Here is a 72,089-nt window from a genome sequence, read left to right on the forward strand (position 1 = left end):
CTGCTGTTATGTCCCACTCATCCAAAGATTTCTCTGCAGTGAAATTCTTCATTGCCTCATTATTCCACTTGAGACACTTTCTTCCTTCCTTTTTATTTTCAGCATCATCGGTTACCTCCTGGTGATTAATCTGTGTACAAGAAACTGACCTGGTGTCTTGCCCATTTCCCATTGCTGTGGACAGCTGTATCACTTCCAAGGTTCTCTACCAGACTGATTGTCCGGGACCCGGAGCCTTTACACGCCCCGTGGCTTTCCAGTGCAGTGGTTCACAAGTGCCACACTGACAAGGCTGACACCTTGAAGGAGTTTCTAAGGCACAGAGGTTGCTTTCCTGCCTCAGGGGATTACAGAGCCTGAAGCCGTATTAACTGTTGAACAGATTTCTCCCTCAGATACTAAGATTTCTCACAGTTGCTGGATTTGTCTTCTGTCCAAACCTCACAGAATAAGTTTCCCACATGGGGAAACATTTCTCCTTCTTGAAGGTCAGTTTTCCTACAGTTTTCCTTTCTTCTTCTTCTTTCTAAACTCTCAGAAGAACTAGATCTAGGCAATTCCTCTCATCATTTCCTAGGTGTGCCAGCCACATTGCACAAGTTTCGTAAATCTAATAGTTCTTGGAAGGAGTGGATCTGTTACATGTGCAGGGTGCAGATGGTCTGCACACATCCAGTAAAGCTGCTGCTCTCAAGATGCGCAGGACTTAGAACATTTGGTCCAAGATCAGTGGTACAGTAATAAATAAGAAAGACAAATAAACTTACACCTTTGGTATAAAAGAGAAGCAGGCAAACACCACAACAGATACCTCAGAGTGGGAAAATATCATTTCCCTCTGCTTGTCTTTGACTACATCTTTATCATACACTCCATGGAAATCCCAGGCTTGCTGCTTCTAAGACTATCTCACCCTTGCTCAGGATGACAGATCTCAGAATATGACGAGCAAGGCTGAAACTGCATCTAGGGTCAAGCAGGTTGTCAAACATCTGAAAATCCATTATATATAAAAGCAGTCTTCAAATTCCATGTAGTTAGAACTGCTAAAAGACAGAAGGGCATCATCTGGAAAACTTAATGTAGTTTTAAGCAGAGTCAGGGGAAAGGAAAAAAAAAGGAAATTTACTCAAAGTTACCACTTATCTTTCTTTTTATTTCTGAAAGAGTTTGAATGTGTACACCTCAGTGATATGCAGATAAAAATGAAAGATCCATATGAACATCATATATGGGCTTATCTGCAAATTTTTAAAAGGTCTGAGGCTGCTACAAGAGCTGGCACAGTGAGTAGTGCTGCAAATTTTTGTCTTTTTGTCTCCCAACCACATCAATAAAGCTGTGTCTATACAGTTACTGAGAAAGATGCATCTTCAGCCCATGAGTTCCTGCCAAAAAGAGGGTTGTACTCAGGTTTTAAGGCACTTAACAAGCCAAAGCTGAATTTGAAGTTAGACCACAATAATAGCACCTCTACAGAAAGACCCAGTGAATTCATACCATCACAATCACTTCCTCCAGGTTCTCATGACAGCTGGTTATGACTAAAATCTTTCAAATCAATCAGAAATATTGAAATATTGAAATATATTTCATCTTAATGCATTCACAACTCATATGTTTTATTAGTTGCTGCTACTACAGCTTTGTTCCCTCCACTGTGTAAATTCAGTAGGATTTACACATAAGGGCTAGTCTCTCATCTGTTCATGGAATATTCACATCTTTCAGGGGAATAAACTATCTGACTTAGCCAAATTTTCTTTCTCCAAATTCCATGTTCTCATAATCCCTGCCGAGCTACAGATTCCAAGAGAAGTGCTGCTATTATGAACCAATGTGAGGCCATCCTTCGCTCAGACTCAGGGCTCTGGAAGCACTTTTCTTAATCCAAAACAAGAAGTCAGATTAAATTTTTCCTCCCAACCCTGAGCAAATCCATCACTTTAAACCCTCACAGCTTAAAAGTATTAAAGTTTTGAATTTGGCAATGTTCTCCTGAGTGAGTGAGAAAGCTGATTATTTCAAGTTGGAACTGCATAGGTCATTGTGTCCTTAACAAAACCAAAAGAGAGTGGTTTTACTGACATCATTCAAGGTACACTATGGTTATTCTGGCTGAAGATATAGCCATATATTTAGTACCATTTCAAGCCATAAAAACTTGCTCACAATTTGATTTTTTTTCGTAACTTGAAAAGTTTACTGGCTGGTCACACGTGCACAATTGCAAAATGACTAAATGAATCTTCCAAATGTCAGTATTATTTTCACAACATATTTTTCATTAAACTGAGATGACACATGATCATTTTTACTGCCAATGGACCATTTTAGAGACTGAGTGAAAGCAGGATTATTACAGTGATTTTCTCATCTAGTATAAATAGCTTAAATACCAGGATAATTTGCATTCCTTTCTTAATTATCAAAAAAAGCTTCTGAAAAGTCTTCAGCTAAAGGTTAGAGACACCTAAAAGGAAGTTTAGAGCTTTGTCAGTTGCTTTCACTATGAAATATTTCTAAGAGTTTGGCTTCAGAAGAAGTTTTTAAAAAATAGACATCAAGTTACATGGTATAGAAAGCCCTGTATGTACTCTGATGGGGAAAGGGAAGCACAGTCCTACCCATCCTACTATTACCATTCTAATTCCTAGCTTCAGAAGAGAATGATATTTTAGCAATTATAAAAAACAAAAAAACAAAAACCAAACCAATGCTGTATCATCTGATGCTTTCCATAATGCAATATCCTTATCAAGACAGTTTTGAGGTCCAATCTTCTCAAAATGCATAGAAGTTGCAAATTATTTCTAACTATCAAAGCTGGTAATTGTAATATATAGACAACACTGACTAACTAAAAGTCCTGTGACCGACCTCACATACAGAGATAACTGCCTGTGCAGCACAGGCCTTGGCTCATTCAGCAACCCCCTCTGAGTTGAACTTGGATTCATTGAGCTGGTTTTGATCAATACCAAACTTTTTCTCTACCCTTGTTGGTGTTCTTACAGAAAACAAAATACCATGTCTCCATATAGGTTTTATTCAAGAAAGGATTTAAAGGATTGAGAGTCCCAGAGACATTTCTAATTAAATACAATAGATTTAGAGGTCTATGACATTGAAGCTTCGTTTGGCCATCCATCAACATTTCATAACCCCAAGCACATTATCTTGACCAGCAAAGTGAAATGTGAATGAACTAGAACACTGACAAGGTTGAGCCCCAAGAGACAGAGAAAAACAAGAGGTGATGGGAAAAGAGCTTGCTGAAAAGTGATCTAAAGGAAGAAATATAATTACACTTTCTAATGTTGACAAATAAGATAAATGGACATCAGCGTTGCAAGTTTTATTATCTTTGAGGTTTGGAAGACAGTTTCTACCAGGAGGGAAGAACTGTCTCCCTTGGTCTCAAATAATCACATGTTAAAATCCAAAATACATGACATAATATGGGAAGTTAAATGGCCGTCCAGTACTGAAACTATGCCTGAAAAATTACTTATGTCTCTGTTCTACCCTTAAGGTAATTTTCTGAACATCATGATCCTAAGTGGTAGCTCCAGGAAGGGAAGTAAAGTTAGTTCTAATGAGGCTGAAGCCATAGGCCAGAGAGAGAGAATCATATGGCAAACCTGAGGAAAACAGGTGGATTTTTGCTTCCATTGACTAAATTGTGTCTTCTTAAGTCATGTCATATTCATGCTCCAGTCAGTAAATAGCTAAAATCCAGCCCTAAGGCAGGGTGCAAGGTAGCAGGTTTTGTTAATAAATATGCGGATTGTCTGCAGCTGGCAATCTGACCTGTAAAAAGAGACTTCAGTAGCTGGCAGTCAAAAACTCTCCTTCAATCCATAAGTGCTTCAGAAAGTTCCAGCTGAGCCTTGGTTTATTAAAAGTATACCCAGCTCAATACTCTTGCTAGACAATTCATTCCGTTTGCTCACTCCCAATCCTTTACAAATGAACAGGGCATGGTCCTCAGACAGCTAGATGGTTAAAAGCAATAGGCTTTCTTTTTTTTTGATCATGGCAGTCTGCTCTCACTCACTTACCTTCCCGGACCCCTCTGAAGCATATAAGCTTTTCCCTGAGTCATATATGATTTTATCAGTGCCTTAGCCAGCCCAAGACTTCTGGGAAAGCATCAACCCAGTACTCTTGTGTATTAAAGGCAATATCACCAAGCACTGACAATTCCAGTGCTGCTATACAGTAGATCCCATTCTGATGGGAGACAGGATGCAGCCTGCGGTCTTCTCTGCCACTAGGAGAAGCTACTTGGCTCATCTGACCAGTGGAGTAAAGCAATATTGGTTTAGGACATATGGAAAAAACTAAAGGCAGGAAAAGTATGATTTAATAAAAAGTGATTTCTAGAGTACCCGCTACAGATGCACTCAGCTGCATTGCATAAATTGTAAGGAAATATTCCAGATTTTTGTGCTTTATTTGGTTTTAGGTGTTTTCTCAGCCTGCTGGATTTCTCAGTTCAGGTTTGTGCTGCTTTAGAGATTCAAAATTATGCTTCAATTTTTTTTCTTTCTTATATGAAGTGAATTCCTACCAATGGAAAAGAAAATTATTTTTGTAACAGAGTTTTGTTTCTACAGCAAATATTTTGTTCTGTTCATCAGGAGTATGATGGACACTTCATTACTGGCCTCATCAGCTTGAGGTGGGATTTTCACCATCAGATGTTTGCCTCTACTAATGTGTAAGATTTAAGGCTCATGTTCTACAGAAGCAAGTCTGGAATTTATGTCATTTCCAGGAATTTAATCATATTTCAGCTGCATATATGTTGATCTGTTGATCTTGAGGTTTTATTTTAAAAAATCAATGGTTTTTTAATCACTTTCAGGCATATGCTTTTCCTCACAGGAGGCTGATGTGAAGAGTAAGATGATCAGCCAATGTTTTATCAATGTCCTACCATCACACCTGTCCACCGGTGGAGGACAGGAGGTTTCTGTAGCTGTATCACCAGCCATTCCCACAATGGGCATACTGTGTTATCTCAGGTAAACACATAATTTGATAACCCTAGAAATTGCCTTATAGCTCTTATACATTTCCATATTGCCTGGCAGCATGCTTAGTGGCCTGAAGCAGACTGAGCATTTCATGTGCTCTCTCAGGATGCTATTTTATCTCTCTCATTTTTCCCACCTGTAATATGTGTTATATTTCCTACTGAAGGATATGGTTGTGATTAGTTTTAAATTTTTGTGAAGCATTTTGAAGTTGAAAGGTTTGAAATAGTAGGTTTTGGCTCAAGTTTACCTTAAGCAAATCTGAGAGTGTGGAGAAGGTATGTTTTAGCTCCAAGCAGCAAATAAGAATTGCTACAACAATTGTGAAGAGAGGCAGGTTATATAATGAAAAAACAGGTCCCTGAACAGAGATTCAAGTAACAGCTGGAATTATATTTTCATGATATTTGGAACCACTTTAGTGCCTTGAATGCAAATATTCATACTTTAAATAAGAGGGGGTTTCTTTTTCAAAAACACTAATATAAGCATCCAAAGAACAAATTATAATCCATATTCACAAGATAAGCTTTTTGCACTGTTTATTTAAATTTCTATACCTTTGATAAACATCAGTTACAAAATCAGAAGGAACACCACTGCATGTCTTTGACTAATCCTATATCATACATCATAGTCAACATGATCAAATTCCAGGAATTAGTCATGGCACAGTGACTCTGGAGTGGAGATTTTGATCAAGATTCAGATGCCTTAACTTAGTGGTTAACAATATAGATGGCAACAAAAGAATGAGGTGCCAATCTAGTCACTGGCGAGATCCATGACTGCCATTTCTGATGCTCTCGTGTATCCTGCAAGGTGCCAGATATCCTGCCTGAAGTTCCTTCATACGTATTACATCAAAACTCACTTGGAGGTCTCAGGTATGCTGTAACATCTCCCTTGGTAAGCGAGTTAGTCCCCAAATATCTGCTCTAGACTCTGTTGAGTGAACGAACTAGTAGGAGTGTTGAGCTAACACAGAAACATACACTGTCAGCACCTACATGGAGGCCAAGCGGTGTCCCTCTCCGAGCTGTAACCAGTCTCGGGGGTTTAACTACATAATTGTTTACATAAACCAGCTTTCCCAAACTATGATTATTTGGCCTTTGTTAAAGAAATAATGGAATATTCATATTAGCACAGTTCCCAGGAACTACAAACCATCCAATTTATTTTAAAAATTTCATGTTTTAATCAATTCCTCTGAAGAACACTTTTGATATTCCTCGAGTAACTGTGTGAGGCTGAGAGAATACAGGGGACCCTGTAGGCAGTGCTGGGAACTGCTCTTCAGTGCCTTCCTCTGGAAGAAATTGCTCTCCTCCAGAGGAAAAGGGGGTTCTGTTATTCCTGCCAATTTCAATGAGAAAGGGTCCTTTCTGTAATCACAGCAAAGGGAAAAAGGAGCTTCCAGCCACTCTTCCTGCTGTATAGCAAGAAAAGGAACCTCCTTCCTTTGAAACTTCCAACAGGGAGGCAGATCATAGCATAGGTGGAGTTAAAAACCAGAATGAAATCTTTTTGTAATATGACACTGTCTTCTAACTGCTGTCACAGATAGTCTTAGTACAAGACAGAGAGAGTTAATTTTGTATCCTTTTGGAATAGTTTTATAAATTTCTCTAATAATAAAGATTTGTTTTATGCAAGGAGAGGTCAGCTTTAGAGTTCTGAGCAACACGCACCTAACAAGTCCTTTAAGAGGTGTTGCTATGCTTGCACTGTGTCGCTGTCTCTGGGACAGCAGGAAAAATTTCGGAAAGAAAGCACGAGAAACCTGCCCCTTGAGCCCCAGCTATTCACCCAGCCCCACCTAGCAGTGAATCATGACACCCACTTCCTGCTATACTGCATCAAGATACCTTATTTTGGACTAAGAATGTGCTCATTAGAGGTCTAGTGATACATGAAAATAACCATAACAGAGGAGCAGAACCTCCCCACCAGCAGAAAAGAAGTGTGGGATCAGAAGTAGGAAAAATCAAGGGAAAGTACTGATTTCTACCCAAACTTGTGTTCACTGAAGCTCAGTGGTCATATTATTCAGGCCAGCAGAAAAACGTGCAGGAAAACAGTCAGAAAGGAAGACCACAGACACTTGTTCTGAAAGGAAGAGAGGTGACGATTTTTGCCCCTGAGGTAACTTTTCCTAGATATACAAACACCTCAGAGCAAGGCACTGAAATACTCTCCTACCCACAATAAAACCCTGGGGTTTATGTCCAGTGTAATCCACTCTTTCCTCTGAAAATCACAAATGCCATATTTTGCAGATGGGTCTCAGAGAATGTCAAAGGATGTGAAAATACATGTGCAGCCAGAGAGCTCCTGAGTGAGTATCTGTCTGAAGAGACTCTAGAATGAGAACTACCCAAGGAAGTGTTATAAGAAAAAAACCATTTGTTAAATTTGCCTGAGCTGCTATAATATGATTCATTACAGTAACAAAGGAAGATCACCCTTTGTTTCTACCTCATCTTTTTCAGGGGAGGGGCTGTTAGCACAAGCATTAGAACTAGGATAACTCTCAGCCTATCACACATTTTAGTAGGATGACAGAAATCTCCAAGAGCAACAGCATTGCACAGGAGCTGCTGATAGCTCCTCAAATGCATAGCTTATTCTATTTTTGATGATATGCGTATGTCAATCACAGAGCAAAATTGAGCCCTTAGGGCAAAATTCTTCTCTCAGATCCACACATCAATGGGAGTTCCCCTCATGCAGGAAGAACAGACTATGGGAGGTGAGAGCTGCTGTGTAGGTCAGGATAGAAAATTTTGTCTGTGTTTATTTTTGAAATAGTAAATTTAAAATATAAATGTAATTTTCTGTAATAGAAAAACATTTGAACAAAATCTAGATATGCCCTACCAGCATCACAGAAAAACATACCACATCCGTAAACAAACAAATATTTAGCTTAGGGGTTTTGGAGTGAAAGAGAAGGTAAAATTATGTCTTTAGAAAAACTGAATATATCAAATTCTTCTTCTAAATGGTGAATTTCTTCAGAATGAAAACACTCTTTATTATAACAGACTCACTGGGGACAAGGTGCTTGAAGATCTCTGTAATCCTTCATAAGGTGAGAAATCACATTCCTAGTGCCTTCAGGCCTTTACAGGCTGTCTGGGCACGTATGTAAAGAAAAAAACCTCATTCCACCATGTTCACCATGAAGCATGTCCAGCATATAAAATGGAATTCCTTTGTCCAGAGAGGTTGATGAAGAAGAAGGATCAATCATCCAGAGTAACCACTCAGGAGCTCCGGTGCCACCTTCCAAGTTCTCCGCAGGCCAACTGTGTATGTAAATTTTGGGTTAAAAATACTAAAATTGTACAAAGTGTACAAAGAAAGCAGCCTGTCAAGGATTTAGCTTTGGAATTGCTGCCAAAGTGCGCATCTGAGCCAGGTCTATGTTCCCTTTACACATGCCTATCTTTGCATGCCTCTTTAATAATAAAATTAATCCCTTCACAGTGAAGTGGTACAGAACCTATACCTCCTTTTAACTCCTAATTCTCTCTGATTTCTAATTTTAAAACTAACAGCTATTAAAATAATGTTTAAAAGAGTGAATAGGGGCATATATCCTATAGTGGCTCTCTGAAATGGTGTGAATTTCACCTGAAAATTCCAGGCTGCTGGTGTCAGGGTTTAATGCTGGTGGTCTGATCTACTCTTTCTCTCTCACCTCTGCTATTTCATCTCTTTCAACATCTTCCTGCTTGAAAACTTCACTACTCATTAGTCACTATTGAGATCATTAGCATGCAGCCTTGGCTCTCCACAACTACTACAAAGATATAAAGCACTTTCTCATGTTTCTTGCTGCAGTTTCGGAAGCAGCTGATATTGCAAGAGGGTAAAGGGACTTACAGCTTCAGATACAGTACAAGCAAAAGAGCAGCCAGGGACAACACCTAAGGCTTTGGAAAGATGTCACTATTTTGAATTATTAACAAGAAACAATCTAAATTAGAAACTCCATTAATGTGCCTGTAGGAACCACATACCCCTAACACAAATGTTTATGAATTAGGTAAGCTTTTAAGTACTAGTTAAATAAATATTCAGCTATTACCCATTCTGCCTGTGGACATGTAGTTAGAAATCTTTGTTATCCTGGTAGAGACACCATGGATATAAAATGGTAACAAGGACAGCTATAAAAAGTTTGTACTCTATTTCCACTTGAGAAATGTCGAACTTTATTTTTGTTAGTGTATCTCTGGAAAATATTTCTCAGGCAGTTTTTTAACCATAACCTGAGAATAATATTTAATTGCAGGAATAATCACTCTTGAGTATCAAAATTAACTTAATTCTCATTAGTTTGTCTATGGGAGTACTTCTTAACTTGACTTGTAAAATTTGTGTAATGAATTTTTGAAAAGTCATTATTGAAATAACCTCTTCTTTTCTAAAATGGCTGCTTATATTTCCCCACTGAAACACAGCATGCATCTGTTGCCATAGATACCATTATTTTCTGAACTAAACTTTACTTTGTTCCTCATTCCTACATCCACATACAAAAAGCTAAAGTATGACACCTCTTCCAATCATATGTATTGTAGGTACAACAGTCCATTTAAAGAAAAATCTTATTAATGATAAAAACTTACCTCAACATGCAGATATTTAAGTGATGTGAAAGATGATAATTTTGAAAGTTTATTAAACACAACATGGCATGCACATATATAATATTTAAAGGAGTAGCCTTTCTGGGACTCCTGTTAATGTGTAAAATATGAAAAGGAGGACTTTCACTAACAAGACATGGGGGGGACAGGGAAAGATTTATATAAAAAGCAAGGTTCCCACAGTGTGCTTCTTATACCACTTGTGTTCTAGTCCTGTGGTCTCTGAACGCTTCGAAGGAGACCACAGGACTAGAAAGGCACCTTCTATTCCATGGCTGGGTTGAATTTGGGGTAATTTCATTTGATTAATTGGGCAGTCCTTTTTAGCCTTGTTCTCCTGCAGCACAGAGAGTTTGGGTAATTTTCAAAAGTCTGGTATACAATTTCCAAAAATAGCACTCAGTTCAAGGAACTTAGAAAACTGTCCACAGGAATCAATCTTGTCAAGTCTATAATAAGTTAGCCCCATGCAGTAGTCCTGAAGGAAACACACTGTTGCAAAGAAAATATCTCATACTTCTAGCAGTAGGGAGCAAACTTAATTTCTAGCAGTTGCTTCTCTGTCAACAATTGTACATGCAAAGCTGGTGAAAACAGGACAAAATAAAATAACACCACAGAAAATAAAACACAAATGTCCATAAAAGTGAGTAGAAAAAGCATCATGCAAGTTTCATCCTGGTCCACTCCTGACTATGGTCAGGCAGGTATGCAAAGATAACAGATGCTTATAACTGAGACCCAAAACAATGGCCTGGAATGTAGAAGATATAAATCAGCAGATGTCCTGCATCTTTAGCAGAACCACACTGAAGTATTCAAGAAGTACTCAGTCTTTATAATGTTATAAAAGATGTGTGGATATTCTAAACATTTGTCCTGCTTTTTATGAACCCTTCCTCAAAGAACAAGCAACAAAGAGCAAAAGCATGTCATATCAACCCTCAAGCGCCAAAGCACAGAGATGTGCCTTGCAGCATACCTCAAGGGACAAGGTATTAGAACTATCTTGGACCACTTTAGGAAGTAGGTCCCAAAGGGAACACCTTGACAGCAGCTATCTTTATCCACTGGAAGATTTTCAGAGTAATCATTCTTTACTGACCAATTAAAACATCAAGAGAGATGTGGACTTTTATGTAGGTAAGTCTAGAGACACTCAAGGCTTTAAATATTAAAACCAGTTCATTCAATATCAACAGAAAACAAACAAGGAGTCACTGTTGAGAACAGGATGGCTACCAGCAGGAGACTACAGCATCTGACTCAACATAAGATGTAACTCTATTTGCAACACATTATGTTGTTCTATAATAGTTTACAGATCCTAGCTAGCATTACTCTCCCTTCATGTAAGCATAAAGACACCTAGATCAAGGAGGTATACCTTGCTACGCCCTATAAACTTCATAGATTACAGCCCAAGTGAAAGGCTGAGACTAGACTAGCTTGTGACCTAGCTGCTCTGTGCATGGTAACAGTAAGGCTGTTACTTTTCCAAAATTCAGAGTTGCTCTGGCAGTGAGGGAACTCCATCACCATTTTTGAGAAAACTGTGAAAACTTATGTGATCTCGCTTTATCTCATTGTAGTGGTTTGGTCTAAAATACTCATTACCGTTTACCTTCTGTGAGATAAGAATTAAGAGAAAAGCAAAGCAGGCACAAAACTTGAAAGAATATAAAGAAGTTTATTAACAGACCTAAAGGAAGAAAGAGGGGGAAAAAAAATCATACCACACCTTCAGAACACTTCTCCTCCCCCCCCACCTTTCTCCCTTCTCCCACTGACAATGTAAAAAGACAACCCTTGAGATGTTCAGTCTGTTTACCACTTCCATAATAACCTTGTTCAGTCCATTTAGGAAGAGAAGTCTCTCTTGCTCATGCTATGAACACGTTATCACAACGAGACAGCTGCCTGGGTTGGTTTCCTGCTCACATGTGAGTCCCTTCCCACGACTTGCAGCTTTTCCCACAACTGCTTTCGAGGGTCCACTCTTGAAGATTTTGGGGTACAATTTTAAGGTTGAGCTGTTCAGAAACAAAAGTTCTCTTCACCCATCTCTGGGAGCATTTCATCTCTAAGAACAGAGGCCCCCCTCCTTCCCTGGGAGCACAGGGTCCTCCTCATCTTCATCTCTAGGACTATCTCTGGGAGCATCTCTAGGAACAGAGGTCTTCCCCTTTCCGTGTGGAGTAAGAGTCCTCACCGCTTCCATCACTCTCTGTTCAAACTTCTCATGAAATCACAGCTGTTTCAGCATCTGCCTATCTCAGTGCAGGTGCTTTTGCTCACAAGTACAAGTTGAACGCTCCACCCCCCATGCCTTCATGAAATTACAATGGGTACTCTGATATATCATAGCTTTACAACAGAATTTCAGCTTTAAGCATCTCCTCTTTCTTCTCCCTCAGGTTTTCAGCTCTTCACAGCACTAAAAGGGTTAATCTCACCTAGGCCTTGCAGCTGGAATTTTGCTTATTGCTGTTGGTCACATGATCTTCGCTGGGCAGTGGTGGGCAGCTTTCGGCTGAATCTTGGCCACACTGGAGAGGGGGAGATGGGTCACTCCATCTGCAGAGCTGTGGGGGTTCCACAGGTGGAACAGGTCCATGGCTCCAGGATGGCCGTGGCCCGGCCCAGCCTGGCCCGAGCAGGGCCTGGGCCAGACCCACCAGCCCCCACACGGGGCCCGCCGTCACCTGTCCCAGCACCGGAAACGAGAGAGAGCTTTGCCCAGGGTTTATCTATTCTTAAGCGTGGATCACAGAGGCAGTCAGAATTTTAAGTGGCTTAAAAAATTGTCTATATTCAAACTAGCCAGCTGATAGGTTCTGTCAGGTCATAGAGGAGCTGTAAGAACCCCTTTGCAAGAGCATCACTTCCAGGACTATGCTTTGCTAACCCATGACACTTATTTATAGAAAGACTACTACATATTACAGTTACCAAACAAGATTGGATATAGAGCAAGTATCCATATAAAAGGAATAAAGCAACACCAAGTAACTCACTCTGCCACCCAGAGAGATCTTGATAGGCTGAAGAGGTTGGCCAGTGAAAACCTGATGGACTAGAACAAGGGCAAGGTGCTGCACCTGGGTCGGGGCTATCCCAAACACAAATAATGGATGGTTGGAGAAGGGATTGCGAGCAGCCCTGAAGAGAGGGACTTGGGAGATGTTCACTGATGAGAAGCTCAACATGAAAGACAATGCAAGCTTGAAGCCCAGACAGCCAAACAAAGCTTGGGCTGCTTCAAAGGCAGTGTAGCCAGCAAGTCAAGGGAGGGGAGTCTCCCACTCTGTTCTTGTGAGACCTCACCTGGAGTGCTGCATCCAGCTCTGGGGCCCCCAAAGCATAAAAAGCATGTGGACCCGTTGGAGCAAGTCCAGAGAAGAGCCTCAAGAATGATCAGAGAGCTGGAGCATCTCTTCTAAGAAGACAGGCTGAGACACTTGGAGCTGCTCAGTGTGGAGAAGAGAAGGCTCCAGAGAGACCTTACAATACTTTCCAGTACCTTAAAAGTGCCAGAAAGAGAGCTGGGGAGGGACATTTTACAAGGGCATGTAGTAGCAGGACAAGATGTAACAGCTTTGAACTGAATAAGTTTAGATATTACGAATAATTTTTTTCTGTGAGTTTGGTGAAGCACTGGAAGAGATTGCCCAGAGAAGATGTGGATGTCCCATCCCTGGAAGTGTTCAAGGCCAGGTTGAATGAGGCTTGTAGCAACGTTGTCTAGTAGAAGGTGCTGCTGCTTATGTCAGGGGGGTTGGAACTAGATAGCTTGAAGGTCCTTTCCAACTCAAACCATTCTATGGTTCTGTGATTCTGTGAACTAGGAATGCAGATAAATTAAAACTATTAAAACAATCTGAGAGGAGCTACCACTTGTCAGGAAAAGCTATGCCTTTCTGCAAGAGTAAAAGCCATAGGCTCCAAGGTAAAGTGAATGAGGCCCAGAAAAAGACATTTACAGTATCAGGCCTGAGAACCTGCTTTTTCTCAGTTCTTGAATATAACTTTGATAAAGAACTAGTACTAGGACATTTAAAGGAGATAAGTGATTTGACCTCAACAGCATATTCTCCCTTATTTTCCATTATTCTTCTTCATCAAAATTACTCCAAACCTCACATTATCTTCTAGAGTATAATTTATTCTGGAAAAGTATTCATGGTAAAAAAATCTCTTCCCTCTTCTTCTCCATGAATAAAATGGTGAACCTTTCTCAAAGAAAAGATATTAGACACCGTTCAAGGCCCAGACATGATTTGTTTCCAAATGCAACATTTCCAAATGCTCCACACCCAACCCTTTAGCAATAAGGACGAAGGGACAAACAATGGCAAGGCACTGACAGATGAATCATCTGCCTCACTGAGAAGCAGAAGGGCTCCCACGAGCACAACATCCTAGTTCAAGCCCTGCCTCCCACGACTACTCCAAGCTGGACTTCCAAAGGCGTGGACATCTATCTATAGCAGAAAACATGTATCTCTGCCCATCACTGGTCAATGAAAGCTATGAGCCCCTGTAAAAGTGCAAGTCTCAAACGCTAAAGTACCGGAGTCCCAGAAATAAACATTGCCCAAAAATCAGACTCTATCCTAATTCTACCACACTGAGAAATGGTTCGATATTTTAAGAACACTACAGCCTTCCTTTTATAGCAAAGACAGTAACTAAAGGAGGAGCAGTAGCAATCTCTCTATTGGTAATGGCTGGCATCTCCTGTAAACTTTTTGTCATGAACAGTCCTAAGGCTCAGATATACAGAAAAGTCAGTTCATCCACAAATATTCATACACATGTTAATAGTCCTTGGCAAACATGGTCTAAAATAAATTAAATTAGCCCTCAAAGAAAGACCTCATTTGTCAACCAGTGATAAAAACCTTCATTCATTTCACCCTCTAATGCCAGGTTAGAGCTTGCAGGTCTAATGAAACCACTTTAGGTTGGTCCAACTTCTGTATTTCCCAGCTGTTCCCCTTGCTTTGAACTATAGTTTAGCTTCTGCTTTCAGCCTTTCTACATCCTGAATATTTATATATTCAGCACTAGATCACAAGTGGTGATGGAGAACATTTAACGATGTATGGGTCACACTGGGATACATGTGGATGTGCTGAAAACAAAAGGAGACTGGAACTAATTTTCCCAAGTAAAAATACAAATTTTTCTAAGGTGAACGCAGTTTATTTGCCACAATTATTTTCAGTGAGCCTTTCATATCCTTTAATATTGCACAAAGACTCAGGCTGCACTGGAAGCTCACGTGAGCTGGGAACCTGCCTCTTGACTGATCTCTAATCAGAAGAGGCTGTAAAGCTCTTTCCCTCAACCATCCCTCATATCAGTGGGCTTGAATCCCCATAAAATGGAGTATTCTGTACATCTGGTGTCAGTGAGTTTAGCACCCCTTCAGGTGTCCCGTTTGCCCAAGTCCTATGTAAGCCTCAGACACCATAAGCATCTTTCTCTTCCCATAAGCATAAGTTCTTTTGTGAATCAAGTGACCTCTAGACTTCAGAAGAGAGTCCAGTGTCCCAGTATTAAGGGTTCTACAGTGTATGCAGTCCAGCTTTTTATTTTAATTTGAAAAGGGATAACTATAGACCATTTTATATGTAAATGTTGAAGGAAGAAGTTCTTAAAGCTGAAAAAAATAAGTGTTCATTAATTCATTAAACAGCCAAAAGTCAGGAAGTGCCACTACTGGCATTTACTGTGCAATTGGATTCTACTCCCATGTGTATACACATTATGATACATTCTTTAATTATATAAGTCTCTTTTTTTCCACAGGACCCCAGCTTTATTGAGTGCACAGTGTTCAGTGAATACAGCAGTTGCCCAATATTTCTCTTTATCCTCATGCTTTATTTACTGCACATCCTCTGAACATTGCATTGAATATAGAGTTACTTGTTGCCTCATGGGTTTTGTGCTGATGCTCCGAAAACTAGTATATCAGTGTACTGTAAGGATTAATGAATTTATGGTCACAATCCTCCTATGTACACCCTAGCAGAGTGTCATTCCTATGTACACATTAAGAGAGTGCCATTAAACCTATTTTATAGACTGAAGCAGAAAGACACAACGATTTGCCTGATGTAAGGCAGTAAGTCAGTGGTATATTCCATGGATCTACATTGGCACGGTATGCTGGCTCCTTCCCTGAAGTCCCAAACCTACATGCCTTGTGTTAATTAGAGTAGCAACAGTCAACACCGAGCACTTCTGTAAATCATATTCCTGGTCTTGTGCTTTAACATCCAGAAGACAGAAAGCTACACATTCAATGGTATCCTGGAAAAGTCTGACTGCCTTCAGTGTATCAGCTTGGAGGTCTGCAGCAGGCTAGATCCACTTCTCCTGCATGATCACTAGCTGTGCAAGTGATAAAGCTAAACTTACATTTATTGACGTGTTTTCCTTCGTCATCTACATATAGACACCTGTTGGCTTCTCAGGCAAATGAAGAATACTCCTAGAAGATGTCTTCCCTCTCTACACACCCCAGTTCATTCCTTGAGCATAGTTTACCCCATGCAGCAACTGATGCAGGAGTCCTGCGGCAAGAATGTACATGGTAGATGGAACTGTAAGAGATTGCTTCATTAAAGACTCTAAGGCTGTGTATGTGGGAATTAAAATTCTGTTAAGTTTTGAGGGATTTGGTTTTTAATGTTTCTGCGTATAAGTACATCTAAATCCCTCGTCTTAAGAGGTCTTTTTGTAACCAGGAAGAGAGGAAAATTGGAAACTTCATGAAATCCAGGAAGTCTACAATGCAAAGCTGATATGCTTAGGAAATATTCAAATACCATATTGAGCCACACCTAGGGAAAACAATAAGATAATTCTTTTCCCAAAGAAAACTATAAAAAAGCAATTTGCACTTTAGTAGACTATAATATCAGAAATCACAGTAGGGAAACCAGTTAGACCAAAAATTATAGCAGAAAGGTCATTTGCCTGCTCTGCCATCAAAGTGGCATTAGCTACAGTCTTGGGCTATACTTATGCCCAGGTAATCCATGTCTACCCTGTTCTGCAAAGTATTTCTCCAGGATCAAGAGCTTTAACTTTTCAGCTGCTCCATCTGTTCAGATAGTCAGAAAAACCCAGACCATAGAGTCCTGTGCTAATGTAATGTGCTAATGTGCTCCGTGTACACACGGAGTCATTGTGTAAAAGGAAATCTTCCCCTCTGAAGAAAACAAAGCAGTGGAACACTGTCCTTTGTGCAGGGGAGGACACACAAAGGAAGCACGTGGAAGATACTTGTCATGGAATTGGACATGCCTGCTCCAAGAGAGATGTCTACAGAGAAGGTGCCTACACCTGAGCTAGTCTTCTAAGGCACACCTTAATATACTCACCGGAGGTCTATTTGCCTGAAGTGTCTGCTTGCTTCCACTGACAAAGTTCTGATGTGGCTGACTGAATTGGAAACATCTGAAGATAAGCAAAATTAAACAGCTGCCTAATTTCTGTGATTCAGTTGGGCTAAGGAGAGAGCAAGCCTCCCAGCCACAGAGATCAGTCAGGTGCCAGGCACACACACAAGTAGAACACGAGGCATATGGAGAAATTAAATGTGGAACCAGAGACCTGCAGCCCTCAGGCTTTGGTAGAGTTTGAGAAGTAGCCAAGAGTCCTGTGTTAAGGTTTTGGAACTAAGTGCTTAAATTCCTCTGAAGTCTAACTTTAGAGTGAGGCATCAGGTCTCTTTTTTGGATCCAATTTTCTGACCTTGTATTTTTATAGCCTCTTGGTAGCAATTTTAAACCAGCAATTAAATATAAGAGTAGGATCATTACCCTTAATCATATTGGTAATGAAGTCTGAGTATTTGATTCGGGGAAATGAAATTACATACATTTCCTTTTGTTCTGTTATCCAATCTCTAGTAATTTACGTGTGGTCCTTGAATGTAGCTCTGTCTTTCCATGGCTGCTCCTGCAGACTTAAGTATACAGATTTCTCTCTACCTTTAACTGGACTTTTGGATATGCAGGCAATATAGGACTGAACTATACATACTGGTGAAATTTCAAGTGTTCAAGGGTATTCATGCCAGCAGATACTCAGTCCTGTTTCCTGTGTAGCTCCTCATAATTTTCTTTTCAGATGTTTCAGCTCAAAAAATAAGAGTCTGAGAGAGAAGCTACTCAAGAAAGAAAGGAAATTTTACTGACAATTCATGAGGAAGTCGTTACCGTGTTTATTTTTATCCAAATAAATTTAAAGAGATCTAGAGGCAGTATCCAAAAATACTGGTGGTTATAGGGTCAAAGTATAATTTTTTGGAATTAAAAATAAATTTTCCTGCAAAGAAAAAGAATATACCCAAAGACAAGAGAGAGGAAACTTCCCTCAGAACTGTCAATGATTTTAGAAAGCAGTACAACAAGTAGGAAAAAAAAGGCTAATTAATGAAAATGAGGAGGAAAAAACTCTCTTCCTGACAACCAAATTGCCAAAAGAACTTATCTCTTTTCAACTTGTAAACTGAATATGAATAGATAAAAAAAAAATAACAGAGTTAGAGCATATTTGTTCATAAATGGCTATTGGACAGTCTTCTGGAGAAGCTAATCTTTCAGCACACACTGTTACGCTTTGTATTTTTTTCTGATAACTCTTATGGTATGTACTACTGACAACCATTCACTGCCCACATAACTTTGAACTACAAAAAGGAAGGATTAATTTTCTTATAATAGCCTGTATCTTACACAGTTATTGACAGGAAAAACAGGATGTCAGTTTGTGGTGCTGGCTTAGAGAAAAACAGTAATCACGATGTGGGAATATTGCACCAACTCCTTTTCAGTTATGTTCCATGTCAGAACTCCAATAAATGCAAATACTTGCACAAAATACAAGGTTAGAAAAGCTACATACAGGTTCTGACTTCAGCATACACAGCCAGCTGCAGACAAGAAAGAATAAAGAGATGCTGGGAGGACTTGTGGAAAGGGCTGGGATATGAAACTACCCTTTACCATAAGGCTGATAAAGTTTAAATGCCACTTACGTGTCAAACAAACTGACTTTCAAACAAGACAAGGTAACCTGACTCTTGTGACTAGTTTGGAAGTTTAGAACCTGATTCACAGACCTAACAAAGACTTCCAACCAATACAGTTTGCTTTGCTGCTGTTGATGAAATAAAGGGCGCAGGGGAACAAGAGGACTCCCTAAATATACTTTTCAAGATCAGAATGCTGGATTACAACTAGAAAGAATAAAACTACAGGAGAAAATTACGTCTAACATACCCAAGCAGGGACGTGGAAAACACTCCTTAATTGCCTGAAAAATAAAAGCCTGATGTAGTGCCTTTCCTGTTGATTTGAACAGACACCAGATCAGAGCCATCACAATACAGTCCCTAGAATGGTCCATTCTGAAGGCTCCTTTTTTCCTCCTAACACAAGGGGAAAACTATTACCCCTTTAAAAAAATAGGATGCCAAACTAGTAATAAATAGAAACAAAAAACCCCATATTATTATTATTACTTGGGTACAAAAGGAACTTCTAATTAACCATCACTAAGCTACAACTTGTTACAACAACTCTGTTGCATAAAAGCCAATGAGAGACTTGTAAGTGAAATGAAATGACTACAGAGTAAGATGCACAGTTTTGATTCCTCGCAAGGAGAAAGCAAATAAGGTGCTTGAAAAATAATTAAATACAGAAGTAAAAGCTCTGTTTTAACAAGGGGAAATACCTTGTTATTCATATTCCCTTTGGTAGTAGTTGTTCTGCGTATCCGTTAACACATGACTACAAATATTTATAAGTTTATTCATATCTCACTTTTACAAGATGTACATTCATATCATGTGATTCAACATAATACACTCCAAAAATGGAACTCAACGTGTCTGGTGAATTCATGTAGGAGCATGCTGGCATAATCAAGACCTTAGAAAAGGTTGTTTGCTTGTTTCCTTTTCTCTTCCGCAATAGCAAAGGGGTACAAACTTTTAAGATTAGTTGGGTCTGAAGATTTTTTTTGTTTGTTTGTTTCATTTTAGCAATCCCTGAAATGTCTGTAAATCAGACACACTGTGAATACATAACCAAAATAATGCTATGGTACTGCAAATCATACTGGCTGCTCATACTTTTGCAAAAGCAACAGGTTTTTAAAATATAAAAATAAATGCAAAGCATTGTCAAATTTACACTCAACATAATTAAAATAATACACATTTAGATTTTTCAAACAAAAAATAAATAAAACATCCACATACATTAATACAAAGAAACAGAGATATTTGCCTGTCTTTGATGTAATTAATACATACCATAAGCCTAGATTCATGAAAGTATTGTCTTTCAATAAATATCTTCAGGTTCAAAATCTGATATTTTCTACATTCTTCAAGTGATTTTAGTTATATATCAATTTTCAATATAAGGTGTATGAACTGCATTGTGTTTCAGTTATTTATTGGAAACCAGCAAATTTCTAGGCTGATTTACTAAAATTAGGCACCAACTTTTAGCATCAATTCTGTCTAACAGACAAAATTTGAGGGATATCTGGCATCATACCCCTTTTGAAGAATGCCTCAAACACCAAAGCCTATGGCCTTCCACTGACCTGGCCAGAAAAGCCAGCTAACAAAAAATAACAAATATAAAATTAGCCACCTCATTACATTTACAGGGCCCATGTTGTACCTTTTAAAGAAGTGACTTAGAGATGCCATTTTACAAGAAGCATGAGGCGTAAAGCAGAAGGCTCTAATCGTCTCAGAAGGATAGGAGATCACACTCTGCAGCACATCGCACTTCTTTTTATTTTTTGTTTTAGTTTCCAAGCAAGACCAGGCCTTCTCCAGCCCTATCACATCTTGCTGCAACCAGTAGAGATTTTCAAAGGACCAAATGAGAAGCTGTTGCCACGTTATCCACAGCTGTTTGAAAACTTTGTTGCCATGAAAATGCTGTCACATCAGGAAAAGAAAACAACATAATGGGGTGAGTAGGTTGCTTACAGATGAGAAGTGGGGCGCTTCAACCACCTTTTTTAAACAGGAACACAAAAAATTTCCAACCATATTGGTTGTGTGCACTTTATAGAGTTAAGTAAAATTAACAATTACAGGGACACCACTTGGATCATTAGATATTAGATATTATAAAAATAAACACATTTCTAAGAAAGATGTGTAATCTATTTTTACTATACTTTAAAAGTTTTCCTCAAACTGAAGGGGAAAAAAAGCCTGTCATCTCCAAAGCAATAATGTCTCCAAAAACTATCAGTTTAAAAAAAAAAAAAGAGAGATTTTGCCTAGCACATTTAAACAAGCAGAAAACATGCGTATTTTTTGTCACCAAACAAAAAAATCCATAACCTGGGTTTGCCTTAGGGATCTCGATTTCTGTACTACTACATGTCTATTTTATTCGAGTCAACAGTCCCAATGTGTCAATGTTATGTCAATTCAAAATCATGTCTTATTATTATTTTATAGGCAAACATAGGACTAAAAGACATAGCAGGTAAAGCATGCAAAGAATTGACATCTGTACGCTTGGTCTGTGTGAAAAATTTATATTAGGGGAAGTTGGAAATCAGAGTTTCTTAGCAATTTGTGCATGCTGTTGGGAGCTTGGAAATTTGGTTTTAGACTTAGCACTGACACAACTCAGCCCCATTGAGTCATAAACAAAATTCTCACTGACATACAGGGTCAGAGAATTGGACAGTAACTTCATGTTTTGTGGAAATACCTCACAGGCACATTCTGACACTCCAAATTCAATGTGCCCCTTAAAACTTTTGCTGAAGTCAGATACAGAATTTAAATTTCAAGGAGCACGGCCCCAGCTATGTAAAAGGCTGTCTGCCACCACAAAGTCCATGACAGATTATGATCTGGGGGACGTTGCTGGGTTACAAAAACAGAAGTAATAATACTCAGTGCTGACAATGGGTGAGGGGACCTGGCCCTTGATTTATATGCCTTAATTTCTACAAAAATGGGGATAATAATTCTTACCTAGTTCATAATGGGTAAGGATTAAATAATAGACATTTATACAGGGCTTTGCAAATAAACATTATATAAGTGCTAAGTATTATGATATTAACCAAAATGTCACTACTTCTATATGACCCTACTAAACAAAAAGACTTTCAGTATAATTTTTTTCGCATATTTCCAAGTCAATACAAATGAGCCATGGAGTCAACTGACTATTTTAGTACAAATGAATGAAGTACTTTAACTTATTTGACAGTTTCAAAAAATCCCAGAATCTATTCTTTCCATTATAAAGGGGCCCATGTAAGGCATGAAGCCTTTTTTATAGTCTTGCTTATAAACATCATTATTCATTTGGCATTCATTCAAGTTATTTTTCAAATACCAGACGAATCTTCCAAGAAAGATTCTTTAGCAATCCACATATGCTAAATGAAGGCCTCCTCCAAGGAAATTCTGCTCAGTGGCTGCTGTTTTGATGATCCTGGAAATCTCACACTTCTCAAATCAAAGATTACACAAAGATCAGGCTGGATGATGGTGAACAATAAATGAGGCTTGGCATGCCTAAGAATCTCAAACAATTACAATAGTTTTAGACTTTAATAAGCACTTCAGGACCATGACTATGTTGTCTTCAACCTCCAACCTACTTAAGAAAACAAAAAACAAAAACAAAACAAACAAATGAACAAAAAGAGACCACACATTAACAGAGATGGAGTAGACGCTTTGGTCCAAATTCTCAGCTTGTACAGATCACTGGAGCTCCATATGGTGAATGGAGCCACAGTGACTTAGAGAAAAGTACAGTCCAATACATGATAGGCCAGGTAGGATGCCTCATTTCTTCCCAATGATGTAAAGATGATAAGAAGAGGAGGTCACCTGTGTGCATCATCCAAAACAAGGCAAAGCTTTTTTACCCTCATTAATGTAATTGGCCCATTAAAGAAAGCAAAGCAGAACCAGTTTTGGCAACAACCCTTACACAGCGCACATTTTCATGCTAAATGAAATGCAGGAGCAGCATGAAGCACCTTGATAGATTCCCAGCAAGACCCTGCCCCTCTCCCCAGGCTGAGCTGTGGTAACTCCTTCAAAGCAGGCTAAGCTGATAAATCTTGCCACCTTCTTCCCTTCTGTGGTAGAGAGCAAGACTGTCCTTGAGACATCCATTGAAAGCACTCAGAAAAAAAGTAAGAATATTTCATTCTGCAAAGATGTATGCTACACTACCAGCCTTGTTTCATCTTAGCAGGGAATTATATTCATGTTGCCGCTGGTTTTTGAATACGATAAAGAAGTAAAATTTCTGAGAGAAGTCTACAGGCTTTTTTTGCTGTGTTTGTATCTAGAACAACAAAGGTAGAAAGTTATTCCTTCCCATACAAGGTGGATGCATATTGTATGTGTAACACCGAGATTGGTAGCACTTGTCAGCATCTCAGATGACTGAGAAAATTCATATCCCAACCCTACAACTTCAACAAGTTCATTCTATGGAATTATTTGAGAGTAAAAATCACTCCTTTCTGAAAGTCCAGCGCAGGACTGCAAAAAAAAAATCATGTAAGCCTCTCTTAATTTCTCAAAAGAGGATTTGAAGGGCTAAAAATTAGATTACAGGTACAGATAACAAGCAGTCCCTATTCAGTCGATAGCTCTTTGCCTTTGGTCTTCAACATTGTATATCTAATTCTCCTTCAATGGCTGTGGGTGTCCATTACAACAGGTTACTTACTATAGCCTAAACCACCTTTATGGTAATGTTTATTCTTTTTCAGATCTGCATTTTAGAAGTGCTGGAACTACTTCAAATATTTCTCATTTTAGCCATAATTTCATACATCATCATGACTAACATTTTACTTTCTAGACAATGTCTTGTTTCAATAAGAAATTGTTAATTGCCTCAGATTTGGTCTGTATTTCTCAGCAACAAGTAATGCTACCTTTATATTTTGGCCTTGCTTTTAAAAGGTACTAGACTTTCACAGAGAGGCAAAAAAAGGCAGGCAACTTTTATCAGCCCCAGCAAATCCAAGATATTAACTACTTCTCACGTAATAAATAGAAGGGAAATGGCACAATTTTGACATTCCAGAAATTTGCTTGCTAGAAAATATCAAAAATTGAAGGAGAAAAAAAAAAAAAAACAAAACACAAAAAAGAAAAAAAGTCTCTAAAAATTATCCTAAGCATGAATTTTTGTCCTACAGTAATATTTGGATTTGATAAATATCAGCAAAAGCCAAAACTAGTAATGGATTGCTAAACAAGACATAAAAAGCAGGCCTAATAATGGTGCTATTCAGAGGATAACCTTCCATCAACACAGACCTGGTTAGCAAAGGCAACAAATAACTATCTTGTTAGATGAAGACAAGACCACTATTTGTACCTTCCTCTCTCCTTCCCAGTGAAAATTTTTAAAATACCCCGAATCTAATTAGAAGTGAATAACAGAAAATATAGAACTGGGGAGGAGGGTCAGTAAACCCAGACACTTTGGAAATATAATTTGAAGAATTTCTCCACTCTCCATCTTTGCTGGATTTGTAGTAGTTAATTTGCTTAAGCACTAGCTTACTGCTTGGTGTCCAAATCACAGGCAAAAATTAAAATGGCAAAATATTGAACTTGTGCTCTTCTACCGAACACTTCTATGGATTGCTTTAGTTTGTTTGGATTTGTTGTTTTGTTTTTTACTTAAAATCGTGTGAAAGTGTCATACAGACTTTTCAGCCTGCTTCGCAGAAATATGGCACATTAAGTTGACTAGAAATTATAGTATCTACCTTTTCCCATATGTGATACATATAACTTTATCCATTCATAGAAGACTCGGACTGTCATTTTGGCAAAGAGCTGCAATGCACCAGTCTGAGTGTAATGGATTTAAGTTATAGATCTTGCAGAATCGGTTATTAACAGAATAAGTACGGCTATTTTTTTTAATCTATAATATTTACAGTATTGCACTTTACTGCACTTAATTGCATTTCACTAAAATTAATGCTGCATCAGTATTATGCCTTAAAACTGTATGTCCATCTTTGACATATAATTCATTCTTTCAACATCCTGTAAAACAGTGAGATTCTGATTCAAAGATCTAGGCATTTGGGGGAAAAATGAAAAACTGACCTGTTTCTATGGCACAATACATCTCTTTGAGTTCAGGTAATTCTGGAAAAACAGGTGCATTTCTTATTGTTCCCATCTTTCAAGTTATCACTAACAATTAGTAAATTCTAGTCTCTCTCTTTTTCTCCTTTCAAAGGACATAGCCATTTGAGACACACTTTTTTGTTATTGCTGGTTTGGTGTTTTTAGGAAAGAAAAGAAGGAAAATAAAAACCTGCCCTTGCCTCAGATCTGAAATTCCACATTTAAACTCAAACCAGTTCTGCAGCAGCAGCAGCTCCTCAGTGATGGAAGAGATTCATGGCAGTGAAATAATACTGTTGGCAACAAAGAAATGTCATCTTTAATGGAGACCAGCCCCAAGGATTTATTATTTATTATTATTACTATTTGTTTTGTTTAGTTTTGTTCTAATATATTTCTGATCTTCAAAACGTGTTTAGTTTGACACATGCACAAGGTAGCAAAACTGACAGCAGCAGATGACGTTATGCCGGAGCGATCACTTTTGCCAGGGTCAAAAATCCAAAGTGTCCCCAATGTTCACAGATTACCATAATTTAGAGATCGTTTCCTTTCTTTTTTTTTTTTTTTTCTCTTTTTGTGATTTTTTTTTAAACTCTCTTTTCTCTCTCCTCCCACCTACTTTGTCCTCCGAGGAGTCTCTGACTCGCGGGTGGGTGTCTGCTGCTCGCGTGTGTTGAGTCCGCGGGCCCGCGGCGGGCGGAGCGTCCCCACCGCGCCACGCGGCACCTCCCGGCCGCCGAGTCCCTGGGGCCGAGCGGGCGAGCGGAGTGGCGGGAGGGCGCAGCCGCCGAGCGCTCGCAGACCTCGGGGAACGGGAAAGAAATAAAAACAAAACAAAACAAAAATATAGAATAAAATAAAAAAGAGATAAGGCGGCAGGGCGGCCGGAGCGCTCGCTGCTCGCCCTGCAGCCAGGAAGGAGGAGGATGAGGAGGAGCGGGGGGGCAGAGCGGCGGTCCGTGCGGGTCACACACCCGCCCGCCGCGGGCACCCGGGGCGGGGTGTGAAGTGGGGCTCGGGGGAAGCGTGTCAGAGCCCCAGGGCCTCGGCGTGCTTGCGGGCCTTCAGCCGCAGGTCGGCGATGCTGGAGTTCTTGCTGTTGCTCTTGGCGGCAGCGGCCACCACGGCGGCGGCGGAGGCGGACTCCGCCAGGGAGGCGATGGGCAGCCCGAAGGGCGGCGGCGGGAACATCAGGTAGGGCGCGTGGGCCGCCAGGTGCGGGTGCAGGTGCGGGTGCGCGTGGGCCACGCCCTCCAGCTGCAGCTGCGCCTGGACCTGGGCGGCGGTGGCAGAGACACGGCGTCAGTCCCGAGCCCGCGGCGTGGGGCGCACAGCCCCCAACCCACCCCGCACCTCCACCCTGCCCGGGAGCCCGGCGGATGAAAAGACCAACTTGTGAGCGGAGTTCCCCCCGCAGTCAGGGCGGCAAACCTCCGCCCCTTGCTCAGCCAAGGGCACAGAGACATGTTTAACCCTCCTCTTCGTGGTAATAAATAAATAAATAAATAAATAAATAAATGCGGCCCAACGCACGGGCGCCAACAAGTGCTAAATAGCTAATTTTTTTTTTTTTTTTTCCAGGGATGTTTATTTATACCTTGCTAAAAACTCTTTGGCCATGGGTCCCTTCTATACCCGGCTAGTGTTTGCTTTGGAGCTTTCTAGACCTACACAAACACGTTGGGTTGACTGAGAGATTTCAGCTCCGGGTAGGTTCGGGGAGGAGTGGGGGAGAGTTTATTTATGTATTTAATTATTTTGGTCCAAATATGTCTTTTAAAAATCAATACAATTAATCTGTCAGCTCCACGTGTCTCCGAGACGGAGAAGGTGGTGGAGGGTCCCTTTGGGCTGGAAAAAATCAATTCCCGGATTAATTGACCAAAAAAAAAAAACGAGGGAGGGAGAGTTACAACCGGCTAGAAGCGGGAACGGAATTTCATCTCCCTGGTCCCGGTTTTTCCCAGCGGCCTTCCCCGGCTGGCTGTGCCTCGCTGGAGCATGGACCCAGGCCTCACAGTGGCGTCGGTGCCTGCGCTCCGCCACTGCCCCTGTCCTGGCTGACCACCACGATGGCAGAGCATTTGGGAGCAGCCTCCCACCTCCGGGGGTGGCCGCGTCCATCGGAAAAGGACCGGTCTCGACAGCCCGCCTCGGAAAGAGGAGGGGAACGACAGCGTAAGGGTCCGCATAGCTTTTCCCCCTTATGGTTTCGCCCATCGGGTGGAAAAGCCTTCTCCCACAGCCCTCTCCGGCGCCAGGAGGAGACCGAAGCCCCCTGGGCTGCTCGGGACGGAGCCGCTCGGTCCTCGCAGAAGGCGGACGGGCTTTCCCGGGCGCTCCCGGGCCCACCCCGCCCGGGGAAGGCCATGCGCCCCCGGGAGGCCAGTCCGGTCTGCGGGCGGCCTGGGGCCGTGTGCCAGCCCATCGCACGGCGGCGGAGGGGCCCTTAGCCCCGCCGGCCCCTCCTGGGGCCGCGGGACCCCCCGCTCCGTCCTCTCCCCGGCCCCGAGGAGCGCTGAGCTCCCGAAAGCAGGGCAGGGGCTCCTTCACGAAGTTTTACAGTCTGTTTTTAATACCTGCCAACTTCTATATAAATGGCACTTGTAAACGTGTCCGGCTTCCTCCCGGGCAAACGGATGGGGGTCGGAGCTTGCTGAGGGAAAGTAAAATAAAACCGGAGCTGACTACCTGTTGGAAAGGCATCCTCAGGGCTCCCATATTCACATAGGGGGCTACTCTGCAGGCGTCTAAATGGCTGGCGGTTCCCAGGATCACACCTGCGGGGAGAGACAGGGCCGGGTGAGTGGCGGAGGCACCCCGGGGCTCCGAGGCCACCACCGCCCGGCCGGTCCGCACCCCTAACCCACCTTTGTGCATCTGGTTTTCCTGCTTTCGGCACTTTGCTCTCCTGTTCTGGAACCAGACCTGTAAAAAGAAAAAGCAAACAAAAACAAAACAACAACAGAAAAATGGAGGTGGCCTAGGTAGCTGCTAAGGGGAGCATTTTTGCAGGAGCTAGGGATGGAAGGGTGAGGCAAGTGACTGAACAACTCTGCTGAAGTCCCTCCTCGGGAGCAGCCGAGGGGAGCCTCTCAACCCAAGGGGGAGTGAGCCCCTCTCTGTGCTGCTGTGGGGGCTGTTCGGGGGAGAGGTCCTGCTCCTTGTTGTGGTCCCCCAGTAGAACATAGGAGGTGGGAAGTGCCCTCGCAGCCGAAGAGACCGGGAGCCTGCCGCTTAGCACCGAGTCTCGGGGGCCCCCTCATCCCCTTGGCAGGCAGTGGCGGTCTTTGTGCCACTCGTCTGGAGTGACAATAAGACCACCCGCAGGACGGGTGGGACCCTCGTACCCTTCCTAGTAATCTTAAACAGCCCGGGAAGAGCCAGCGTGGGCCAGGTCAGACTCCGGGGTCTGGCCCCCAAGAGACTGGACTTCCTGCCCTCTCCCGAGCCGGGCTTGGAATCGATGATCTCCGACAAGATGCGAGACACTGAACTTTCGCGAAAGGGTCTGAATCATTCACCGTTCCTTACATGTTAAAGAAAATAAAATTCTCTTCCTCAGACTTCTGGACAGACAAGAGCAGCATCTTTTGCAGGCTGGGATGTAAAGAAGTGCTTATGCACCCGAGAAATGCCTGTAATTCGATAATACTGCCCCAGTTCCAGCCGTTCTCACTCAAACAATCGCAGAACTTTGCAGTTGCCACTGCGCTTCCCGTGCCTCTTTTCCAGGGGCATTTTAGACCTTCCTTTACATTTCCCCTTCTGCCGTGCTTGATTAGCATCTCTCCGCAAAACATCGTCAGAAGTGCGGGCCAAAATATTTTGCGGACCCTTATCTTTACACCAAAACCTACCGAATATGGACAAACATTGACTTTCACCGCTGATAAAATCTTGTAGCTAAGTAAACACCTACAACCTTTGATGTTCTTGCACTTGCCAAGAGATCATACGGTTAATTAATACTAACTGCACTTCCTACATCAAATTTTCCCTTCAAGCTTTCTTCAATTGCCTTAATGATGGTCATTTACAACGGAGTAATTAGTGCAAAGAAAGGCTTCCGAAGGCATTAATTACCTCGGGTACCTCAGTGATTTTCTTAAGTAGGTATTGGCCTTCTCTGATTTAGCGCACCATTTTTCCTGCCTAGGGTGTCTGTGGGGGAAGCGCGCAGCGGGCAACGGCGGAGCGCCGCGGGTGCGGACAGATCGATCGATCGATCGACCGACCGACGGACGGACGGACGGACAGACAGACAGACCCACCCACCCACCCACCCACCAGTCCCGGTTCCTGTCCCTTACGGCTGTCGCCAGCGCAGCCCTCCCCGCGCTAAGCGGGCATCACTGCCGTCCCGCTGCCCTGCACAGCGCGGCACAAGCTTATTTTTCCCTACCAACAATACGCAAATATTAACAACATGCATCGCTTCTCCTTTTAACCGGGCCGTTAGGGATTTATATGCATGTATATACGTATTTAAATATGAGCATGCAAAATATTATCGAGCCGTAGCGACAATAATACGTTTTTCTACTGTGGTAAATCCTTGCAGGAAATCTCCTTGTGTGTGTTCCCCACGCCCCCCCGCCTCGCCAAAGCAGTGTAAATTGTCAGAAGAAATTTAAGCAGCGTTTAAACAACTTCTCTTGCAAATCAGAACATCTTTCAAACCGAAATTATATTTAAATCTCGAAAACGAAGTGCCCTTTCCCTTTAGCTACGAAAAAATAAGGTTATGAGGAATAAAAGTGATGAATTAGCCACTGCGTTAAGCGATAATAAATCAGGCTTGGTGTGATTCGCGATCAATTCCAATTAGTCATGAATATGCTAAGTAAAGCACAGTACACTGTTTTAGACAGTTATTTCTTCATTAAGGATCACTCAGTGATTTCTTTCACAAATGCTCTAATCTGATTTCCTTTTGATTTCCATTAGAGACAGTGAATAATGACATTTAATTTAGCCCTGCACCATAAACCCAAAGATATTTGTTGTAATTGAATTACTGCCTGCTCCTCACTATGGTCTCATAACTTTCAATTATAACCCTGACAGCTGGGTGATATGAGTTTCCAGTACAACACTAAAAATAAAAGGTTAATAAGGACTAGCTACCATAGGAGCTTCAATTTATTTACAGCAAATTTCCACGCTAAATTGAAACTATATCCTTTAACAGCAAGGGACAAGAGGTTCAGATAGGAATTAGAGAACAATTCTAAAAGTATTAGAAAAAAAAATACCTTTCCCTTTTCTGTCTTTTTCTCTTTTGTTCTGCTTCCACTTATTGATGGATATTAATTCTCTGCTTATTTCCTAATTAATTACCCATTTTCCTCTTTTTCCTCTTTATACTTATTTTATGTATGGGGGTTTTTAATCCATGCAAACCTCTTATATAAAATTATTAAATACTCTTTTTTTTTTTAATCTCCGTCATAATCTCCTCCTGATTCTTTTTGTTTGTTTTTGTTTGTTTGTTTGTGTGTGTGCTGTTTTAAGATCTGTAAGCACTTGAAGCACCAATTTTCCTGTAACTATGAACATCCTGTTAAGGTGCTCCTCAGTAATAAAGTACTTGAAAGAAAGAGTGCAGAATTCAATTACAAGTAATTTATTTTTATAGAAACAGTACATCAAGGCCTTGGAAAGATATTACAGAGCCCAAGTAAGAAGATCTGGGAAGATGACATAAGAGTTGATGTCCCCTTCAGCAAAAGTTTAATCTTTTCATTAATTTATATGGTGTGGTTAGATCAATCTTCCAGGAGAAAGTAGGCCAGCAGCACTCTGAACCCCTGCAATACTCCCTGCAAGCTGCCATTCCTAAGGCATATGCCCGGCACCATCCCTTGCCCAGCTCAGTTTGTACTGAGTGTGGCAGGAGCTGAGGGGAGAATAAAACCTTAAAAGAAGGAGAAAAAAAAAAAAAAAAAAAAAAAGGAACGAAAACAACCCAGATACTCCATTTATTTCAGGATTTGCCTCCAGGAGATAGTTGTTTAAAGCGAGGTAGTGGCTTGCTCAGGCAAATGCTGGCTGAGCAGTGTGCTGTCTGCTTGCTTTCCACGGTTAAAGAGGGGGTCAAACAGACCCCTCTCCCCACTCCATCTCGGGGGCGTATATCTTAACTTCTCGCTGTGCCCCGGGAGTGAGGGCAAGGCATGGAGGCCTCCATCCATGCCCACAGAGCCGTAGCCATGCCTATGCGTAGCCACCCGCACACTCCTATAGGCAGATATACATATACATGGACATCTCTTATCTCCATGGTGTGAAGGCGTTTTGTTCTGTGGAGGGGTTGCTTTGGTGACTTTTTCTTCTTGAGTTTTAGTTTGGTTTGTGTCTGTTAGGCCAAGCACAGAATTTTAATCCAAGAAGGGATTTCCTTCAGGTTTCTCCTGCTCTGGGCCTGCTCAGAGAGCCACAGGTTGATCTTATTAATTTTTTCTAGGTCAATTTTTGATAATTATTTCTATGTTGGGGTTTTTTGTTTGGTTGGGGGATTTAGTTTCTTTTAATATTACGTCTGTTTTGTGGAAGCATTCCCTAGTTGGCTTGGGGGAAAGGAGTACTTTTCCTCTGCATCAAACTGAAAATCGAATTTTAAAATAATCGATGTGGAGCCACCCAAACAGACAGCTCTGGTGGCCCCAGGACTACAGCAACCGGGATCTATTTTCAAGATTTCGAAGTCTAATTGGCATTTAGCTGCTTCTGAAGCGGGATGAGAGGGACGGGGGGAACCTCCACCAGATGGGGTGGCATGCATTCATACGCTTGCTGTGCGAATCAGAGCCGGCACCTTTCCCCCGGCCCTGGCTAATCCCGTCCCTCAGCACCCAAACTGTCTAGCCTTATTCAGGCAATTGTTTTCTGGCCTTTTTCTTTTTTTTCCCCATAATGGCCCCATAAAATAAAAAGCGGGAAGAAAGTAAGGATTAAGGGAGAGTAAATGGCACGTTTGCAACGTGAAAAAAGAAATTTTAAATTAAAAAAAAAAAATCGTTCAGTTATTAGAGACTTGTCAACATTATCACCACCCAACCACCCTACCCCACACACGTACCAAAAAAAAAAAAAAAAAATTTAAACCGCCTTCCTAGGAAACGCAAGACACGGGCAGATATTCCCAGAGCAGAATAACTGTTTGGCAGGACAGGTACAGCAGACTTGCAAACAGCTTCCCCATCACACGTGTCACCTCTGCCTTCACCTCCCCGTTTTGCATGAAACGGGGCACTGTGCTAGGATCCGCTGGCAGTTAGGAAGTGAGGTGAGGACGTTTCCAGGAACAGAGCCCTTCTCTTACCTGAACCCTAGCTTCAGACAGTCCCAGCCTCTGGCTTAGTTCCTCCCTCATGAAGGCATCTGGATAGTGAGTCTCATCAAAAAGTCTTTCCAGCTCGTTCAGCTGCTCTAGTGTGAAATTGGTTCTGCTTCTCCTTTGTTTAAGCTTGGTCTGTCCGTCTTCATCTTCTGATTTCACATCTTCTCTCTTCTCTTTGCATTCGTAGATCCCTGCCGGGAGGGGGAAGAAGAAAATGACACTGAGCCTCCCCTCGCACCTCTTCGAAATTCTCTCACACGGGGGTCTCCCTCCTCCCGTCTTCGTCCCCAAACTCAGCACAACTTGCGGGTGCAGCTGGCGGGCGGGCAGGAGGTCCCCGGGCAGGCCCCGCAGGGGCGAGGGGGGCTGAGCTCCGCTACAGGCTCAACGCCGGGCAGGGGGCAGCTCGCCCAAGGGCCGGAGGGTGGAAGGGAGCCGCGCTGCCTTGCCTGTCTGATGCCCTATCAGAAAACCTATACAGATAAATATAATTTTATTTTCTTTCCAGGGTTAGGAGGAAGCCCTGCCGGCCCATTGGCACGAGCAGTTCGGGGAAGGGGTTGGTAGGAAAACCGCTGGCCCCCCGATACCTCCAGCAGAGAGAAGAGGTGGGGGAAGGGGGTTTCTCCGGCGACGTTTTCTCCCAGAGAGGGTTATGCAAGAAGCTCCCTACTGCTGTCATGGTGAATCCACTGTGAAAATATTTGCCTCGTAAAAGAAACTTTCCCTGGGCATGAGACCGAGACCGCCCGTCTCTCTCCTCCTTGTCAACCCTCTTTCCCCCAAAATATCTGCCAGCGGGTCGAAACCACGGGGGCAGCGGTCCCGCGTGGCCCTGTGCGGGACAGAGGACTCCAGGGCCATGGGTCACTCCCAGCCCCTCCGAAAGAGCAGGAACCCTCCCAACCTTCAGGGACTCCAACAGGGCTTGTGGAGAGCTTGCGACCAGAGGCAGCCGCTGAGCATGTTTGTCCCGGGCAGAGGGGAGGTGGGCTGTGGGCGCAGCGGGTAAAACAGCTCCCCCTTTTCTGTCTTGGGTAGGAAGATTTCTTTTGCTTTGGCAAATTATTTCCTTCTTTTTTATTATTATAATTTTTCTCCTTTTCCTTAATGCCGGGAGGCCTAAGGCACTGTCCCTTTTTAAAATCCAGCTAACGAAAAGAGGAAGAGATGCTGCAGCGGGGGACACCGCTTTAGGATGAACCGGTTCCCCGGGATCCCCTGCCTGCCTGGGGTGCCCCGCCGGGTGCGTATCCAGCGCGGGCACTGGCGGAGTCCCGGGACGAGCCTGTTCTGACTGCCTCCTTTGTCGTGCCTCACCTTCTGGGTGGTGTGGATCTGGGGAGAGTCGCGTCTGCGGATGATCCCGAATTAAGTCCCTTTTCCCTCACCAAATACACAGATATTATATACATATATACGTGTGTATACACACACCCAGTAATGTGTGCATGCACATATGTTAACCTATATACTTAGGGGCATCCCAAAATGCAAATTATAAACTGCAAATCGTAAGTTAATTAAACATAATAAAGCGTCCTGAACTGCATCTGGGCTTAAGTAAGGCCGGACCGAAGTCGAAGCACTCGTTTTCACTTCCAAAATGAAAACTGTCCCTGGCCGTGATTGTTCCTCCTGGCTCCGGGCTGATACTGGCTACATAAAACTTTGGGAAGGGTCTGGCCTCCGGATGGGGATATTCGGTGGTTGGTTTTAATGGCGTTTTGTTCTCATTTCTCCTGTAAAGGGAATCCCTATGAAAAGACGAGGGTGCTAACCCAGCAAATGCCTAGGGAAAATCAGGCGCGTTCAAAAGCTGTCTCTTTTCCGAGGCTACAGCATGTCCGTGATAGGTATAAAATATTAACTAGCATATCGGTGGGACTGAAATCACACGCCGGAATCAGTTGAAATTAGACTGAAACCTGGCATGAATTTAAACTGTCACAAGCATCTCAGCTCTTTCCAACTCCTCCCTTCCATCCCCACCCCCAGCCTCTCTCCATAGATTAGATTAGATTAGCTAAACATACAAGCCAGAATTTCGATTCACGGGGAAAGGGAGAGTAGTAGAGGGGTTTTTTTCGTTCGTTCGCATTTTATTTTTGATTGCTGAAGCATGCCCTGCTTTCATTTTTAAAAATCATTTCCTGCGCGAATGATTCCCTTAAACTGAACGTTCTTATTTTTCAGTCTCTCGACCAGAGAAGGAAAATAAGCAGAGCTGAGTGGTACTGTCTTGTGCAGAAATACGGGTACCCGAATACGTGGTTATACCCCGTTCTTCTGTTTGGGGAGCAGGTAGAAAAGAGAAGGATATAAAATAAAAGTTTGGGCTGTAAATTAAATCTCCCAGTGTTATATTAAACAAGATCAAACAGTAGGAAACAGCTGAAAGGCTGGTTGTTGCTCCCCAACCTATTAACTGGTTTTTATTACCCCAAGCTAGCCAGTAGCTCCCCAGGCAGGTCCACCTGTCTAACTTGCCTAGAGACACTTTCTCAACTTTCTAATCCCCCCGTCATATTTAGTCTCTCCTTCCCCAGTGAGCCTGTGCGGGATTTTTAGTTGTCTTGCTTCAAAAAATACACATATTTTAAATTTGTTGTTGTTGTTGTTGTCGTTGCTTAGAGAAGGAATGGCGTTTTGCCCGTCGGTCGGTGGGGTGCCGTGCTGCCCTGGCCCAGGTGAGAGAACTGGCAGGGGACCGAGGGAGCAGTCGGCCGGTGCCTCTCGCCGCAGCGACGTTCTGTCTCACCGGGTCCGGGCAGCTGCCCCACAGCCAGGCTCCTCTCCTCCTTCTCGTCCCTGCCGGTCGGAGCCTCTGAGCAGGACAGGCTGACCGACCCAAGACAAAACGTCCAGGGAGAGCCCTCTCCACACGCCGCTTTCTCCCAGAACAAGCAGCAGCATCCTGACGGCCCGGAAGCAGGAAGAACAGGTCTCCTAAGGCATTAAAACTACCCGGACAAGGTTTCCTCGTACAAAAATACACAGATAGACAAAAACGTCTGACGTGCTGCGCTGCCCCCTTCCCCCAGGCGAGAGAACGCCTAACGCACCGGATCGATTTCGGATGTGAACGGGGGCCGGCGGGGGGGCAGGACCGAAGTTGTGACTTATTTTTCACGGCTACACTCACGATATGCATGCAGGAGTACGTGTTCCTAAGCCTGTGTTCCCGCCGCTGCGGGAGGGAGGTGACCGCAGGAGGGAAGCAGGATGCGGGAGGCGATCCCGCTCGCCCCGCCGGGGCCGGAACCGGGGCCGCGGTGACCAAGTCGCCCCCGCCGCGGAAAGCCAGGGGCGGCCGGGGAGGGGACCGGGGCTGCCGGCGAGAAGCGCGGGGCCGAGGGCGCCCAGCCCTGCTCTTACCTTCCGCTGTCCTGCCCGTGTTGAACTCCTTCAGTTTGTCCTTGTCGCTCTCTACGTGGTCTTTGAAAAGATGCACCGGGCAATGGTTGCTGCTCTCGGTCATGTCCTGCAGGTTAGAATCAGAGTTTCCAAGCTCCCTAGAGCGAGCCAACCCACTCTCCAAAACTTCCCTGTACGTGATCGTCTCCTTCTTGTTGCCGCTGCCACTGCCGCTGCTGCTCTCTTTGCTTTTCTGGTCAAAAGATTTGGATACAAAAGCCGTAAGTTCTTCCATGGCTGCCCGGTGATCTTATCCACAGAGATCCACTTGTTTTCAATCGGAGATGTGGCCGTCCTCCGCACGCTGTTTTTGCACGTAGAAGATGGGCTGTATAGGGTTAGATCACTCCTGCTGTTATTTATGCCTTTCAATTTGAGATCACACTATTTATACATGGCTACCTCAGCCCAACCCCCAGCTCTCCCTGTCTCCAGCAATTACTGACTGCTCCATAGTCGCAGGCGGACTCCGAGCAGCTATCTCCCCCACCTCAGTCCAGCAATTGGCTTTCTTTTCATTTCATCACTCTTTGGCATCTTTGCACCTTGATTTAGGGAGGCAAAGAGGCAACAGCGAAAAAGCGGGGGGGAGGGAGAGAGAGAGAGGAAGAGAGAGAGAGAGAGCGAGGAATAAAAGGAAGGGAGGGGGGAAGAGGAAAACATGAAAATAGGTATCTACATTCTGTAAATGGGTTGCAGAAATGAGAGTCGAGGAAGACTTAATTGATTTTAAGGACATCCTGTGCGTGGCAACACTGTGAGTAAAAACGGACCCACAGCTAACCAAATAACTGTGCTCCTGCAATTTAATGTATCGCTGTCAAGAGGAAAGGAAAATGAGTGTTCAATAAAAAAGGTAATGAATAAAAAGCCGGAGATGTGCATTTGTTGTAATCATTGGAAATTCTACCTGATTTGCTATTTAGCTAATTTCTCTTAATTAAACGGTCAAAATAATCGGCGAAACAAAAATGCTCTTTTAAAAGTACTGCCTGTTCTGGCTGGCGGTGGGTGGGTGGGTGGGTGCGCGGAGGGGGACGTGTGCTGCAGCTAAAGAAGTTGCGAGGTGCCTCGGAGATCCGTGTCGGTGTGTTCGGAGGATTTGGAGTGGGTTGTTTGGCTGGGGGGAATCCATAGGTAGGGGGTCTCTCCAGACGCGTGTGAACATTGCAGGATCTGTTTTCTTGTTTATTGTTATTATGTTGTCTGAAGGTACTGTAGGGGAAAATTAAAATATGAAATGTTTCTCTGGATGTCGAGCTATCCTGCTGCATGCAGCAGAGGGGTAATTTGTTAACACGGGACTGTGTGCACGACAAATAGAGCATTAAACCTTTTTTTTTTTTTTTTTTTTTTTTCCCCGAACGAAACATATCCTGCTGGATTTAACATAGAACTGGCAATAATTTCCCCACCTTGTTCTTGGTAGGCTGCAGTTATTTTTGTTGTACTCCTGGAATAATTATTATTCTGTGCTCTTGAATAGCTGCCTGAAATTCGTCTCCAGATAACAGCGCCGGCATTCCCAGCGCCTCTCCGCATCGTTTGATCCCCATGCGGAGTCGACTTCCCAGCTATTTATTTCTGTTTCTTCTCCTCGGGCTTTAACGCGAAGGGTTATTCGGTATTTGAAGGAATTTTGTCTTCTGGTCATTTGGCTTTTTACGTCCTTCCCTTTCCCTCGCCTCGAGTTTGAGATAATCAGAGCCCACCATCACGCCACCCTCTGCTCTGAATCTCAACCAAAGCAGGCTCCTTGTTGGAGCAAGGGGCCATTGTTTCTTTTCCGGGGGAGTGTGGGACTGTTCTGAAAATTAGCAGAACATTAAAACACTAAAAATACGTTTAATTAATTCAAAGGTGCCCCCAGCACCAGAGTTAACACCTCCACAGGAGGAGGGGAAAAAATAATAATCGAGGAAGCAATTAATAAAGGGCTTAAAAAAAAAAATCAATCTCCCCCTGTGCGAATTTAAAATGATTATCTAGGGGACAAGGATTGATCATTTGATCTCGGCACTGCGGATATCCCTGACATTTATTATATTGTCGTGTCTCGGTGGCATCCTTCCTCCAGAGTTCGTTTAACAAGTGAGGGAGCGGAGGAAGCCTTACAACTTAACAAACAGGTCTTGTCATCGCAAACGCCAATCAAATCGGAGGCTCTAATGTATATCACACAGCACCACATAAATAATAAAGGCAAACGATAGACGGGGAAGTAACGTAAGGCTGAGGAAAGATTCCGGCGCGACACGCTGCTTGTGCCTCTCTCATGCAGTCTGCGCGTGTAAGGGCTCGTAGTGGATTGCTGTGCAGGCTGGTGCGTGGTGCGGGGGTGTCACGGACACGCGGGGACACCGGCACGCGATCCCGCGTGGGAGAGGCTCCGTACCGGGGCTGGGCCCCAGCCGCGGAAACTTTCCCCATCCCTCGGTTCGAACGGCACCGATCCCCACCGTGCCCAGTCTTCCTCTGCCTCCCTCGCAGCAAGCATCAATCAAGGATAAATATTTACTGACTCCGCGTTCCCAGCGCCGGAGAGGCACGGTGCGCGTCGGCTTTCCCGAGCTGCCGGAGTTCGCACCAAGTCCGCCGGATCCCCTTTTTCCTCCCTCTCGCTCCGTCCCGCTCTCCTCCCGGCAGCTCCCCCCTGCGCCCAGCCCCACTCCTACAGCGAGCGCGGGGCCACGCTCCTCCCGGAGACCCCCGGGTTCCTCCTGCCGCCGCCGGCTCCTGCGCCCGAGGACAGGAGCAAATCCAAGCCTCCTCAGTTAGAGGGGGGGAAAATGCCCCATCCCTAGCCTGTTCCCCATCCCTCCCTCCCAGCTTCCCAGCAGCGCGGGGGCGCCCGGTGGGAAGGTTGGTTGCCCCCGCTTCCTGCAACGCGCGGGGCGCAGTTCGGCGCGGGGCAGCCACCGGGCGCGCAAGTCGCGTGGCGACCCGCGGGCCACCGCCACCGGCCGTCCTCGAAGGAGCAGGGATGCCGCCGGGGGGGAGCCTTGAAGCCGGGGGGAACTTGCCTCAGATTCGCTCCGAAAGAGAAAAGCGAAACAAAGCACCGGAAAGGGAAAGGGAGAAATCCGGGAAAATAATAAAAGCATGCGAGCAAACAAACAAACAAACAAACAAGGACCAGTGCAAAGCTCAACTCTCCCGGGGATCCGGCCTCCACCCCACGCCGCGGACCCTCGCGGGGGCAGGCGGCGGAGGGCGCAGAAGCGCGGGCAGCCCCGGAGGCGCGCACGGCCCCACTACGCGCTCCGCGCAACGCGGATCTCTGCGAGGGATGACGGGCCCGTCCCGTCCTGTCCCAGCGGCGCGGCAGGGAGCGGCGGGAGGCGGGGAGCGCCCCCGGGGCCCCCCTCTTCGCGCAGCCCGCGGCTTTGCGGGGACCTAGGGCAAGGTGGTGCAGGTGGGAACAAAACTGGGGGGCAATTTTGACCCCACTACAAACTGTGACAGCGGGTTCAGAGAGAAATTACCTTTATTGCTGCTCCTGATAATGGGCTGGGGAGGAGGGATGGAGGGAGGGAGGGCTAAAGGGAAGGAGAGAGAGAGAGAAAGAGGGGGAAGGAACTGCCGTCCAAATCCCATTCCAATGCAGGAACGGAACTCCTGGAACCCTGTCGCAAAACTAAAAAGTCACCAGCGCTCCTCGGAGCTTCCTTCTGCCCGGCTCACCGCGGCACCTTGGGTACGCCTTTGCCGTGCCACAAGCAACCCCGCTCTCCCAGACACCCCTTGCAGGACCGGCCATTAGCGGCACGTTGAGGGCTGTCCCGACAGCCCGGCCTGCCGGCTCACCTGCGGGGCATCATGCCCCCAAATCCTCCTCCTCTTCCCTCCCTACTGCCCTGGGGCAACGGACAGGAGCCCTCTGCCCGTCTGGGGGTCCCAAGTGGACAAAAGGGGGGGCTCGTTTATTCAACCCCTCTTCCTTTCCCCACCTCCAGCCCTATGGGGCTGATTCCCCCCCACAGACCCCAGCCCGCCCTCCCAGAAAAAGAGGGGGTATCTGCGAGCAGGGCAGCCTGGCAGGGGATAGTCCGGACCTCGGACTGCAAAGGAGCGTTTATTTAGCGTGGCATCAACCCATGCGTCATTTTTTAATTCCTCTTTCAAAGGAACCTCTTGGCCATTGTGGTTTTTCTCAGAGTTAAACGAGAGGAACAATCATGAATGAGTTTAAACGTTGCATTAGCTTTAAGCACATCCAAGGCAAAGTATTGAATTTCATATTTATAGGAGGAATTTACATTTGTACATTGACTCATGGTATGACGTAGGGCGAAACTGATTTCCTCCCACCCACCCCCCACCCCCCCCTTCGTCATAATTTGGTCGAAATGGGGCAAATAAGCAAACAGAAAAATCATCGGTTTAATCCACGTTTTAATGAGCGCTGACCCGAAGAGCAAGATTTTGTTGAGTAGATAACTGAGTCCTCTCTCTCTCTCCATCTCCCTCCCTCCTTCCCTCTCTCTCTCTCGTGATTAATTCAGGGACTGTAATCATGGACATTGTACATCAAACCTTTCTGCTCACGCTAGACTCCTGCAGATCTTTATTGGTTTATATGAAAGCGAGTAAACATATTTCAGAGGATGCCCTTTCAATCTGGCTCCATTTCCACAGCACATAATTCCAAGGACAATTTGTTTTAATAATAAGAATGGATGCAGTGTTAATGGTTTTCAATTTGTGTTTAAAAAAAAAATTAAATATTTATAAGTATCGATCGAGGGTTTCAGGATTTTACAGAAGTCTTAACACATTTCATAGATGGGATTTTTTTTTTTTTTTAATTTAGAAACCTGTGTCGTATTCTCTTTTATGCTGTTTATTGATTTAAGCAGCATCCGTGTCTCAAGCGAGGGACTAATAGATTTTCATTAAAATAGGCTCTCTTAATCCTGATTGTGAATGGATATGATTGATCCATCCAGCACACTACACATCTATAATATTAATAAAGGACATTATCATGGCAGGATTTGCTTTTCCGTCATCAGGGCACTTTTGTTTTTTCCCCTTCCTTGCAACCTTAAAGATTTATTTGTGAGCTGTAAAATAGCCCACAGGAGGGAGACGCTTTGGGAAGAATACATTTTTATATTAGACTCTTTTTTTGGTAGTTTTAGTGGAAAGATTTTTTTTTTTTTAATCTACAAACTGCTGTGGCAACATATGGTGAAAATTAAACTGTTTCCCCCGCAAATCTAATCTTAAAACATTTACGTTGAGTTTTATTTTTAGAAAAACATTTTTAAAGGAGCGGAAAACAATCTTGTATGAAAAGTAAAATAAAGAACATTTGAAAGGCTATAGTTTAAACTAACAATAGCCTACTTCACTGGCTGATGCTGCTGGACTGGTATCGTACCTGATGAATATGTTACGAAGTGGTCGGGACAGCAGCGGCTACAGTAATTAATGGAGTGTGACAGAAATGCTAAGGGCTTAATTGTCTTTATTCCGACTTGTAGTAACGTAACCAAAGGGATACATTAATTCAGCACAAAAACATATAAATGCTCCCCTCTCTCCTGCACCAAGGTACAAGCAAACACACGCGCTCACACACGCTCACATCTCTTTTCTATCACAGCATTATTTTTTAAAATATATATAAAGCTGTATCTTTCCAGCAACATTAATTACTCATATATTCATTACAGGGAGCCTAGACGTGTTCAAATCCTCATCTACTTTTACTTCTGCAAAATTAAACATTCACGAGGTGAATTACAATAAGCAATTGCCTTTGTGTGTAATTAATTACGATGCAGTGGGCCAGCATAATGGGCGAGTAGCCCCCTTGCTTTCAGTTGCCCTGGATAACTCGAGCAGAATAGGAAGAGTCTGTGAGAGGAAGAAAAAAAGAAAAAAGAGTGAAAAAAGTTGAGAGCTGTAAAGTTTGTACTGAATTTAGCAACACGAAATACACACAGAGAGAATTGTTTGCCTTCTCTAGCAATGTGCGAGGGACGCTGCAATTTTGAACTCTGTAATAATGATTAATAAGTCAAAAGGGCATATTTTTCTTTTATGGTATGCAGCGCTCAAGGGAATATTCCGTGTATGTCTTTAAAACGAAGTAGGAATATTTACACACATGCACAGAGTTAGCAACAGCACCAAAGAAAGAAAAAAACCACGAATATTTCAGTGAACTATTACATTTTTTCAATTATTTCCCAATGAGTATTTCAATGAACTGTTACATTTTCCCAATTCACAAGGAAGATTTATGGGATTATTAAGATTTCTAGTGGAAATATTATACAGTGGAAGTTTATCGTCTCTCAGGGATTGTACACCATTTGATATCAATTTCCAGATGTTATGATCTTTTTTCAGAAAATAATTGAGTATATTAACTTCTTCCCTACAGAAGACTATTTAGGGCTTTATTTATTTATTTATTTATTTACTTATTCTGTTAAGGGCACAACTATTTTCCTCCCACCCCTTCCTTACAGAACTAAATTGTTGAAACGTAAGAGTAAACTTCAATCAGATAGCAGCTTGATACTCAAGGGAAGGAATAATTTATTTGCCACTTTATTGCAAGCAGAAGCCCGTGAATTTAGCTATGTTTTAAAATAAAAACAAGGTACATCCGAGAGCGCCCGCCTGCCTATTTCGCTGCCCCCCGCCTTGGGCAGGGCGGGAGGCCCTGCGCTCTCTCTCGGTGGGCGCCGGAGCCCCCACGGAGTCGCGGGGCTGTGCCGGGGGGAGGCGCGGACCCCCGGCCGAGCGCCCTGAGCTCGGCCGGGACCGCAGAGCTAAGGCACGTCAGGAAGGACACGCGTGTTTCTGAGCGCCACGCGTGCTCGCCTGGTGCGGCGAGTGCCCGAGTCCCGCGGGGCTGGGAGCGCGCACACGCGCGGGCTCCTGGCGCACGCAGCAGCGCGCAGGCGGATCCGACCGCAGCGGCCGCTGTGCACGGACACGCACAGACACCCACACGTCCTGCGGCCCGCACTCCGCGGCCCGGCGGGGCTCGGCCACAGCGGCTGCACGTCCCCCCACTCCCTCGCCCCCCGCTCCGGCCGAGGCCCCTGTGTCAGACGAGGCGGGATTCTGCCCTGCCGGGGCTGCACCCACGCCCGGCCCGGCTCGGCCCGTCGGGGGAGTGGAGCAGGAGGCCGAGGCTTTGTAGCTGTGCCCGGGAGAGGCGCAGGGCGGACGCGCCCCTCGTGCCCGGTCCCCACTTTTACAGGCTGCGGGTGGGCAGGATGTCCTTTCCCCTGAGCTCTCCTTCGACCCCCGGGACGGAATCGGTGGGTCTTGCAGCGGCATATCCCTCGAGGACGGGTCGATCTGGGTCACCCCGGTCCTGCTGAGCTGCTTCCGGCCCCGGCTGTGGCCCCCGGCAGCCGCGGCCCTCGACGGACAGAGAACCCCCCTGCCCGGCCGCCGTGTGAAGAAATGGGGCCGGCCGGAGCGAGGTTTTACCCCATAAGAGGAATTAAGGGCTGCGTCGGGCTTCCATGCCCCTACAAGGCGAGGTGGGGAGCAAGGGGGCTAACATTTCACAGGTTACCTCACCTCGCGTTTATCGGGGTAGTTAAAGGGAATAAAAGAGGTGGGGGAGAAGGAGAGAGAAAGAAAATCAACTTTAAGAGACTCTGGGTTTAAATAGCAGCCTTTGATATTTTGACAGTAAAATGGAAAACACTTAACAGGAGTCAAGTTTTGATGTCTGAGGCTGGCAGCGCCCCCTAAAATTATATTGTCTTGCCTGCTGCTTCAAATTGGACCCAGGACCTTATAACGTCTCTCCAGGTCTTTATCTGCAGCCTTTCTGATTGCAAAACCATAACTGTATCATTTTACACCAGTCAACTAAGCAAGTGCCAGTGGAATAAAATCCACAAAGTGCACACACATACCAGCTCTACAGCTAAAGTAGTCTGTTCTTTGCAAGTTGTAAAGGCCTGCAAATTAAATACCAATTACTGGAAGCAATAAAATGTTTTTTATTGCACAAAATCTACTTAAAACAGAAAAGAATAGTCGTTTTATTTTGAGGAGGGGGACGGGGGGCAGCTCACGAAGACATATATTGGCAGAGAAAGATTATATACAGCGCCTGCACAAGGCCACAATGGAGACATTCTATGGCCGGCAGCAGGCAGGGCTTCCCCCTGTGTTGTACAGAGGGGGGTTCTGCAGAGGTGCTTATGATAGGGATTATTGTAGGTGAGACTTGGGGAGGTGGGAAGCCAGGGAACAGTAGCTCTAGGTAGAAGCAAGTGATGCAAACAAGTTATATGACAGCAATCCGATGTGCTTTTAAGGTCCTTTCCAAATGAGGTACTAAGGGGTTGGTGATGAAAACTACCTGATGTCTCCTCCTTCCCCTGCCCACTTTTCCTTCCCCTCTTTGGGGAAGAATGGGTTACTGGCTTTCTGTCTTATGAGCATCACATGAAAAGGCTCCCAGTTTCCTACTGTACTCTCTGGGCCCCTCAGTGGAGGAGCCCTCTGGGAGGCAGCAAGGCAGGGTGCAGCTCCCCAGAGTTACTAGCTCCACGACAAGGTTGCCATTCCCCCACAAACATCCTCAAATTTCTACAGACCAAAACAACATCAGCAAACCTGCATGTGGGAGGAATTTTTACCCAGATGACACGTTCAGCTTTGCCAGAGTTCAGGTGTCCTTCACGACAACACAGTCCTGTGACTAGCACAAAGAAAGAAGAGTGGAAGTAGCCAAAAAGCCATACTCTGGCAGAGGAAAAGCAGTGTGATAAGCGATATGACAAACTTTATATGCTCAGCCCTTGAACTGCATATCGAAACCTCTCTCCAATAAATGCGTCCCACTCCTCATTTCCTTACTGTTTCATTACTCCTAGAACAGCCCATCCCTGTGGTTTGCCCTTATACAATGCCTGTGCTTCACCTTTGGCTTCACTTAATGCCAGGAACTGCCTGTGCATGGGACAGGACACAGCCCTTGAGAGCACCTACCATGCATGGTGGGTCATGACACTTATGCTGATGGGGGCTTGCATCGTACCACTTTAAATAGGCTTTGAACAACTGGGGTTTCTTTTTTTCCAGTGACAAAAGCAATTTGAGGATTGCAAGCTTGTTTCTTAACATGACCTCATTCTAAGTGAACTAGAATCTCCTGCTCACCAGAGTGTATTTACACAGAGCCAGGCTATGGCAACAAAGACCTTCCAAGCTAATTATCCACAAGCGTGCAGGCTTTCTGTGGATGAATTGGGTTTAGAAATGCTTGAAGACTAGATTCGACTAGACTTAGAAACACAGGGAAAACTGAAACTCTGCCATGTGGTTTACTGCCACTTCAAAGGTTCCCCATGCTTGCCATGTGAAATCTACAAGTTTTGAAATGAAGGATTTAAGCACTGCACTGCTGCTTGTGCTGTAAGGAGAGCAAAGGTGCAGGCATGCACTTGGGCTGCAGGTTCCACTTGGCTTTTGTCTGGCCTGGAGGAGGCATCACCACAAGAACTTGGGTGATGGAAAGGGCCCTGGAATGGTGCTCACTTCCAAGGAGCCCCCAGAGACAATGGTCCTGAGGTAACTGGGAAGTGGTGGGGTCACCCTCCAGCACCAGTGGAAAAAGTGATGCTGCTGGGGCTGCTGGCACCAGAAGCAGCAAAAGTGAAATATTTTCCTTTCTCTGTTCAAAATGGAGGGGCCATGGGTCTTATTTTCCCAGATTATAGCCTTTTTTTCTCAGTTGAACTTTCCCTCCACCCCGAAGCAAGAAGTGCCCTGCCAATGGTTGCCCAGGGTTCACTCACAAGGGCTCAGCTGCTCAACAGCGAGGATGTGGCTTTCAGAACTAGTTGGGTCTCTTGATACCAGCCCCAAGGAAATGGAGGCTCAGGGATGACATCTGCAGATCCCTCTTCTGCCCTGGGTCCTCATTTAACGCTGAGTGAGGAAAAGCTGTGGGTAGCAAAAGGTTTAATGTCATAGTAATGCTGCTCTGTTTGGGGCAGGGGATGAGTCACTGTTACAGACAAGAATATTTATTCTTTTTTTTCCTTAAAGAGGGGAATTCTGTCCTCAACATTGCTAAATGAGTAGGACTTAGGCTACTGCACACCGAAATCGCAGCATGCGCTCCCGTTTACACCCCTTGCTACATGTCCACACACACAAATATTCACCCATTGACAAGGCTGTGGAGGTTTCTGGTTTTGTTTAAAAATTGGCTGCCTGCAGCCTCCCCTTAGTTCCTCTGGGTATGCATGAGCAGCTGTGGAGAGCTGCAAGGCTAGCCAACAGACCTTGTAGCCCCCACAGATGTCAATTAGTTTCTCTCGGGCTTCCTTTGGATACACTCAGGTCTTGAGACCTCCATGTGCTGACTTATTTGTAAAGCATGAGTTATTCACTAACTCCGTGTTACTAATTAGAAGATTATCAGCTCTTGGTGGTTCGCTTGCCTGCTGCAGGGAGGTTCCAAGGAAACCCTCGTACAGACCACACTGAAGGAAAGCATCGATTGATTGCTCTGGTGCAACACTCCTGCTTTACACATTAAGGAGCAACTGGAGGGATATGAAAGGTTTTGGAGACCCTGAGTGCCTTTCCAGGCTTGGGTAACCCAGAAAGCAGCTTGCTGCATCTGCACCACCCTGGGTTGGTGAGAGCTGGCTGTCTGCTGGTGGAGCCAAGCCCAGGGTTGGGGGCTAAAGATTTCGGGAAAACGTGCAACAAGCCCATGTTGGGCTGTAGGAGGGGGGGAAAACGAGCATAAACCCTTCTGGCACCTGGAAAAGACAAGGAGCTGGGTGCTAAAAGGGCAAGGAGGAAGGGAACAGTTAAGTACATTGCCTCTAGACACTGCAGCTTTTTAAAGTAGTTAAACTGACTGCACTCCTCTGGGAATCCATTTTAGAAGAGGCAAAATTGAGTGCATCTTTAATTTGCCTAATTTTCTTCATCTTATATATTTTTGGATCCTCCCTGTGCTAATGAATCCTTGCTGTGTTCACGGGGAGTGAAACTTGTTAATATTAGCAGAGGTCATCATGGCCTTTCTCCGAGCCATCACTGTCCTTCCCGTGACTCGACCAAGCATTCACGAGGGTCATGCCGGGGAAGGAGGAGGGTCAGCTCAACCCGCCTGAAGTTTAACCATTTGCCTTTGATAGAAGGCACCACTTTGATCTAAGGTGTGGCATGAAGTGCAATAGTTAATATAGTTAATATTTATAAGCTTATGTACAAAAAAAAAGAAATAAGGAGGCAGTAACATGAAAGTCTTGGTGCAGATAAAAACGGCCAGTGTAAAGCAGGAGACAAATCTGGGAACAAAAGAGGTTTTGGTGATGCTGATGATGATGTCCTGGAATATCTGGGGTTTTTGATCTGTGACTGTGCCAGGGATTTCTCGTGTGCAGTTAAGTCACTTCATCTTTTTCTGCCTCGGTTTCCCACCAGCAAGGTGGGAATTAAACAGAACATTTTGTCTTCTCTTCATTTGTATGCATTATCTACACAATCTAAAAAGTTTAGTGCATTGCTTCTATTTTTGTTGTGTCTACTGCTTGGCAGTTTCGTGTTCCTTGGGATCCTTAGGCATTTTCCATAACACAGATAATAAGTTTAACAGGTTCTCTCTCTCTCTTTTTTTCTTATGCCTTTGGCCACAGAGCTCATCATATCTTGTTCTCATAAGCCAAATGCAGGAAAGTATCTTCAGAGCATCTCTGTGGGATCTCTGCTCCTCACTGAACAAGGTCTTGCCAGATTACAAGGAAATGAATGATGCTTAATAATTGCAGCTGTCCAATAGACTGATCCATCACATCTGTTCTGCTTGCCAGATGAGTCCAGACCACCAGTGGCCCAAAAATAGCTGCTCTTCTTAAGACTGCTCTGTAAAGCAAGAGGATTCCTGCAATTTTTAAAGGGATAAATCACAAAATGAGGACCCATGCAGGATGTAAACTCCATGCTGGCACGACAAAGATGCACAAATCCTTCAGTGGGGTGGCTGGGAAGAGCAAAGCCCTTTAAAAAGTGGCTTAGTCATTTATGTGTCTCCATTCCCTCTCTAATTTGAGACAACGTGTTCAGATTTCAAACTGTGGTGTGTGTAGTCAATTTTTGTTGTCTTCAACACTAAGAAGTTAAATATTGTGCTCTTCAAAAAGCCATGTCTCATATCTCATAAATCACCAAAAGGTGAGTCATCAGTCACCTCAAATTGAGAGTGCATTTGAGAGGGTAAGTTTAAGTAATTAGTTGTTTGGGATTTTTTTCCACCATTACAGGATATGATCAGATTAAATCTGGCAGACCTAGCTGGAACAGTTTAAAAAGTTACCATCACCAGCTGCTTATTGCTGTTCCTCTGCCAGAGGTTACCTCCATCCCCCACACGCAGAAAGAGCAGTGTGAGCATAGACCTTGGCCACTGATATGCAGGAGTGAGCACCTTAACACAGTCTGGCTTTCCCTTCTTGTGCCTCCGTAGCAGGGTATGCAGGGAGTAGGTGTTGAGAAGTACTATATTCATAATCTTGACCATCGAATGCATATGTAAAGGTTTGGGACTAATTCCTACTTTTTATGAATATGTGAATAAAATTCATCCTGTGTTATGAATAATTTTCCCTATTTAGATTTTGATGTAATAGTTCATGTGATTGTTTTTCCAGAAGCCCCCTGATGCAATTAATTTTAAACACAACTTACTAGTAATAACAGCAAACATGGTTGTGGTTTTTTGTCCCTTACTTTCTAAAATATTTTAAAGTATTTTTTTAATCTTTGTTCTTTTGTTTCCCCATGGCAAATATTCAGGCTCTGTGGACACAGATTTCATGCTGCTTGAGGGAGGAGATATAAAAATTATACTTTCCTTTAGAGAATTATAATGTGAATGAGAGAGAAAAAAACTCCCTTTGTGATCTATTTATGCATTACCAGGCAAACTTTTCTTATGCTTCAAGATCCTTCATGTTCAGATGCATCATTCTTTTATAATAGATAGACTGGATGAAATGTCAAATACAATTGTGAACAATTCCCATTACTTCTAAAGTGATTATAAAAAAAATAGGCCCAATGGGAGAAAAAATGTATTAGTATGTTTGCTAATCCTAGGTTATAGTTAGAGAAAGTTTTTGGCAGGGGTGGTTGAAGAGGTATTTCCTAAAACTGCTTTGTTGTTGAGGTTTTTTTGTTAGACCATTGATCAGTAACACGGCTCAAGAGTAGCAAGTTTTTTTCTCCAAAGATGTATGATGCAAACTGGTGACTTCATGTGATTTGCCTGCTTACCAAGATGAAGAAATCAGATTTAAGTCTGCTACTGAAAGCCATTTTCAACATAAAGAATGACAAAAGCAATGGCTTTTCAAAATTATTATGAAAAATTCTGAAATTTGTTTTCCAAGAAAAACTATTTAGAGGACAACAGCAATGCTTCCTCAGTTTATTTTATTTATTTTATTTATTTATTTTATTTACTTTTACAAATAATATATGATATAGCCTCCTTAATCTACACCTGCTCTTTTATTAATCAAAGTCTGCAGTACAGGGGAAAAAACATCAACATTCATAGGAATTACATGACGTATACAGTTGTAAATGCAAGTGGATTAGTTTCGGAGCTGATCCCATTTAAAGTAGGGCTGGGTGGCTGAGATCCTTTTCTACCTGAATTATCCTATCATCCTAGAAATCACAGCTCAGAATCATGCTTCTGATGCCCATGCAGGCCATAAATTCCCAATGTAAAATTTTAAAGGCTAACATCAGCAGTGCCCTCACATTAGAGCAGCAGAGTACACTCCAGTCTGGAGTGACACTCCTGGTGTCACTGGGAAATGAATTTAGATGCATGACCACATTTGAAATACTTAATAATTGCCTGCCTTCTTCACTAGATGTTTTCAAAGGCCTGACCTTGGGAGTTAGTTTCCTGCGTTCTCATACCAATCCCCCTGTTTGCATTTAGGAGCCCAGTCTCAGATCCTAGATGGACCTGCACACTGCTGAGTGTACCACCACACTTAAATTTGCCATTTTTGAGGCTGGTATCACTGCCTCACTCCCACACCCAGGGGCAGGAGAAGGTGCCTCAAAGGGTCGATTCAAAGCATCTGAGGGTCTTTTCTCAATCTCTGCCAAGCAGACAATATCTTCATGCAGAAAGACTACAGCTATCAGCCTGCAAATGTTGGTACTTAAATTAGGTATCTACTATAGCCCATACAAACAGCTCTACCACCTCCAGCCATAATCCCTCTTCCCTCCTCCTCTCTGCTCCCAAAGAAGAGAATGCTGTATCGAGCCCACACCATGGACTGCCAGACTTTTAGTGCAGACCAGTGCTAATCCCATACATCTGATAACTCTGGGGCACCACTGGAGTCTTTGCACCAGGAGCTGAGTTGGTGCACAACAGTGTGACTATACATAGGCCAAAGTAAAGCCCCCAAGAATGCAGACGTCGTGGGTGTTGCGTTCCCAACACTATTTTACTCCAGTGATCAGCTCCTGCTGGGATGGGCTACTTGCCAGTGTGGACATCACCAGGATACAGATCCCTGTCGTGCTAATACAGCTACGTCTGTCATTTCCCTGGTGGCAGACAAAGATGAAGTGCTTCCCCAGAGTTTCTGCATGAAGTACCGAAGACTGGATTTGTTATCCCTGATAAAACTGAAGGAATATGATTGTTTATTCAGGCATTGTGCTCCCTACAACTGTACTTGCTATGCCTTTCAGTGAATCCAACAAGCAATGTTATCCTGTGCTAAAGGCAATTGAAGACAGCCAATAGGGGTACCTAGTATAAAACTGACCTAGTTCTGCGCTATATGAAGTAGACAGATGATGTCAGACAGGAGCAAAATTTTCTTACCCCAAAGCAAGGTACAGTGTTACTTTGAACTCCTTAAAAACTTGTGGAGAGATACCATATGTAGATACAGCTAAAAAATAAGAATTTAGATAACAATAAATTAGTTACATATACTCTTTGCCAGTACAGCAGCCACACAAAAGTGGCAATTGCACTAATAATTGCTTTCTTGGATAGTATCAAGGTGGTGGGACTATGGACAAGAGTAAATAAAAGATATCACAAGCAGAGGTCGTCTAGGCCAAACACACTCAGAGCTCTTCCATTGATGCCAAATACTTGTTATATTTAGATTTCCTGTTTGTGCAGAGAGAAGAAGACACCATCAAGGACAGGCGGTGTGTCTCAAAACATGTGAAAATAAGCCAGCCTTGTTACTGATAGGGTTGCAAACCTTCATTCAAAGGCCTTCAGTGCAGGTGCAAAGGAGCAAGCAGATGGACTGGAGTAGATTCACTGATTGTCAGATTGTGCACCAGCACAATCAACACAGAGTTGTGAGAGTGGTGCAAAGGTCCAGAAATCCATTGAAAAGTTGAAAGAAGGAATGGATATCCTATTGAAATTACTCCTGGGGACCACCATGGTCTCCTACAGGTCTCTGTCATCCTGAATTTGTAGAAATCTATAATAGAAATACTAAAGTCAGTCTGCATGGAGATGGTTTAATGTGGGGACACCAGATAAAAGAAAAGATAGAAGGGACATGTGACTTTGGCACCTAGATTAGCAGGTCATTAAAGTTGTGCCGGATTTACATGCAGCTTCTCAGTTCTGGAAAACAAGAGAGAGCAGCTAAAAAGGAGAACAGGATAGGACTGGAACCTCAAAGCAGTCAGAAGAAGAGATAAATGAGAGACAATAAATCTCAATCTCAATCTCAGAAGAGAGGAAAGAGAGTAATCATTGAAAACCCCTAAACGTGGGTACATGAAAAACCGGAACATTACCACAACTCTAAAACACCAAGAGATGTAAAGAGGAAGGTACCCAGGCTGTGCCTCTTGTCTTGTGTGTTATGGAATCAGTAGTCTGGAAACACTGGCTAGGCTGTGTGGACAGGCTCAGGGCATGGAAGTGTGTGGGTGTGAGAGCACGAGGCAGACAGACCAGTTCTACTGCAAAATAAAATTACCTTTTCTTCCTATAAGGTCTCACCGTGAGCTCTGCTGCATTGTTGCTGCAAGGCTGCAATAGTGTACCACCTTAATTAACAGAAAAGGGAACAAATAGACACAAATTTGACACAGAGATTTTAAAGAGAATTTTTTTCAGGCTCCTGCATCCCACAAAAAGTAACAACTAAAGGATGGAAGCAAACAGCTGTGGTGAAAGCCAAAGACAAATCAGGCATTTCTTCACTCCTAGCAGCAATATACTGCAAAATTAAAAGGCTGATTAATGAAGATGACATTACAATAGGCAGCCCTTACAACTTCTACATAATTCAAAGAGTAAGTTGGGGTACAGGTGTTGATAGCTTAAACACACACTGACATGGAGAGTGCTAAAGCGATAGTGGAAAGAGGCATTTACAAATGATGGAAACAAACCATTTCAACAGAGCAGCTCTTCACTGGAGGAGAAAATGCAGACCCACAGGCAGCCAGTGATACACTGGTGTTAAAGGTGACGGGAACCAGAAGAGACTTAGTTCAATAGCTAAGGAGGCTTTAGACCATCAGCATGGGTTCAGGCAGCCAGAGCCTCCAGGGCCGGGGGCGAGCACTCAATGCTCAGGGCCCTTCAGACGCCGGCATTCAGATTTGGAAGCTTCTCCTGCACAACTGGCCTCTGTCAGGGACAAAGAAGACTATGGACCAGTGGTGTTTCTGGCTCACTGCTCTACTCAGCTCCAGAATGCCTTCTTTTTAATGCAGTTTTCCTTGTGTATTCATTTTGTTCACATTTAACCTTAGTAGAGATTAGTTTTGACTATTGGGAGAAGAGGAGTAAGCTCAAGCAGATGCATGGGGATAAACTGAATCTTCAATATGCTCGGTTATGTATGGGTATGTTAAAAAAGGGAAAAAGAAAGAAATTGAAAAAAATGCAATATAGTGAATGTTTTAGTTTTAGGCCATATGTCCTTAACAGCTATCTTTTGCACGAGTTGTTGGAAGCAGTCTGGACATAAGAGTATTAAACTACTGAACCTGATAGTGAAACAAATGAGATCTAGAAATAGAATAAGTACATTTATTTTTAATATTTGTCTGTAATCTTTTTGTACTTGTAACTCATCAGTAAGTAATTCTCGATTTTTTTTAAAAAAAGGTATTTAAATTTTCGGCAAGGATCACCTGTAATATGGTTCTGAAATGTTTCATTGGTGTTAGGAATTCTTAGATGGCTGATATAACTATGTGGTTGAAAAATGTCTGGTAATGATTCAAAAGCATAAGCAAGGCAAAAGGGTTTGGTTTTGGTGTTTTGTATGTGTGTGTGCGTGTGTCTGTGTGTCTGTCTGTTTATTTATTTAGGTCTCTTCTTAAAAAACTCACCTTTTCAGTACCCTCTTTTTCCACAGGTTTCCCCTTCTTTGAGCCAATATCATCTATAGCCCCTTATTCACTTTGCAGCATTTCCCCGAGTGAATGTGTTTTTACAAAGCTTCCAGGGTTCCACACCTTTCCAACTGTTCATCTGGGGGAAATAAAAGCCCTAGCTGTTTGAACAATAGCAAAAGCCACAGAGTTAAATTTATGTGAGAGAGGTGTGACAAATAAGCAAAACTCCTCCTTTGAGTTCCCAGGAAAAGGTGTAATGAAATTCCACAGGAATAAATGGAATTACTCCACATACAGACTTCTTCAGGAGGCCACAACCTGATCCCCAAATGGTTGGACTAACCCCTGGTTACTCTGAGAACATGCCACCCTAGTATAAAGCCATAATAATGGTGAGTTCAGGAAATCTGTAGCCCTTTTTATAGCATGGATTTTTCCTCCCAACACGTGGCTACTTGATAACACCCAGTGGCAGCAGCAGGGCCTGAGCGTGTGGACCGCACACACAGCTTCCACTGAACATTAAGCCAGGACGTTTTCCTCAATCCCCAGTTGTTCCCTGAACACGGCAGAGCTGTGTTTCAGCTCACAGTCCTTGTTTACTACTGTCTGCCACCTGTCACCTGAATTCAGTGTGCCCGCCAAGGCAGGTTGACCCAAGCACACTGCCACAGGATATTCGCTTCTCAGCTATGTACTATATGTAAAGTATAAACTATAAAAGTCTCCCATGGAAAAAAATCCAAGGAACCCTGTGCCACATAATGGAATCAGAAAGAGGAAATTATTACATAAGATGTTAGACCATTTATTTTGCCTGAACTGGGTGAAACATAAAGAGCAAATGGAGAATGTAGCTGATGAAAAGCGAAGTTGATTTAAAATTAAATGTATGAATTAATCACATTTTAAAACATAACATTGAAGGTATTGGATAATTAGAAGTGCATTCACATCACTTTTTACTTAATCTAAAGGTTAGGTGGCCAGTTAAGGCTAGTGGTGTGGGGTTCCTCTCCTATACTGCATAAATAGGTTATTGCCTCAAGGTGGAAATTTGTTCTGTTTCATTTGTATCTCCTGTCTCAGCCCATGCCGCATGCCCCAGAGGGATAGCTCCCATTCACTTTCTGAAGGGCCTTCTTTGTCAAGTCCAGAATAATCCCAAACAGATCTCTGAGAGTCATGCTTAACTCTAGAACAAGATGAGTCTTACCCTCCTTTGCACTACTGTGGGCTCAAAAGTTATTGCCTGTTATCTTCATAATTATTTAGAAGTAGCTATAAGACAGTTTTATTCTGGTAATGATGTGCATAACTGTGGCCCATGCTTACTGACAATAACATCCCACAGCTTTAAGACAAACCCTTTCGGTTCTTATAATAAATGTAAAAATACCCATTGCCTTCTACTGAACTGAGTAAGATCACTCATGCACATATCATATACTTCTATATATTCTATAGATATACATATCTATACTTCTAACTGCTTCTGCATTATTCATACACAAATTACTGTCTGTACATGGACATATTAAGAAAATGATTGCATTTGCATACCTTTGCATTTAAGTATTTCTGAATGTGAATAATATAAAGATAGCTTGCATAGTATGGACTAGTAGCTTATAATTTGAGGATATCAAAAAAGCAGGGTAATTTTTCTTGTATTTTTAAATAACAGCTGCTTCACTGTCTGTGTGGCTTTATCTACCAACTAGATTGTACTGTCAGATATCACTGAAAAGGTATCAGCTTTACTTATGCCGTCTTCTGCTACAGCGATGGTTTATGATAAGGAAAATGTTAAGGTGTGTGGCTCATTTAATCAGCAATTTTGCAAGTGTTTTACTTATGTCAACAAAGAAAAAAATTGTTTTTAGCGTCTGGTATCTAGAATGCAGTGTGCAGCATAAATTATTCAAATCAAAGCAACATAAATCTTTGTACAGCAAAGGCAAAGCCTCAGAATTCATCGCTGTGTGTTACAGCTTTGGATAGGACAATGACCTCTAATCAAAACTCCGCAGTACAGTCCCTACACTTAAGATGCCAACTTGCCACTAAGGACCTGATTATCTATAAATTTATGGGAAGCTGCAATAACTGGTGTTTGCCTCCTGATAATGTTTTCTGACACACATCAGGAGATTCAGCTGATCTGTGTTAGAGATTATTGTACAGAATCTGCAGTTTATACGGGCAATGAGTAGACAGAAGGTCCATTTGAGACCTTTAGCTACAGACAAGCGCATAAGGAAAACTGTTTCCATAGAAACATGCCCCACAGCTGTAGTTAGTATAGGAAAAATAGTTTTATGATTATTTCAATGAAGTTCTACCTTTTGTTTTCAGTGCAAGATGTATACAATGGGTTGTTTCATAGTGTGATCTCACTGTAGCTAAGGTCTTACATGAGCAATTCACCCCGAAGAGAAGGACACTACCTTTCCCTTATGTGTTCCTAAGAGTTTTATTAGATTGTGTGGATGGTGTCCACAGAAGAATGATTTTTATATAAAACAATATTGGTTTTCAGAATTTATTCTCTGTACAATAAATGCTTACTTTTACATGAACTCAAAAAAAATTGTAAATAAAATTTTCAGATTAAAAAAAGAACCAGATAAGCATCCAACAAATCCGGGGGAGGAATGTCCAGTGATTCCAGGGGGGAATGAGTCAGGCTGAAAGAGAACTATAGGAAAACAGAGGATGGGCATGAGTAATTTGCTAACAGGTTTGGCAATATCTTCTTTCCATTTGGGTCATTTTTGATTTAGATGGAAAATTTCCAAACAGTTCCCTGGAAATGACAGGGTTGGTGCATCTCCAAACTAGTTAATCCAAGACACTTTTAAGAGAGCTCTTGTTTCTGCTTCTTTGCTTGTCTGCAAAAGCACAAGGCAGAATCCATCTTGTGGTGGCAAGCAGACAGACCTGCACATCTAGTTGAGATTTTTCTCCCTTTCATTTCAAAAGTGTCAACAAGGCTGCAAATTTCCCCTTCCTGCCTCGAATAAGCATGGACTTCATCAGCTGCTTCTGCAAACATATACAAAGTGCAGAATAATATGATGCTTGGATATTTTCTTAATGAGTTTGAAATTAGCAGAATTGCACCAAGTCACACAACGGGCTGGGATGTGCATGACTAGGAGCTGGATTTTGTGCATAAGTGAACGAGCCCAGTAAACAAGAATTCAGCACTGAATGTTCTGAAATCTGTTGCCATGTCAGCTGTGGCACAGGTTTGGTGTGCTTATTGTAATGAGTGGTTATTTTGTTTATTCTGTCAGTTCCAAACAGGATTGAAATCACATCCTCGTAGACAAATCTTGTTTGTGAACTTCATACCCAAGCAAAACCAGGACAAGATGAACAGATCTGTCTTGATGTCTCTGAAAGACATATTTGCCAGAAACCACGTTTTGTACAGTGAAGGAAGACAGAGCCAGATGAAAGATATTTAGATGATAGGACATAATAACTTACAGAGCAGGGGGAGAGGTTCTTAAGTTAGATATTATCCCACATACTGCATAAAGGAGCTGTGTTTCAGGGGCACCATCTGCCCACCAGTGGTCTCTGTATGAAGCTAAGTATTAAAGTTACAGGCTTAAGTTAGTGCTTAAAAATAGATGTTGCCCATACACCTAAATGACTCAGTCCTGTTTTAGAAGTGATGTCCAACAATCCACCAACTCAATAAAATGTATGCTTGTAAATCCCAGGCAACTGATGTGAAAGCTGCTTTGGTGGAACCCGAACCATTTCTGCCATTTTAGGCAAGTAACTTCAAAATCTATGTCGATTAATGGTAAGAAGAGGCAAGAGGTGGCTTTATATTTGCTAATTGTACAAGATCCCACAGTAGCACTACAGAAAAAGGAAAAAAAAGACAAAATTGTGTAACATTTTGTGCACTATTTTAGCAATAACATATTAAGATCATACCAGTAGGAACTGGTTTGGCTACAGAGGATTTGAAAAAGTACTTTAATAAAAAATAACGCAATAATACACAATTCACATATACCAGACAAAAAAAAAAAATCTACTCCCACATGCCTCCAAAGCACTTCCAAAGAAAAAATTCTTTCCAAAACAGGAATCACTAGCTTAGTAATTTTCTTTTTAAGTTTGCAATATGAACCATCTTGGCTTCCCAACAACTGCAGTGAGGCTTCAAGAAGATTTTCCTCATCGTATTTAATTTGTTAATAGGATTTGCATGCACCCTTCCAAAGAAGTATCAAGAAGTATCATTGTTCATGATGGCCGGACAAGGAGAAGAATATTTGTGTCATACAAAATCTATCCATGTTCTCCCCACTGAGAAATAATTACTTGTTCAAAACTTAGAGAGGTGGAAGAGTCAGCTCAGATTCCACCTAAGTCTGTAGGATTAATCTCCATGTCAATTCTAATGGTACAAAAGACCTGAATGTAATTTCCTCTTTTGCCTTGCGGTATACCAGATTGCAGAAGATTGCATGTATTATTTTAAGGTTCTCCAGAGAAAAATTCCCTGGGCTTCCCTAAAGGACTTCAACCACAGTACAGCTTTTAAGAGGAAAAGCATTGGTAGGAACAGAAACCAGGAACTTAAGGAGTATAGGAAGCAAGTTTCAGAGCAGGCAGAGGTGATAAAAGAGGGAGTAAATTCATGACGGTATCTGAAAATCACAGAGGAAATCTTGGACTGATTAAAGGAAAAAGCAAAATTACCACTGACTCTTCCAGGAGAAAAAAATGTGCTGCAAGGGAGAACTGTCAATAACATCAGGAGTCTGAGTTACATCAGCAAGCTGAATTGCCACATTTTCATATGAACTTGAGTGCCACAAGCTGATACTCGTGGATGCACAGAAGAAGGGAGCTGCAGTGAAAAGGGTCAATGTAAACAACTATTGCTGGTGGCAGCATCACCAAATACAAAAATTTTGATGAAAGGTGAAAACAGAAATAGTTTTAACTTGGAGATTCTGAGTGCAGGGAAGATATAATCTTGTCCTCACTGTAAGCTGACAGGACTGCAGGAACTGCAAGGTAACATTTCGAAGACACCCAGCCTGCTCAGGAGCCTCAGCCATTGGTCTGGGCATGGCTGAACCTTTTGTTCATGGCAGAGGAGCCAGACCCACAGCTCCAGCCTCTCCAGCCTAAATGACTGCTCTGTCACAACAGAGGTGTCTTTGGCTGCTTGTTTTGGAAGAGGTTCATGGGGGGAGGTTTTCCCTTCTTTGTTTTCAGGAAAAGCATAAAGTGTTTCCACCCCCCCCCCCCCCCCAATATTTTACAAAAGAAAATGAAAAGAAGAAGGGGGCTCTGTAAATTGAATCAAAAAGCAATGAGTGTTTCTTAAGCTTCTGAAATCAGTTCAAGCATTTGGGCAAAGCTAACACAGCTAGAGGCTTCTTAGAGAGCCACAGCAAAAGGGGACTTTACCCCCATCGAGCACATGTGACAGTCCCGCACCATGGGGAGAGGTGGGAAACAGCCAACAAGTTCCATGGTCCTTTCACCAAGCCTTCCCCTTGCTTTCTATTTTGACTGTGTTGCAGGGGTCCATTTTAACATGCTGGTTTTATTGTTTTATTTTGGTTTGTTATTTGGACTGCTCTCCAGTGCCTGACTGCTGAAGAGAGAAAGACTTAAGAAAGGCAAATCCATTTTGCATCAATAACAAAACATCACATTTCTAAAGGAAGGAAAGCAACTGCTTTTTAAAAACAAGGCTGTACTTTTTTGTCTGTTGGTTCCTACAGAACGGTTATCAAGCCAAAGGAGTCCTGGTGATCGTGTTTTGCCAGCACAGACAGAACAAAGGATTATTAAAAATAATATAAACTGATGACATATGTTACCAGTATTAAAATTGATGCACATTCCTGTGTAGCTTAGGGGGAGCCAGGAGCTGGATTTTATCTTTAACAAAGTCAGAAAATAAAAGCAAACCATTTCAGTCTTATAACAGGGAGGTATTTCTTTCTGTCTGCTTGGAGAGGAGAGGCTGGGGGAAGCAAGGTTTGGTTTGGATAAAACTCAGACAATCCCTCTCCCCCTGCCAAGCAGATCCAGTTTGACACAGGTACTTCTGCGAATATTTTTCCCACTGAAAGGTTATGAACTAAAGCCAGGAGCAACCAGATGTCTGTCAAAAATACTGGGATCAGACCTACCATTTTCAGACACAAAACCACATTTCACAAAATATTTTAATATCAAGTGTTAAAATCTTTCAGTGGTGGTGGCATTTAGATGTTACAGCCAGAAAAAAGGATCCCTTTGTCCCAGTCATAAGAAAAAAAATAGCACAAAAAGCCACCTCTGCTTCAGACAGCTTTCTCACCTAGCCTTTGACTTCTGTACCATCACAAGCAGTTCAAAACTGTTCACTGAGGTCTTCCCTCACATTGCCCCTTAACCCATGCTCACCTGGTCTTTTGCTTGGTCTGGGAATCTTCAAATGAGCCCAGGTTTGCAGTTTCACTCTACTGCTGACCTTATGGTTCCCACAAAGCAAAGGAACTTGTTTGTAATGCTCACACATTATGCCGGGATGGTGCCCTGTCAACACATGCAGTGTTATGGACTGGAAAATCCAAATACAGTTTGCAAAGCCATTGGAGGTTTTCCACAGAGTACTTGCTAGGGCCTCTCCTAATTGAATTTGCCAAAATTCACATGAACTCAGATTTAATCCAATCAGTTCTACATCACATGTCTTTCAACATTGACAAAATATTTTTTTCTAATTGCGAGTCTCTTATGGAACCAAATGAATCAGAAAGGGATTTAAATGAAAACCAGTCCAGATTGTTCTACACTTTAACCTTACATCTGTGCTTAATTAGGATGCTCAATTTCCCTAAACTCGAATCATAAAATGGAAGTAATCTGTGGCCTGTTTGTCAGTCATTACAGGGCAGCAGACCTGCAAATCAGGGCAGGCTCAAATGCACAGGATCCTGTTCAATGCAGCCGTTGAAGGAAACATGGGAGATGTTATTGTGCAGCAGGCTGGAAGGAAGTTGGGAGAAAAGTTTGCTGAGAAAGACACGTGTGCATTACCTGTGTGCTGAGAATGTGGCTGAACCTTGAAAGAAGGGAGCAAACAAATGTGCAAAACATGTGTGACTATTTAAGCTCCTCCATTCTGGCCACATGAGGCTCTTATGGAAGGCCTGATAACAGCTGGTGCTGGACAGTATCTTCAGCTCAAAAAAGGCAGCAGCCTCCTCTTCACAGCTAAACTATTCTTTTAATGGTGCCAGCACCTTTAGCTGGTATAAGCTTTGAGGATGTAATTTTGAGACATTACAAAGTCCTCAGTAGCTGCACCACTACCCCAGTCCTGCTCTCTGGTCCTGGTCCTGCACATCATGCAGGCCTCCCATCTTTCCCTTCTGGTGCAGTTGTGTGAGGAGCTGTCCCATAGAACTGAGCAAGTAAAATTCCCCGTAACCTTTTCCAAGGACTTTTCTAAGGAGCAGGATCATTTCCCTGGCTCAGTCTTGCAGTCCAGTTCCACACACTGAAACACCAGCTGAGACTGCAGCAAAGGGCTGGCGTCTCCTGGAAAGGCTTTGTCACCAGTGATCTTACTGCATAGAGCAATGTCCTTGAACACCTTGGCTCCTTGAAGGTAGCAAAAGTAGCTGCAATTAACCCTCATCCTTAAAAGTGTGAGAAAGCCTTGTCATCTAGAATTGTTTAAGATGCGCTACCCAGGACTATGGCAAATCACTGGAGGAACAATAAACCCTACCCCACACAGCAAGGTCTGTCATCATTCATTTCAAACATCCACTTCAGAGTGTTGCTGTTATGTTGTTTTTTGACATCTTGAGATCTGCATGAGAAATCCCTGTGGATGTGCTGTAAATCCATATCTACAGCAGTAAGTTTTCATTGCATCAGTGTTATTAAATATATATATGCACTTATATATATATTATTTGGCGATGCTGAATGAACAATTGGCCTTTAACTCCTCCTAGACTATTAGGTCGTACTATAGGTCAGTGAAAAAGTAATTTTCCCTAGATTTGTAATAAGGTCTGGGATTTGACCTATGACCCCAATGTCACAAGGTATTCATTATCTCCACACAGATGATATACAGGCAAAGAAACATATATTTTTTATAGAACTGGAAGAATTATATTTGATGGATACATTTTATTAGATGGATTTTATTACCTGGATAAACTCAATTAGCAGACCTCATTAATTTTGAAAATGTAACTTATTTACATTGAGTTATTCTTCTTGTGGCCATTAGCATTCAAAATGTATAAACTGGAGCTCAGGGCACAGTTGAGTTTTTTTGGTTCAGTGGCCAAATGGAAAAAAACATGAGGGAAGAAAAAATCTCCTAACACGAACAGAAAGATTATTTGTAGAGATGCAGAATGCTTAACTTAACATGGTATTAGACTTTTTTCCCTGGTTCTTAAGTTATTATTTTCTCTTTCATTTTTAAAAAATACTAACATTCAAAATGTCATTTCCTAATGAGAAGCTGAAATGTTTTGCTTCCAAAGCAAGAGAAACTAGCACTTTTGGGGTTTGGAGGTTGTTTGCTTTATCTTTATTTAGTAAATAGTTTCAATCTCCTGCCTGTGGACTCAGGAAACTTCTGCCCACACTGAGTACCCTATTTGCAGAAAAATAGTAGTGACAGGTAGTAAGCAGAATGTAAAAGGCTAAAGACATAATTGAAAGACATCTACATAAAATATACCCATACCAAAACAGACAGGTTGCAGGAGTTTGTGAGAGGTAAAGCCCGAGTCTGTGTACCACTTGTCCATATACTATTGTCCCTCAGCTGATTCCCAAGTGCAATTCTGCCACAGCCATAGAAATCCACCCTCTGCCTCTCTCTTTACCACAAAAGGGGAGTGAGAGGCCATCAGCAGATTATGAGGTTCATTTTCTAATCTAAGGCTTCTTAATAGGGTGGTCAGATTGAGCTATGATTGGAGAGAGATAAAACTCCACCTGAGACCCAGCCACCACACATGGAAGTGCAACAGTTGGAGGGGGCTGGAGAGGGTGACCCCCCTGTTGGGGTCTCTGCTGCTGCCCCCGCTGCAGGGGGAGTCCAGGCAATGTCCCCAGGCCAGGTGTCTTACATGCATGTGGTTAGAGTTAGTTGAGGAGAATCCCATCCACTTGCATCCTGGAAAGTCTCCAGTGATGGCATTAGCACAGAGCTCAATACCCAGGATGAAGCTCCCCTGAGCTTGCCTCTCCCAGTTCCTGCACCCCAGAGCTGCAGTGAGCAGCAAGGTGGGAGACCCTCAGCAGAGGGAAAGCTCCCAGGGGTGTACAAAGTCCAATTATGGCCATATTAGGAAGAAAGGGACACAAGACAATGGTATTCCTGCTGTCTTCCGCTGCAGAGCACCTCCTCTGAGAGTGTTTCTAGACAACTGTAGTTAAGAACAGCCATTAGGGGCCACTGGCTTGGCTGAGGACTGGCAGTGGGGCAGCACAAAGTGTGGCAACACATCGTGAATCACCAACCCTCTGATGCAGAGGATCCAGCCCCTAGAGCAAGGTCCACTACTCTATTGTCAGCATCATGAAGCAGCTTTTATTTTGAGACTGAGCTACTTGTGTGTCCATCCATTGAATTACTGTTAAAAGACTAAACCTGCTTGGGGATAAAAATCCATTACAAGTGAAAAGCAATTTACAGTAGAGAATTGACCTATAAAACCAACGCATTTCTATTGCACTAATCCAAAACATATTTCAGGTCCGCAGTCTGAAAAAAGTCTCGTTAAAATGACCAGGCCATTAAAATTATGGGTTTAGTGCAGCAAGCCTGTATATTTTAAGAGAATTTTCCTGTTTTGGGCTGTAGTCCTAGGAAATTTTCTAATACAGTGACCTCACTCCTCAAAAAACAGTGGGACGTTTAAAAGTAAGGAACATCCCCAGGACTTCAGAGCAAGCAGCTTACAAGTCTCCCTGCCTTTCAGATTTCTCCCCCTCCTGCTCCTTTCTGCATCGTCTCTCATACTGTCCTTTACACCTGGAACATTTTGGCCTCTTTATATCTGCCAAATATTTTCCCTTCTCCATTTCAAATTCCTCCCTAACTCACTAACTCACTTCCTTCTGACTTCTTGGATCTGGGGCCCCATTTTCCCCCACTGAAACTCACTCACTCAGGGGGAGAAAGCCAGACAGCCAGTACGTGTGCTCTGCAGTTGCCTCTCAAAGCCCAGGATATGTGCACATATGCACATATCAGTGACGCGGAAGAGGACTCCCAGCAGTCAGGACAGAGGTGTTTCATGTTATCCCAGATTATTAAACTCTTATTTTTCAGGAGGGTGTCCACAGTACTTGAACTAGGGTCCTCCAGTACTTGTGTAGAAGTCAGAGGCTCGAAGAAGGGAAGAGCAGCATCCAAATTTTTGGGAAAGTCAGCTTCAGTACCCGAGGGCTCCAGGTCCTGTTCCAGAGCCCACTGAATGCTGTGAGAGGAATTCAGTGGGCTTTTGGGCACTATGGCAGCAGGGTTGCATCTCAGCACAGAATCACAGAATCACCGAGAAAAAATAAACTTCTGTCATGCAAAAGAGTTCTTCCCTGATAAACTACTTAGTGGAAAACATCTCCACAAGATGGAGAGGTTCTCAGTGACCACTGGGAAACCCCTGTGTGTTTGTGCCTTTTTATTCAACCAGTACAGAAATGCAACTTCAACTTAAATCCACTCCTATGATTAAGTATGTTGAGAGAATGAGAACCAGAGTAAAATTAAACCTAGCAGATCTTTAATTTTTTCCTCTTCCTATCCTCTTGCTTCCAGATGTTGCAGTCATCAGTACTTCAGACACTATAAAAGGTGGTAAACATGAAAGATTTTATAATAAAACAAATGATGAGTGTGACAGAATACTTCATTGCAATCTATTTTATTAGGATACAGGTTATAGCGCAAGGGTAAGATTCAGCAAGGAGGCAAAGTCACCTATCTCAGCCTTGCCTGTGTCCACTGTCACTAATTCACTCTTCCCACTCTGTGATGGGCAAACATTTTCCTTGTTCAACATTTTGCTCCCAGTGTGGTTGGAGAGACCCTCCCTATTTTCCCTGATGTCACTTGGAAGCATTATCTCTAGGCAAGTTTGGGTTTTCCTGACGCCATCTCTACCTATTTCTATATTCTTCTTTTATTGCACATCTCTGCTTCCACCACCTGTATGATGCCTTTTTGCATTGGAGATTCACTACCCTGCTTACTCAAAGGAGTCTTCTGATGTCTGCCTGTCTTAGTGAATACCAGAATGAACTGTTCTTTTTCTTGGAGAATGCTTGAAAGCATGTCTCTTTGAAAGCATGCCAGCTTTCTTGAACTTCTCTGCCTTTCAGAGCTGTGTCCACTGGGATCCCACTTACCTGTTTTCTAAATAAGCTGAAATCTGCTCTCCTAAAGTCCAGTGTCTGCTCTCTGTTACTCTCCTTTCTCACTCCCTGCAGGACCTCCCACCCCACCAGCTGTTGGTTCAGACATCCCCAGCCCATTCTCCTTTGTCACTGAATAGCAGACATAGTTACCCCTGGTTGGCCCCCCCTTGTGCTTATTTCAAGAAGTTATCCCTGATGCCCTCCAGAAACCTCCTGTGCTGTTGGTGTTCCACACTTCTCTTCCAGTAGATGTCAGGAAGGTTAAACTCCTCTGTGAGAAGCAGGGTCTGTTCTTCAGGCCTCTCCCCCAACCCACGGGCTCTTAACTATCCATCATCCATCCCACTGAAGTGATCCTTATACCCAGGCTGATCCTTCACAGTGAGAGCAAGCCCCTTACATCCTCATCTTCCCTGCCAGTCAGTCCTGCAGAGCCAGTACCAGCCCATGGCAGCCACCCCCGGCGTGCAGGCTGACCCACCACTTCTCAGTTATTCCAACAGCATTGCAGTTAAGTGGGGGGGAAAACTCTTCTACTTTTCAATCTCGTTGCAGCACCTTGGGTTCTTTCTTAGGTCTGTATGTGCAGACAGGGGCTCAGGAAGGAGAAATACCTGCGTGCTTTGGGTATGACAGGAGGACCCAGCACCAACAACAGCTCTTATGGCAAACGACTGGCCTCTGCCCTGAAGAAAGCACAGACACCACAAAGAGCTGGCAGCAGCAGGGTTAGTTTGTGGACAGGAGCACTCTGCAGGGGTCTGTACCTGTTCCCCTTGCATCTCTCCCACAGTTCCTTCATGGCTTTGCTCCTGTCAAGGGGGATAAGGATGGCACCAGGATGTGTAAAGCTAGAGAGGTCCAGGAATGTTCAGAGGCAGTCAGACACGTCATTTGTTGCATGATGAGAGTCTGGGGCTGAGTAATTCCAAGCTGACCAGTCTGCTGGAGTCAGCAGAGACCTTAGGGAAGCACAGGCTGTGCTTTCAAACCACTGTTTCCTCCACACTCCAAAGCATGTCATACGCCTTTCTATCGAAGAGCTCTGAACGTCTCACCCTCTCAAATGGCTAACAAATGTGTTTGATTATGTGGCAAAGCAGATTTTCAGATGTTGACAAAGCCTTGTTAATCAGAAGAGCAGAGCTCTATCTACAGAGATACACCATGTACAAGGAGAAATTTCAGCACCTCATTAGAAAAATAAATTAGTGTCTTCTCTGAGCTTGTGGCATGGGCAAAACATATCCTCATATGGATAAGCATAAGCACTTGGTGAGATGAGCGTCATTGCTTTACCATGATTTCACCGCACGAGAGTAAAATGGCCATTCCAAACTGACACAAATCAAAACTTTATGCTACCCTAGGGCATGTTCTGCTTCCCCTTCTTCTTGTGATGGTCTCCATCAACCATCAGATCATATAATTTAACATAACACAAAATATGGACCTCTTGACACAGATCACCTCCTGTACCCGAGGAGGGACAGTTCTAATTTATACCAGATTGCTTCAGACTACAAGAAACACCATGTCAGCGGAGGGCTAGCCAAGCACAGGTGTGCCTCACACTGTCCAAAAATGCCTTTTCCTATTCTCCTTCTTTCCACCCAAACAGCAGAAGATGTGGGAGGGAACTGGCAGCACCTCTCTGCACCAGCTGAGAATGATGCCAAGCCCCAGTTAACACACTCAAGGGTCACATCCAAGATGTTCTCTACAGAGGTGAAAGGAAAAAGAATCTGCTATTTTACTTTAAGAAAGAGCCACACATCAGCAGAGAAAATAAAAAAGAGAGAAAACTTCAGAATTAAATGCATGAGAATGTTTAATATATTGCCAGAATGTCAACAAAAATTAAGCAAATTCCAAGGAATCTAGAGAAAATGATCCCTTTGAGTCAAACATTAATAAAAGTCTGCAGTGATATAGAGATGATCTCATGCTCATGGTTATTTCCCGTTTGCAGATTTTTTCTTGGTGTAGTTTTGTGGGGGTTTTTTAACTCCCAGATGTTGTAAAGTTAATTACACAATCGCTTGTGTATTACAAGAAAAAAAAGCATAAATAATACTGGATACATGAGTCACTGCAGTGCAGCACAGAATGAAGGAAAATGATAATCAGAAACAAGCAATTTATACATAGTTCCAGAGCTGAAATTCTTCAGTATTCTTCAGGCAGATCCTGCTTTTTTCAAGGGAGAAATTTTCAGCTCAGGTTGAAAATTGCTGGGGGCCTCCTCTGTGCACAGTCTGGAGGAGCAGCAGAACCCCAGCTGGAAAGTAATGCTTGGCAGCGAAGGGCTGTATAAATGCAAACACATCTAGAGGAGAGTCTTTTGCAGATCAGTACTTCATAAACCCTCTTCTCATTGTGCACGGCAAGATGTCAGAAGTTGTGTCTTTTAAGGGCCAATTGTTTTGGGAAAAACATGCACTTGAGTACCATTGGCATCCATGCAATGCATAACTGTGCCACCAGCCTGGTTCTGGGAATGTATTGAGTGACTCAGCACAGCTGCAAATTTCCCGGATTTGTGTTTATAAATATGTGTGTGCAGGTTAACAGTAATATTTGGAAAGCATAGATGTTCCTCCCCTTTTTAAAAAATTGATGCATTACAAGTTACTTAAAAATACATACAGCTGGCTTCGAAACAGTATTCAAGCTCCTCAGCTTTCTTCCTCCTTCAAAAATATTCATACTCACTGGAAAGAGTATACCTGTGAGCAAAGACCAAAGAGACCAGCCACCAATTTATTCACTTTAAAGAGAACACTCTGCTTGTTGAAAGACAACCAGCCATCCAAGTTTGGGCTATGCTGTACATTGGGTTTTGGGCTGGAACATATGATTGAGCCTCTTCCATAAGGATCCCAACCAGGCAAGTCACTAAATACATGTCACAACAGACAGAGAATGATTCTCATGCTGGAATGTGGTGTCACCTGCCATCGATGGAAAGGTGCTTGTGTGTAAATAGCAAAAGAGAGGACAGATTTAATGTAAGTCAAATTCTGGAAATAGATGATAGGGATCTGATGGTAGCATCTGGCCTTTGAAATTAGGAGACAGTTTGTCTAATAAGTACTGGTGATAGCAAAGAGATTTCTAGGAAATAATAATTCATAGATGCAGTGGAGGCATAGAGTTGTCATTTCAGTTCTTAACAACCATTTTCTGCTTTTTCCTGTCTTTCTTCTGAAGGCTAATGGGTCATATTTTGGCACAGAGGATGACAGTTCACTACCTCTGACTATTTGTAGTTAACTCTTTGACTCTGCCACAGGGGCTTGGGGGATTACTTTGTAAAACAGATTTTTAAAAATATTTCCTACTACATTTGTCAGGTGATGAGACATTTTATTAACTTTCTTGCTATGAATTTTTATCAGGCCAATGAGGAATATGCATTCCTAAGGGGTTTAAACTAATAAAATTGTAAAATGAAAAGCAGTAACAAGTGCTTCATCTCTTGATCGCTATGTTTTTAAAACTGAATCTCATCTTGTAACTAATCCCAACTATTTCTGCTTTTGAAAATACTTAGGTTTTCCTCTGTTGCATTGTGTATTTTAAAGCCCTGACACCTGGAATCCTGTGAATATGTAAGAAACAAAGTTTCATCTCAAAACCAAAATTAAATTCTCCCAGTGTTGTATAAAGAAATATATCAAGCCGTGATTGGTGTAGGTTGCTAAACTGACTGGTTTTAGAGCCAAGAGGAATTGTCGTGATTGTCTCACTACTTTCCGTATAATTGAGCCTCTAGAACTTCCCTCTGTTAATTTGTGCTTCAAGATTAAAAGATGTACTTGCAGCAGAGTGGCTCTTTAAAAAAAAAAAGTTATGTTTTGATTTAAAAATCTCCATTAATGAAGAATCCAGGACAATTCTTTGTAAATCATTCCAAATGATTAATTATCTCTGCTGCTAAGAACATGCACCTTCTTTTTTTGGCCTGAATTTGCCTCACTTCAATTTCCAGCCACTGGTCTTATTAGTCACTGTACCTTTGTCTGCCAGACTGAAAAGCCCTGTATTACCTACATCTTTTCCTTGTGGAGGTACTTACAGGCTATGATCAAGTCACTGCTAACCTTCTCTCTTGGAAGCTGCTTTCTCTATTAGCTATCCTTTAATTATTCTCAGAGCTCCTCTCTGAACCCACACCAATTTTTTTTAGAACCTTTTTGAATTTTGAGCACTGGATCTGGGCATAGGACCCCAAAAAGCACAGGCCCAGTACCAAGGATGGCGACAATAGCCCACTCCCTATTTCTTTTTTTTTTTATACTAGCAGGAACTGATTTAGCCCTTCTGGCCTTAGTGCCATGCTGGGAGGTCATGCTCAGGTGACTTTCATCCTGGCCACAGTACCATTTCCAAAATTTTCTACTTCAAGCAGAGCTCTCCTGGAAGCGCAAACTGCATGCTCTGCTCCCAGAGTGGTCATTTCACATTCAGTTATCCCAAAACACTTCTGCTTTGACCAGGTTCAGCATTTTCTCTCTCTATCAGCAGCTGTCTCCAAATCATTGTCTCAGCTGTTAGGAACTCCATCCCTACTCCTCAAATTAATGCTAAAAATGGGAAACAGCAAGAAAGTAAAAAATACCCAGGGAATGTACCTTCTTGATGTAAACTCCCTGTTTACAATCAGATTTGGATGCACCATTGAATTCACTTTCAGTCTGTTTATTGTGTGACATTGAATTTACAACATTCTGATTTGTTATTCAAGATATGTAGTCCTATATGCAATAGTGCTGGAATTTTATTACACTGCAAATGCTATTACTTCTATAAACCAAAGTTGTAATCACATTAAAATTTATTCTGAGCTAGTCTGACAAGATTCTTCTATAAATAATTATTAATGACATTTTCTTCCTTTAAATTATTATTAATCTGGTCCTTATATGCTCTTCCATTACTTTGTCAAGAATACTATCCAGCAGTTTTGATGACTTGAGTTATCTCTTCTGCTTTTTCTAAATATGAGTGCATCTGCTTTTTTCCTGAAATCTTCCTATTTCCCAGAATTTACTGAAACTCACCATTAATGATCCATCATGCTTCTTAGCTCACAGCCTGAAACTCTTGGACATGATAATATGAAAAGTACTATTTTGGTAACTGTAAATCAACACCATCTTTAGACACTGTGAAAGAGGGACTCATTTTATTATTATCGAATGACTTAAATACACTATCTGTTTTCTTGTCTCTTCCTCCAGTCAGGATATAGAAAGGCTTATTGAATATTTCAGTCTCTTGTTGACAGTTCTGCCATGTCTAACTCATTAGTTAAACAACACTTTTATTGAGATCCCTATTGCTTTTTTTTTTAGATACTCAAAAACTCCTTCCACTGCCTTACATTCTGCTGGCTATAGCTTTCCCTTTGTATCCTTTTTCTTTCCTCATCAATGTTCCTAATTTCATAATTTATCCTTACTGCTATTCACTTTTATTTTTTCCAAATACTGGTTTCTAATTGCTATGACTGCTTTCTCTTCCCTTATGCACCTGGCTGGTTTTATACCTTCTTTCTTGACTTTATGTTTTTAGCACTTGGAGAATTCATAAAAAATTATAAAATATTTCAGTCTTTCATATTTTACCTTTTCAGATCATCTAAGCTGATTCATATCTTAACTATAATATTTTTGTGGAACGGGACCCTTAGAAACTTTAAGTAAATGCATTGCTAATGTGAACTTTATGTTGTTTGCATAAACAGACATAGTCAATCCAAGCCGGAACAGCTGCTGACTTCTACTTCTCAGTTCAGTTTCTGCCTGCTAAGATGAGGCCAAATCCCATTGTCCTCAACAAATGATTGACAACAAATTGTCCTGTGTTGGTTGTCACCCTTTCTGAGCTAGAGTATTGTCATCTATAATTTTGCAGAATTTCAAGGGTATTTTATTACTTGGCAGCATGAGACTTCCAACACGTGTCATTCAGACTGAAATCCTCCACAACAGCACAGCTTTTCTTTTCCTACACCTGATAGAAGGGTGTTTAGGCAGCCAGTCATCCTGCTCTGTAGTGTGATTTGGCAGTCAGCAATAGGCACCAGCAGCTCCCCGTCTTCTGCTTTATGTTTTGGAACAGCAGCCCATAAGCATTTAAGAGTACTTGGCAGTGATTCAGAGGCAGCTGTTGCTATTTTCAATGTAGACTGCCTTTCTCTGTTCTTTTATGCAAATTCCATCAGCCCTTGAATAAAAGTTTCGTACCACTGATTTTAAAATTCCAGTCATGTCAATTTTCCTTCCGGTGGCTTGTAATACCAAATGGAGTGTATGTGCATTAATCAGTGAGCAAGTCCCTTTCCTTTTGCTTATTACTGGGATATTTACAATCCTGGAAGCAATTAGAGACTTTTCTTCAGGTCTCTGGCACCTTGATTAATTTTGTTCTGGGTATCTTGATTTTTCTGCTTTCTCTTTCCACCACCAGCTTGTCCTTTTGTTGTTGTTTAGTTCAATACCTTTCAGACCAGCCTAAGCAGCCCATGTCTCAAAAAACCTAGCTTCCCTCTGCTATGATAACTTCTGAGACTAGCTAACCAGCCCTTCCTCTCCACAAGAGAGACAAAAATTCCCTTAAACAAAAACAGTCTGCCCAGTGCAATTTACCTCACCAGCAGCTCACTTCTGGAGAGCATTTGGGTGCATCTTCACTCTGTCTGTGGTGTCTGGACACATGCAGTCCTGGGTCACAAATGCTACGCATGGCAGAGGCAACAGGAATGAAGGGGTGAGAGCCTTCCCTGGCAGTACATTCTCCTCCACTGACAACAAATCCACACAGACCCACTCTAATATGGCTTTTTTTAAAGGAGAGTAAAAGTTTGCACCTTCTGATTTCATAAATGTGTAGGACTTCATGCTTGGCCATCAAGACCTTCTGCCATTTTGGGTTTCCTCTTACATCACTCATTGTGCTGGATCAGGGACATGAGGATGTGGGGGGCAATCAGGGCTCAGCTGATACAGATGGGCATCAGACTACTCAGAGCCCTCAGAGAGCAGTTAGGGGACCACAAGTTCATTCCTTGCCAAATACACTCCCCATCTGGTTGCTTGCCAGCAGGATCTCCAGTTCCTCAGTGGGGGTCTTTGGGAACATCCCATGCTGAGATGCTGGATTGCCCTCTGGGATTTAGGCTGTTCAAGTCCTCCCTAAACATATGATTTAATTTCAGACAAACATAGCTAGGAAATAGGCTTAATTCCCTCACTTTCCTCACAGGTTATAGAAGAGATCGATTCAGCAGAAAGACAAAGTTTCATGTGTATCCAGGCATCTTTATGGCTCAGCTTCTGCAGGATTAAAGGTTGAAACCATGCTGGTTTTGCAGTCTGACAGGTCACACTGGAGCAATGATGTTCCTTTCCTTGGCAAGTATGTGTGGAGCACAGCAAGTCCAAGTGAGACCTTCCTCAGAGTGTAGGACATTTTCTTCCTTCTTTGTTCACCTACACAACAGTCAGCCTGTAACCTAAGATAGTTATTTTACTTTTATTTGGTTTCATTCTGCTACTTAT

General features: G+C 43.0%; 1 protein-coding gene across 2 annotated transcripts; it reads right to left on the reverse strand.

Moving 5' to 3' along the window:
* Positions 1 to 25,952: 25,952 nt before the first annotated feature.
* Positions 25,953 to 35,920, reverse strand: SHOX (SHOX homeobox; the record flags this gene model as incomplete). Of its 2 annotated transcripts, none has more annotated exons than XM_082279156.1 (5): positions 25,953 to 26,198; positions 27,615 to 27,703; positions 27,794 to 27,851; positions 32,251 to 32,459; positions 35,647 to 35,920. In XM_082279156.1, 5 exons carry the CDS (start codon positions 35,918 to 35,920, stop codon positions 25,953 to 25,955), a joined length of 876 nt encoding a protein of 291 aa, XP_082135282.1. The 2 variants fall into 2 exon arrangements, with proteins under 2 accessions (XP_082135282.1, XP_082135281.1); XM_082279155.1 differs by having other exon boundaries at positions 27,612 to 27,703.
* Positions 35,921 to 72,089: the final 36,169 nt, after the last annotated feature.

This window comes from Coloeus monedula, assembly GCF_965178545.1.
Source record: "Coloeus monedula genome assembly, chromosome: 3".
Lineage (NCBI taxonomy): Eukaryota > Metazoa > Chordata > Aves > Passeriformes > Corvidae > Coloeus > Coloeus monedula.